At 37.4% G+C, this 64,019-nt stretch overlaps 4 protein-coding genes across 4 annotated transcripts; 3 read left to right on the top strand and 1 right to left on the bottom strand.

Moving 5' to 3' along the window:
* Positions 1 to 13,402: 13,402 nt before the first annotated feature.
* On the bottom strand, positions 13,403 to 15,981 carry LOC104586572 (heat stress transcription factor A-4b-like). The gene is made up of 3 exons (XM_010243857.3): positions 15,685 to 15,981; positions 14,802 to 15,336; positions 13,403 to 14,660 (listed from the first exon to the last, which is right to left on the bottom strand). The coding sequence occupies exons 2-3, from the start codon at positions 15,015 to 15,017 to the stop codon at positions 13,536 to 13,538; spliced, it is 1,341 nt and encodes a 446-aa protein (XP_010242159.1). The 5' UTR covers positions 15,018 to 15,336; positions 15,685 to 15,981; the 3' UTR covers positions 13,403 to 13,535.
* A 201-nt stretch (positions 15,982 to 16,182) lies between these two features.
* On the top strand, positions 16,183 to 19,228 carry LOC104586573 (uncharacterized). The gene is made up of 2 exons (XM_010243858.3): positions 16,183 to 16,663; positions 18,492 to 19,228. Exons 1-2 carry the CDS (start codon positions 16,291 to 16,293, stop codon positions 19,028 to 19,030), a joined length of 912 nt encoding a protein of 303 aa, XP_010242160.1. The 5' UTR covers positions 16,183 to 16,290; the 3' UTR covers positions 19,031 to 19,228.
* Positions 19,229 to 33,281: 14,053 nt separating this feature from the next.
* LOC104586575 (uncharacterized) lies at positions 33,282 to 44,724 on the top strand. Its single transcript, XM_010243859.3, has 3 exons — positions 33,282 to 34,354; positions 43,703 to 43,820; positions 43,918 to 44,724. The coding sequence occupies exons 1-3, from the start codon at positions 33,417 to 33,419 to the stop codon at positions 44,119 to 44,121; spliced, it is 1,260 nt and encodes a 419-aa protein (XP_010242161.1). The 5' UTR covers positions 33,282 to 33,416; the 3' UTR covers positions 44,122 to 44,724.
* Positions 44,725 to 55,120: 10,396 nt separating this feature from the next.
* BEH4 (BES1/BZR1 homolog 4) lies at positions 55,121 to 59,982 on the top strand. Its single transcript, XM_010243860.3, has 3 exons — positions 55,121 to 56,102; positions 58,716 to 59,479; positions 59,571 to 59,982. The coding sequence occupies exons 1-3, from the start codon at positions 55,887 to 55,889 to the stop codon at positions 59,572 to 59,574; spliced, it is 984 nt and encodes a 327-aa protein (XP_010242162.1). The 5' UTR covers positions 55,121 to 55,886; the 3' UTR covers positions 59,575 to 59,982.
* Positions 59,983 to 64,019: the final 4,037 nt, after the last annotated feature.

The following is a 64,019-nucleotide window of genomic DNA, read 5'->3' as shown; positions in this document are numbered from 1 at the left end:
TCCTCAGGGGGAGTGTAGGAATGAGGAGAAACTGGTTCAGCTCCCTCCTCTTTCGTTGTCACAAAGGCCAACCAAGTTCAAGAGTTGTGGAGAACCTAGAAGCTATACCTCAAATGCCATCAAACTCTCCAAGGGCGGATCATACTCACTCAGGTATCTTGGTTCCTATAGATGCCCCTGACCCTATTGCTATTGATACCTTTGTTGCTAATGAACTTAACCTTCCTATTGGTCACAGGAAAGGTGTTAGATCTTGCAATTAACTTGACCTTCCTATTGAGCAATGGGGGGGCTAAGTCTCTTGAATATCGGGCAATGGCTCATGAAGTGGCTGAAATTATGTGGCTAAAGAATTTGTTGAGTGAGTTGGGTTTTCTAGTGAACAGACCTATGACCCTATTCTGTGATAACAAAGCAGCCATAAACATTGTTGCTAATCTAGTGCTGCATGATAGAACTAAACACATTGAAGTCGACAAACACTTTATTAGAGAGAAAGTTATTACAGGGGAAGTATGTACTCCTTATGTCAGCTTTGAGGATCAACTTGCAGACATCTTTACAAAAGGGCTACACCATTCATGGCATCATGACTTATGTGACAAGTTGGGCAAGATTGACATCTATGTCCCAACTTGGGGGGAGTGTTGAAAGCTTGTATTCTACTAAGTATAGTACCGCAAGGGTACTATTGTACTTTTTACCCCTTTTATTTTTTAGTTGTTGTCGCCCTAGTATATATAACAAAATAGCTGGCACCGCCAATATGCTTTTAACTCTCAATCTTTTATCCTCTCTTCTGCTCTCTCTCTTTTCTCTTCTCCTCTTCTCTTCCATCACTACACTGATAACGAGAATCACTTAACAAGGGCATTTTTGTAATTTCTGCATGCTATAATGAATAGAACAACAATGCAGGTCGATAGGTAGGAGAACATAGTTTGTATCTCCTTCATTGAAACCTCTTGTTCTTCCTCCTTTTACCTTCTTGTTTTCCACTGTGTAAGACAGGTTTCCCAACCCTTTTCCTTTCTTTTTCCTCTTCTTTTTCTCTTTTGTTCTCAAGTTTTAATATGTTATCAGAGCTGAACTCATTCATTACGTCTTCATGCCTCCTTTTTGCACCCTAGGAGAGAACTCCTTTCGAGACAAGCAGCTAAAGGGACTAAAAAGGACTGGTCGTCCCTTAGGAAAAGAGGCTTTAGGCCTTGACTTGGTTAGTTTGAGGTGTTGAGTATAGATATGTGTGTTGAGTTCAACAGTTTTGTGAGTGTGGTGTTCAGTTTGGTGTGTTGTGGTGTGGGAACTCACTTCCTATGGTGTGTGGAGTCTTTTGGTACTCTACAAATGTTGTGTAAGCCTTTTTGTTAGATTCTAGGGCTGCAAACTACTGTAGCAAGGTGCTGTTGTACCTGTATTTGGGCTTAAAGTTGCTTTAGTATGTTTTTACATCTTGCGATTGGTGATTAGTGTTGTTAATCTCAATCCTTGTTTGGTGTCTTACCCTTCCGATGACCACCTCCAGCAACAGCTCCAAGCCCGCTGTAGTAGTGCAATCAGACTTTATGAATACCCAATTAACCACCGTTATTATGTACCATGGGCTAAATCTGTGGAAGTTTCTTTGATTGCTAGAGGGAAGTTGAAATATGTTAAGGAAGGTCAACTCGAGTGGGTCCAAGGGGTATAGTGAATGGGTGCAGGAAAATGCTTAGATTATGACTGCTTTATCGAATAGTATGGAAAACAACGTTAGTGTTAATCTCATGTTTCTGGATATTGCTAAGGAAATTTAGGAGAATGCCCAATAGTTATATTTATGACAGGACAATGTGATAAGGATCTATCAGTTGTATTAGGATTATTTTTCTCTCCGATAGGGTGATAGGAGTGTAGAGGAGTAATATACTACTTTGAAAAGTTAATGGGATGAGCAGAATGTTTACCAACCCCTCTCTCCTGATTTGAAGGTACAACAGGCTCAGAGGGAGCATTTAGATGTTACCGGATTCCTGTCAGGACTGAGATCCAAGTTTGAACCTATGAGAGCTCAGATTTTGGGAAGTAGTGATCTTTCATCCCTTTCCGAGGTGTTTTCTCGTATTTGTAGGACATGCCAACCCCAGAATGATCATTCTATCACTTCAGAGAAGTCTGCCTTAGTAGTAACCAGAGATGGTGGTGAAAGAGGTGTTAGGGGGAGAGGTACACTTAGAGGTGTTAGTCATGGTAGAAGTAAGGAAGGAAGAGGAGGTGGAAGAAATAGTGGTGGTTGTGCTATTGTGGGAGAGTGCACACATTGTGGTCGTGAGGGACAGTTGCTTTTTCTTATGACTTGCATAGTCCTCCATCATCTTGTACTAATCATGCCATAGTTGAGGACAACACTAGTATGAATGATTCTACTATTGAGTTTCTTGCAGAAGTAAATTAGTCCTCTAAAACTGATATAAACTTGGTTAAAAATAGAGAGAAAAGTAGAAGAAAGGTAGAAGACAGAGTACAAAGGAAGAAGATGGAGAAAAGAAGAGGAAGAAGAAGAGTTTGATAATCTCCTTTCTCCCCTCTCTAATCCTTTTGTTAATCTTCATTAACTAGGATAATTACAAGTATACCCTTAAGTGGGCGGCCAGCTAAGCAAGAACTTAAAGAAGCTTACAAAAAAAAAGTAACAGGCCCATTAACAAAACAAATAGATAACACATTACAAAGAATAAAAGGATAGATACTAGGGTCCATTCGGCCCAGTCTCTCTACACTCCCCCTCAAGCTGAGCATAGATGTCAATCATGCCCAGCTTGCTTATAGTGTGTGTCAGATTCCCTCTTGGAACTCCCTTGGTCAAAATGTCAGCCAACTGCTCTTCTGAAGCAATAAATGGCAAGCAAACTTCCCCTGAAGCAACTCTTTCCCGTATAAAATGTCTATCAATCTCAATGTGCTTAGTTCTGTCATGTTGAATAGGATTATGAGCAATGTTGATAGCTACCTGGTTGTCACAGTAGAACATCATTGGCTTTTCATAGTCAACTCCCAATTCTTCTAAAAGTTATCGCAGCCACAACAATTCTGACACATAATGTGCAATTGCCCTATACTCTGCTTCAGTAGAGGATCTGGCAACTACAGACTGTTTCTTACTCCTCCATGAGACAATGTTCCCTGCCACTAAAGCACAATATCCCGAGGTGGACCTCCTATCATCAACACATCCAGCCCAATCAAAATCAGTGTATGCTTCCAACTTCATGTGTTCATGCTTGGCAAATAGAATACATTTCCCTTTCAAGTAACACAAAACTCTTTTTGCAGTAGCTAAATGCGTATCTCTGGGAGAATGCATAAACTGACTAATAACACTCACTGCATAGGAAATATCTGGTCGAGTCATGCAGAGATATAACAACTTCCCAAGCAGTCTTTGAAACACTCCCCTATCAGACAAAAGTTTACCATCACTAGCAGAAAGTTTATGATTGGGATCTATAGTGGTGGAGACCGGTTTAGCACCAAGTTTACCAGTCTCTGCAAGGAGGTCAAGAACATACTTGCGCTGAGAAATGAAGATACCATCCTTAGATCTAGCAACTTCAATTCCCAAGAAATACTTGAGATATCCTAAATCCTTGATCTCAAATTCAAGGTTAAGAAACCTTTTGAGTTTACTGACCTCTTGGGTGTCATTACCCGTGACCACAATGTCATCAACATAAACAATCAGAAGTAGCAGCTAGAGACAACAAAGGAGACAAGAGCAGCCTTGAATTTCTAAACTAGGCCCGAGGAGATTGTTTGAGACCATAAATGGATTTCTGCAGTTTACACACCTTCCCTTCCATTTCCTTTCCATATACTCCCGGAGGCAAAGACATATATACCTCTTCATGTAGATCTCCATTCAAGAAGGCATTTTTAGCATCAAACTAGTAGAGAGGCCAAGCAAAAGTAGCAGCTAGAGACAACAAAACCCGGACTAAGGTCATCTTGGTCACAGGAGCAAAGGTCTCAAGGTAATCAATACCATACATTTGAGTGTAGCCTTTAGCAACCAATCGAGCCTTAAACCTCTCAATAGAGCCATTAGAATGATATTTAATGGTAAACACCCATTTGCAACCTACTGGTTCCTTCCCTTTTGGAAATCCACAATATCCTAGGTATGGTTCTTATGCAAAGCATCCAATTCAGCCATCATAGCATCCCTCCATTCAAGTTTAGATAGAGCTTCTGGTACAGACCCCGGTACCACATGGAAAGATACAAAAGCAATAAAAGAGTAATAGGTAGGGAATAGAAGTCTATAAGACAGGTGTTTAGAGATACAATGTGTTGTACACTTCCGCTTGTCTTTGCGAAGGGTAATAGGAAGATCAAAGTCTGGGAAGGAAGTAGATGGGTCAAAGGAAGGTTGACCTGTTACCCCAGTAATGATGGGAGAAGTAAGAGGCTCTTCTGCAGGAGTGGAAACAATTTGCCCATGCCTAAATCTGTGTCTTTGTTACCACCTTTGGAGAACAGGATGTGAGGGAATTATAAGAGGATGAGGTGGAGGAGGAGCAGGAATACTTGAGGTAGGCACAGTGGGAGGAGATGATAACTCATCAGGTGACTCAAAAAGAACAGGAAGAGGAACTGCTAGAGACATAGCAAAAAGCTCTTCATATTGCTCCCCCTCAGGAGAAGTACTAAAGAAAAGGGTAGACTCAACAAATGTGACATCCAGAGAGACAAAGCGGGTGCCACTAACCGGATCAAAATAGCAATATCCCTTCTGTGTGGAGGCATATCCCAGAAAATACACTTATGTGCCTTAGGTTCAAATTTGTGCCTTTGATGGCTATGAATATGAACATAGCAGGTGCACCCAAAAACTCGGAGAAGAAGAGAGAAGAGATCCTCATCCAGAAAGAGAAGGCTAAAGGGGGTTTTGAAACCTAGAACCCGGAAAGGCATACGATTAACTAAAAAGGTAGTAGTAAGGACAACATCTCCCCAAAATTTAATAGGAACATGGGATGCAAAAAGGAGAGATCTAGCAACCTCAACCACATGGCGGTTCTTCCTTTCCACCACTCCATTCTGTTGTGGAGTGTAGGAACAAGAACTCTAATGAATAACCCCAAAAGTTTCAAAGTAGGGTGAGAGGTTCTTCTCAAAATATTCCTTAGCATTATCAGAACGGAATATTTTGATTCGGGTGTTAAGTTAAGCTGGGTAAGGATAAGTTCATGAAATTTTTGCGCAATATTCAAGACTTCATCCCTAGATTTCATGAGATAAATCCAAGTGTAACGAGAGTAATCATCAATAAAAAGGATAAAGTACTTGTAACCCCCCATAACAGGCAAATGATATGGCCCCCACACATCAGAATGCACAATATGAAAAGGAGAAATAGATCTTTTATTGCTTACTGAATAAGACTGTCTACAATGCTCTGCAAGTTCACATGACTCACAATGAAGACTCGATAAAGACACTCCATTAAACATATTAGGAAACAAATGACTCAAAGTAGGAAAAAAGACAAATAACCAAATCGAAAATGACATGACTCTATCAACAGACTCTAACACAACTGACTCCAATGCTACTCCATGAGGTGGTCCAAGACTCCTATCAGTTGTGTCCAGCAAGTATATTCCATTCACTTCATAGCCACTCCCAATCGTCCTCTGATATTTCAGGTCCTAAAAAACATAATGGGTAGGAAAGAAGGTTATGCTATAGTTCATGGATTTAGTTAAGCTACTAGCAGATAAAAGATTGGTATTAAGTTTAGGCACATGAAGGACAGAGGATAAAACAAGCGTGTCAGAGGTTTTAATATTCCCCTTGCTAGAGATGGGAGAAAGAGACCCATCAGCAAGAGATATTTTCTCTTTACCAGAAAGATGATATTAACAAAAAAGGTTAGACAAGTTGGTCATATGGTTTGATGCACCAAAATCAATGATTCAAGGGATTTTATGATTACCTGAAACAAAAGCATGATTTGCAAAAGCACGAATACCTAAGTGAGCAAATGCGGATGATGATGAGGTGTTGCCTAAATAGTGGGATGTAGAGACAGTGGTTTCCAAGTGATTCAATAACCTTCCATATTTTTCGAACTCTGCCTTCATTGCTGCCAACTGTTCCATGGCCGACTTTTTTCACTTTTCTTATTCCCTCCTTCGGGCATTGTGGCAACATTCACAATCTTAGGCTTTCCTATCTGACCAACCTTCTTAAAACTATTGTTATTCTTAAACTTGTCTAGTAGAAGATCTAGATGAAGCTTCTAGAAGGTATCTTTAGTATGCCTCGGTTTCTTGCAGTATTCATATATCAGCTCATTCTTCTCAATCAGACCCTTCGGCTTTATTCCAACATGTGCAAAGTGTTCTATAAGTGGACTCTACAACTGAACCCGCCGCCTACTCTCTTCACTGGGCCAAGGTGACCTCATCCTTGGCCAGAATATTCTGCCTAATAATGTTAAACTCAGGGTTGAGTCCCATAAGAAACTCAAACACCCTGTTTCTTTCCACCAATTTCCTAAAGGTCTTTGCATCCTTGGCCAAGGTGACCTCATCCTTGGCCAGAATATTATGCCTAATAATGTCAAACTCAGGGTTGAGTCCCGTAAGAAACTCAAACACCCTGTTTCTTTCCACCAATTTCCTAAAGATCTTTGCATCCTATGTACTCTTCCATACAATTGTCTCCATAACATCAATTTCCCGCCATAGAGACTTCAGCATAAAGTAGTAAATTACCACACTTTTCTCCCCCTGCCTCAGATTCTTCACATCACTTTTCAGCTTATATGCTCTTGCCACATTCAACTTTTGTGAATAGGTCTCCATAACACTGTCCTAGATCTCCTTGGTTGAAAACATCCAAAGGTAATTCTGACTTATATGAGGCTACATAGAGTTGACCAACCATCTAATTATTGTATAGTTCTCTTGCATCCATTTCTCAAATGCAAGGTTTGTCTCTTCGGGTTTCACTTTACTTCCTGTGAGATACCCTAATTTACCTCTACTACAAACATAAATCCGTATAGACTATGCCCAAGCTAGGTAATTGGTTCCATCCAACTTAATTGTGGTCACACCAATCAAAACGGATTCTACTGAACCAAGCCCGAATACCAGCATCTGCTTGAACTCACTTCCACATTGCTCCATTGATCAAACAAAAATGAAAAAGAAAAACTAAATTTTTAGGCTTTATAAACTTACTTGAGGTCAAAACAGTACCTAGGTACTTGATAGCTAGGGTTTCACTTCATGCTTCTTGATCAATTATATGCCTACATCAATCTTTGTTGGGGACTCTCCATTCTCTATCTTATTTCCTTGAAAGTCCCCTTTCTCTCTTCCTTTGTGTGTTTTCGGTTGTATTTGTTTTATCCATCATTTGGGCCCTGGACATGATTAACTTGTCCCAAGCAATCCAATGTATCTTTCTAAGCTACTCTTGCACATAAAAGGGGTACAAATGTTAATGATCCTATCCTCCGGAAGTTGTTTGTTGTTCCTGATGTCACCTTCTTTGAGAGTCTTCCTTATTTTTCTGAACGGGAACCTTCTCCCTCTATTCCTCTCCCGGATGCTTCAGGTGATGTGTTTATCCCTCTCCCCATTATTGAGGAGCCCATTTGACCATCAATTCACAGTGTACATCAGATGCGCTCAAGAGCTTGCACCAGTTTCTACACTGCCTCAGACTCTATTTCTTGCCCCTCCACCAACATCATAACCATCAAAAAATTCTCCATCGTCAGATCTTGATATTCCCATTGTTGTACGTAAGGGTAAACGTACCTATACTGACAATCCCATCTCTTGTTATTGCTCTCTTGTTCATTTATCTACTTACCATTAGAAATTTGTATCTCTTTTGTCTTTTGCATTTGTCCCTAGGTCTGTTCGGGAAGTTCTTGCCTCACCTGATTGGAAGAAAGCAATAGATGATGAATTTCAAAATCTCTAGTCTAACCACACATGGACCTTACCTTTATATCCCTTAGGAAACAAGCAATTAGTTGTACATGGATGTATACGATCAAACAATAACAAGATGGTAGCATTGAGACACTCAAAGCTCGATTGGTGGCAAAAGGTTGTACATAGACCTACGGTGTTGATTGCTCTGAAACCTTCTCCCCTGTGGCTAAGTTGTCATATGTATGGTTTATTATTTTTCTTGTTGTTCACTTTGATTGGCCCTTGTACCAACTTGATGTAAAGAACGTTTTCCTTAATGATGATCTTCAAGAGGAGATATACATGGAGCAACCTCTTGGGTATGTTAAACAAGGGGAGGGTGGTTCAGTATGTAAATTGCACAAGGCAATCTATGGGCTCAAATAATCACCATGGGCCTAGTTTGGTAGGTTCAACAATGCTGTATAGCAGTTTGGTCTCAAGCAATGTGGAGTTGACCATTCAGTCTTCAATAGAGATACCACATCTAGGAAGATCATTTTGGTATGTATGTTGATGACATATCCATTACTAGTAGTGATGTTGGTGGGATTAATGATCTGAAACAATTTTTGCAACAACACTTTCAAACCAAAGATTTAGGATCCTTGAAGTATTTCCTGGGTATTGAAGTAGCCCGCTTAAAGTGGGGAATCTCCTTGTCACAATGCAAGTATGTCTTGGATTTGTTGGATAAGACCAGTCTACTAGGGGCTAAACCAATTGAAACCCTTAGGATCCTAATGTGAAAATGACTAATAGTCAGGGGGAGCCATCCAATGATCATGGAAGCTATAGGAGATTAGTTGGCAAACTAATTTATCTCACCATCTCCCATCCTGATATCTCCTTCAGTGTAGGGGTTTTGAGTTAGTTCATGCAAAATCCCACAGTCATTCAATACGAAGGTGTTGTAAGAGTATAGAGATACCTGAAAAGTGCACCTGGATGGGGATTACTATACAATAAAGGGGAGAATTAACCTTAGAGAGATATTCTGATATAGATTGGGCAGGTTCCTCAATGGACATAAGGTCTAACAAGGTACTGTACTTTTTTGTGTGGCAATCTCATTAAAAAGCAAAGTGTAGTTGCTAGAAGTGCTGAAGCTAAGTATAGACTATAGAGCAATGGTCCACACCACCTATCAGTTGATATGGCTGAAACACCTTCTTCAAGAGATAGGTATTTTATAGGGAAACTTATCAAGTTGTTTTGTGAAAATCAAGCCACTATTCATATTGCTTCCAACCCGGTTTTCCATGAGAGGACCAAACATATAGAAGTTGATTGTCATTTTGTAAGAGAAAAGGTGACAAACAGTGATATTGTGACTTCTTATGTCAAGTCAAAAGAACAACTGGCAGACTTGTTTACAAAGAGCTTGTGTCGTACCAGGATGGATTATATTCGTAACAAGCTCGAGCTCTATGGATTATATTCGTAAAAGCTTATCAAGTTTTTTATTATTATTTATTTTTTATTTCATTTTTATAACTATTTTCCTTTCAATAGCTTATTCTCCCCTTCACCTAGGCAAGTCCTAGCCTCCCCACTTCACCTTTGACCTAATTTGTTTATTATTTCATTCTATTATTATTTCTTGTACTTATTATTTTAATTTTTTAAATTTTTTGATTTTTTTTTAATTTTTATTTTTTTGGTGATTAAGTTCATTTATCCTCCCCTGCTGATCATTCTTCCCATTCAAAATCTACAAACACAAAAATATCCTCTCTACTCCAATATCCCAATCCTATCATCATCCTCTCTTTCCCTTTTTTCTTTTATTATTTTTTTATTGATTTCATTTGTCTATATGTATCATATTCTCGATGGAATTAGCTCCAGTTAACAGAAATCCCACACAGACGATCACAGTTAATTGTCTCCAAACAATCCGATAACTTAGTGTTTCTCATTTCAGTATTAAGAGATCAAACCAGGCAATTATTTAATTCAAACTCATGCAAATGGGGGATATTAAAAAGGAAAACAAAAAGAACTATTCTGCGCAAATTAACCAGTCATGGAATAGAGAAAGCACTATACTGATATCGGTCCGAATACAGGTTGAGTAGACAGAATTCAATCCTCAAACAAAATTTACTCTTTCAAGTCGAATAGTTCCTACATTATTAGTGAGAATCAGCAGCGAAAGAAATCAATAAAAGTAAGGATGTATTCCATTCAAACCAGTCCATATGTCTATCAAAGCATTGGGAGGAAGGAGAACAAGAAATGAGAAGAAATTAACGAAAGATGTGATGTGATTGGGAACTTACCTGGATAGGATTTAGTCCTTGACACAAACTATGTAGCAAAGAACTAAAGTTATCATCATCACAGGCTATTTCCAATGATTTTGAGTTGGATTTCGGTGTGGGTTTGTTAGCTGCAACAGGGGAGACTTCAGTCAGCCAGTCAGTTTCAATCTTGACTATTTGTCTTCAATCGGCAATGACAATCAAAGATGGCAATTAGGAGGGATGTGGGAACGTGATGGTTAGGGTGTGATTTCCGCCTCAACTGAGAGTAAGCTTCCGATGACGATGGTTATTGTCAATTCTGATCAACCAGTGAAGACTTGGGCAAGGAGGTCGGCGAACATTTGGAGAAACCAAAAATGATGAAGAATAGGAGGACGATGAAGAGGGATTAAAAATCAAGTAGAGAGTTGGTGATATGCTCGCTGGAAAAAAGAATGGGGAATGCCGAGAGTGTCGCCATTGAAAACCTACTGTTCTTGTCAAGAAGACAATGAACAGTGGTTGAAAATGGAAGGGAAGGGAGAGAGAGAGAGGGGGTCAGAGGAGAAAGGATTTCGTCACTGCAGCTCTATTTTCTTCTTCTTTGATTTTCTTTCCTTCTATACCCACTCTTTTTTTCTTTTTTTCCTTTTACAACTTCCCCTTTAATTTTTATATTTTTAATTTTCTTTCTCTACTTGTTTTCTCTTTTTTTTAAGACTTTTTTGTTTATCATTATTTTATTATTTTTTATATTCTTAATTCCTGATTTTTTATTATATATATATTTTTTATTTATGCTATGACTAATTTTCCTTATCCTCTAATTAATTATTAAAAGAATATATTCTTAATCTTTCCTACTTAAATAATTTTGTTACTTTCTTCTTTCTTTTCCTTTTTTCTTTTCTTCTTTTTCTCTTTTTTTCTTTCTTTTCTTTTTCTTTTTCTCTTCTTTCTTCTTCTTCTTTTTTACTACTCATATATTTTTCTCTTTCTTTTTATTTATTTTTTCTATTTTTCTTTTTATTTTTCCTCTTTATTCTTTTCTTTTTCCTTTTCTCTCTGTTTTGTAAACTTCTTTAAATTTTATTTTTGTATCTCTTCTTGTTTTTTCTCTTTCTTTTTTTCTTATTATTTGTTTGCTATTAATTTTATTTATTATTATTGTTACTATTTAATTATTATTTATATATTATACTTTTTATTTTTAATTCTTGATTTTTTATTTTTTATTTATGCTATGATTAGCTTTTCTTATCTTCTAATTAATTATCCAAAAGAAATATTGTTAATATTTCCTATTTAAATAATTTTTTGTTTTTTCTTCTTTTCTCTCTCTTTTTTTGATAATTTTCTTTTTCTTCTTCTTCTTTCTCTTCTTTTTTTTTGTTATGAAATGCATATGGCTCACTTTTGCTTTTCTTCTTTTTACCCTTTTTTGTTCATTTTGTTATTTTTTATTTATTTTTATCCTTTTCTTCTTGTTTATTTTTATTTTTATTTTTTTCTTTTCTTGTGCCTCTCTTTCCTTTTTCTTTCTCTTTATTCTCTCTTTTCTTTCTTTTGTTTATTTTTTTATTTTTCACCATTTATTATTATTTTAGATTTTTATTTTCATTTATTATTATATGTTTTATTTAATTATTACTTATTTATTACCTTTTTGGACTTTTAATTGTTGACTTGATTTTTTTGTGCTATGATTAGATTTTTCTTCTAATTAATTATCCAAAAGAATATTGCTAATCTTTCCATTTAAATAATTTTTTTCTTCTTTTGTAGTTTTTTTCTTTTCTTTCTTTTTCTTCTTTTCTTCTTTTTTTTTCTCTTCTTTTTGTTAATAATCAATTAACATGGGCATTTTTGTAATTTCTGCATGTTATAATGAATACAATAACAATGTAGGTCAATAGGTAGGAGAACATAGTTCGTATTTCCTTCCTTGAAACCTTGTTTTCTTCCTCCTTTTACCTTCTTGTTTTCCACAGTGTAAGACAAGTTTCCCAACCCTTTTTCTTTCTTTTTCCTCTTATTTTTCTCTTTATTCTCAAGTTTTTTAATAACTATAAATAGCAAGTCCAATCAGTTACTAGAAATAGTAATTTCAATTTTTTAGTAATAACAGTGAATGTCTAGAAGACTTAAAACCCTACTCTAAGACAGTAACAAATTAGAAAATAAGCTTTAAAAGACTAAAAAACAAAATCCAAACCAACTAAAAATTAGAAAATTGCAATTGGATGAGGAATTAGGACAAAACTGATTTCTTTTCCATTGGTTCTTCCCTTGCTTCCAGGCCTGCATCATCTTGCCATTTGTCCATCTAAAAAACTCAATATTGATTACACTACTCCCAAGAACAAGTTCTTTCTCAACAATGTTTTTCCTCATAAAGCGTTCATTGGCTTGTGTCCTATAACCATCATTTACAATTTTCCTTCCATTTAATTGGCAGTGGTCACACCACATTTCAGACACATTACCTAGATGAAAGTGTCAACATTTTTCCCACACTTCAGTGTAGGAAATGGCCAAATTTCAGAAATGCTATTTTTATAGAGCTTTATGTGATAAATTAGTCTGGCAATGGATTTGGAAGGTATGCATATTTGCATTACATAAATAGAAGATGCATGCAAAGGTTTTTTAATAAGTATATATGGCATATGCAAAGGTATTACTTGATATTTTTCAATTCAAAATCATAAAGATAGTTTTTCCCTCAGAATAAACTCCTTACACCAGTACAACGATCAATTTTGTAGAACTGCACAAACAACTCTATGTTTTCTACAGTTAGTGCTGAAGTTGTCAATGTACCCACCTATAGGTACATACCAATAATAGCCTTTGCTGATTCGTATGATTTTGAAATGGAATCAATGCAACCAACTGATTGATATTGATACAACCGTAAACAGATAAAATGACTTTCATAATCATCTAATAAAAACAGCATTGCACAATGTTTCTTCCAGCTTTACAGAGTCTTGGGAGGGGTGGTCTGCGGACCTACCATCCAGCATGTTTTTGCACAAAGTGACCATTCTCAGACTCACACCCATGTTCTCATGCTTTCCAGCCCAAGATTATACATTGCATCAAGTAATGGTCCCTGCTTGAGGGAAAGTGTAATGTCAAGACCTAATCAACATGCATCAGAGATACACGAGAACAATGAACTCAACATATTAATATCCATGTAATATATTGTAAGATCAAGTGAAACATACCTCTATGTAAAATTAATAATACACTCGGCCCCTAAAACATCAAGAAGTTGAACTTAACAAAAAAACCACCATTACATTCTTTCTGATGGTGTAAGATAACCCATCTGTTCTGTAAGGTAATCTACAGGCTTTGAGTTCAACCAAAGCTTCCCATGATCAGTTGGCTTATTTTCATTTTTTCTGACATCAGTATCCCTTATTTCTGACTGGACCTCCTGGGTGTCAGATGAACCAGGAGTCTCAGTTAGGAACTGTTCCCAGAATACGTCGTTCACCCTTTTTGGCACTGCAGAAGTTTTCATTCCTACTACCTGTTCTTTTGATTCCAGAACCTCAGAAGCAGCAGCAGGCTTGGAATTCATATCAATTCCAGAAGCTCTTGACTGTAAATCTGCACTAAACTGAACAGAAGAGATAACAGGGCTTTCACTATGACTTCTAGATCCTGCCAATTCTGAAGAGGAATAAATATCTCTTGAATGAGGCGAAGATGGATGTAATTTAGGGGACTGTGTTTCGACATCTATGTTTGGATCTCCAGATGATGCATCTATTTCTGTAAAAACAACTGTATAAGGCTGCAAAACTGCTCCAACAGGAGACATTTCCTCACCAGAAGCTTGGCCAACATCCTGTAGAAAGTTCTCCCAAGAATTCAATGATGACTCCAACCTTTCAAACGGTTCAATGTCTATTACTGGCATTGATATAACATCAGACTTCTCCTTCTGAAAGGTCAATACCTGGTTCTCTTCTACATCAGCTTCATCATATAAGTAGTCAAGTTTAGGCAACCTTCTTTTCTTCTTGTAGTTTTCTGGCTCTTGCATGAGATTGGAGTCAAAACCAGGTTTCTGAAGGATTTGAGACAAGAAAGAAATTATTTGCCGCTGGTGATGCTGCAATTTATGTAAATGTTGCTCCAAGGACAGCATTTGCAGCTCAATTCCTTGATGCTCCTGTGTATGCTTCTGTAGGTCCATAACAAGCATACTTTTCTCATGCTTCAGCCTTTCAATTTCCTCTTCAAGATCCTGCCTTTCTGATTCACTTAAGCCAGTAGAATTTCCTTGATTCTGTTGAGAATGGCTGTGGACTGGCTTGCGCCGATAGATATTCTTCAGAAGGTGCCTTTGACCTCTTATAAAATCCTCATTTGCAAATTCCCACTGATCAGGATCAACTTTTCTGAACCCCTGATTCAAAAGGGAATACAATTGAATTCAAACAAAGAGAAGATATCAAAAGGAGAAACTTAAATTGGAAAGAACAAAACGTATAAAACTAAACCAGAGACACCAATCAAATTTAAACAAATACATCTCAAACATACTTACATATGTGTTAAGTTGTCTGACAAAGCTGGAGAAATTATTGTGCTTGAAGTACTTGGGTAACAAATCTCTTGAAAATTCAGGAGGGTTCCACACAATGAAACTTCTGTTATTTGGACTCCACGAGACAACTGAATTGGTGGATGGGTCATCCACCATCTCATACGTCTTCGTAAGAAAAGGAGGTGGCACATTGGAGCTGCCCTGAGATCCATCCATCCTAAATTTAAACCCCTCTATTCAACCTCCAAAATGAAAAATCCAACAAAACAAATCCATTTCAAGCTCCTAAACAAAAATTCCCCCCAAAACAATCCAGCTTCCAATCTTCTCACCTCTTCATCATCAACAAAATGAACTAATCACCCCTTATTTCTCACCAAACCATTCAAAACCAATCAACCAAAGCCTATAACAGTGGATTCCAATGATATCAGACAAAACCAAGTCCCAGAATTGAGAAGCTGCATTAATTCGCATACTACCACAAAGAAAACCTCAAATCAATGAATTGCTCCTCCTCGCGAACAAAATCCACCTGAAATTCAGTTAAAAAAACCAGCATGTCAGGATTCAAACCCTAACCCTCCAGCCTCCGTTGCAACAGTTCTGTCATAATTTAAACCAGGCAACCAACTTCGTTCACTTGTTTATTCGTTGACAAACTAAAAATTTTATTAAAGCCGGCTGAGAAAAGTCATCAATCAACATACAAGTAAAATTAAAGAAAATATAATAGTAAAAAAACCAACCCAGAAACTCCGAGAAGAAGAAATAGACTAGGGAAAAATGACATACGAAAAAGAAAAAAGACAGAGTAACCAAAACGTCGTCGCCTTTCCAGTTTCCAAAGAGAGAGAAAAAATCCAGTCTTTTTTTGACTTACCTCGAAAAAGATTGAGAGAGAGAGAGGTCTAATGCATCCTTTCGGCCATTAAAACAAAAGTGAATTTGCAGAAGCTAAGGTCCCCCGCAGATTGGCCTCTGCAGAATCTTCTTAGTGGCCTGTTTGTCTGTTTCTCTCTTTCTTCGTTCTTTCCGATATCTGGGGATCGTCGTCCCAATATTGAATGAGTCAAACGATGTCTCAAAGTCAGAGAGTCGATGATGAAATTGCGAGCTTCAGTTTATCTTCGTTGAAGAAACGGAGACAACTCTCTCTCATCAGCTCCTCCCTTTCTCCCACACGCGGAGTTGTTATTATAGGTTTTCTTTGGGGTTGTTTGGTGACGTGGTAGTGTTGTACGTTTTTAGCTGCTTTTACGGATTTGCCCACTCGGCTACTCCTCTACGGGAACCGGACGGATAGGTCCTGATTTATGGGACCCACGTCTAGCCGACGTGTCATGTTTGGCTCAGTATTACGAGTAGAGACTCTCCATCAAAACTTTACCAAAAAAACCGAAAAGAAATTCGGTGCGGCTTGTTTAGGGTTTCAAAATTTTATCCCTCTGTCTCTCTCTCTCTCTCTTGTTTGTGTGAAGCTTCGATCATGGCGATGGCGTTCGATCGACCAGCTTCGGCGACAATTCAGAACCCCCCGCATTCTAACAAGATTCGATGGGGGGAGCTCGATGAGGACGACGGGGAGGATCTGGACTTCCTTCTGCCGCCTCGTATGGTGATCGGACCAGACGAGAACGGTGTCAAGAAGGTTATTGAGTACAAGTTTAACAACGAAGGAAATAAGGTCAAGATTACCACTACCACTCGGATTCGGAAGCTCGCTAAGGCGAGGCTCAGTAAGAGTGCCGTCGAGAGGCGATCGTGGGCTAAGTTTGGCGATGCTGTTCATGAAGAACTCGGTAGCAGGCTCACCATGGTTTCCACCGAAGAGATTCTTCTCGAGCGGCCTAGGGCTCCTGGTTCGTTCTCCCTCTGCTTTTCGTTTTCCTCTCTTTTCTTTGTTATTTCGTGGGCATCGATTACTTTCACCTGCTAGGTTCGTTCTTTGCTTGTTTATGATGGAAAGAAACCTTTTTATCTAAATCTAGAATCCATGACATGGCATTATTGAATCGCAATCCCTTTTATGGTTTGTGAATCCATGACATGTCTGAAGTGATTGACCCATCTCTGAAATCGGGATGCCTGGAGGCCCTGGACTGGTTTCTGGTATATCACAGCTTATGAAATCTTTGTTACCTGTTTCTTTTCAGCCCAAATTTTACCATTACACCAAGATATGCCCCCTTTGTCCAAATTTTAAATTAAAGTACTCAAATTTAATCTCTGGAATAAATTCATAGGAATAGATCCCAGTATAAGACTAAGATACAATCATTTTGAGGCTTGAGCAAAGCAGGACAACTGAAATGAGAAATGGAGTAAACAGAGTGCCAATTCTATCAGTAAAGCTACACTTAGTCAGAGTGGATCACATTGAACATGTATTCATAAGTCTACTCCCCTTGGCAAAGGGATATAGCTACTGAACCCTGAGTACAAGTGAAAATAGAGAAATATTTGGACTACTATTAATGTGCTAAAACTTGGTTTCTTGAGGTAATTTGTTGAAAATCTTCTCAGACCAAAAAATAGAAATGGTAGACCCCTAGTATGAGACCTCTTAGGCAAAAAACCAGCTTATTGGATGCCTATAGCCATCACCTGATATATAGATCATTTTCCAAAGAACAGAGCCCTTCGGTTTTTAACAGTTTTTTTATCACTAAAGAAACTTAACTACTATAAAAATATGTCTACATCCATCCAAGAGTTCAGAAAAGGAGGAGGAGCCCCCTCCCAAGATATCTGTTTCACAATACTTAGCTTCCCTAGCAACCACATGGGCAGGCATATTAACAGTTCTATTAACATATTTAATATCAGAAAATAAAAACGACCTAAAAAGGCCAATAACTTTATCCTTCAAGGGTAAACAAGTCCAGGAAATATTTCCAAAAGCGGCAGAAGCTATAGCATTCACGAAGATGGAGCAATCTTAGGCTATGTTTGGTTTGAAGGAAAAGGTAGGGAAACCTTTACAAACCTTGTATTGGCTTCCTTGTCTTTCCCTTCCTTTCCCTACCTTTTCCTTCAAACCAAACATAGCCTTAAGGGATAATCACAGCCAAAAAAAACCCTTTTCACACACAAATAACAGAGCCTTCCAGATAGCCCACAACTCCACCTCTACTGGTCCTTCTTGAATTACATACTTCCCCCCTGCAGCAGCAAGCAAGAAAACCACCATCAGATTTATAACTAACAAAACCAAATGTATCAATACTAGCATCAATAGTTCCTCCATCACAAAAAATATAGCAACTAGAAGAAGCAAGATATAAAGATGATCCCAGACCAAAATGAGCTATCTGAATCCCAACCCACTGATTGAACTCAAAGGAGCTCAAAAAGGTTTTAAAAGCCACTTTAATTGTAACTAACAAATGATCTAAAGAGAAGTGCTGAGATCTGAATATTATATTATTCCTACAGATCCAGATGTAATAGTAAGCAATTGCCAACCAGGCTAACAACTTAATCCTTTCAGAATCTACCTCAAAAAAAAAGTACAATCTTTTATCAGGTTAATTATCCAAACAGTATTTTTGTGTGTGTTAGAATCCTCAAGATAGATCTTGCAAATTAAATGCTTTATTAATGAAAATGAAAGTACCCATTATCCAATGTCTTCAATTCTTCTGGATCTTGGTCTATGTAAATGTTCTAAACTAAGGATTCTTTCAGGTAGCAAAGCAGAAGAAACAAAGGTTGCTGGAGACCCCTTGGCATCAATTGCGAAAGGAGGTGCTGTTCTCATGGTATGCAGGACTTGTGGTAAGAAGGGTGACCACTGGACATCAAAGTGTCCTTACAAGGATCTTGCCGTGCAACCTGAAAGCTTTATTGATAAGCCTTCTGCATCAGAAACCACTGTAGCTGCTGCTGGTACTAGCAAGTCAACAACCTATGTTCCTCCAACATTGAGAGGAGGTGGGGATAGAAGTGGTACAGACATGAAGCGTAGAAACGAAGAGAACTCTGTTAGGGTCACCAATCTATCAGAGGACACTCGCGAACCTGACTTACTTGAGCTCTTCCGCACTTTTGGCCCTGTGAGCCGTGTTTATGTTGCTGTTGATCAGAAGACTGGTGTGAGCAGAGGATTTGGCTTTGTAAACTTTGTAAACAAGGAAGATGCTGAGAGGGCAATTAACAAGCTAAATGGTTATGGCTATGATAATCTCATCCTTAGAGTCGAGTGGGCTACACCGAGATCAAATTAGAGTGTCTAAACAGGCATCAATTGCGGAAGAGAACTGAAGACCTTGTGGGTGTGGGGTCGTTAATTTGAACTTTTGGACACCATATGTCTCCAAACATATGCTATTTTTTGCTTATTTAAGTTTTGTTACCATTTGCGAAATAGATATTTGGATTGTTGTTTCGATCATCTGAATTATATAATATTTTATCCTCTATTATCCGGTGGTTTGCATACTCACTAATATAACAGAATGGCAAAACAGGATTCATGTGGCCAACCCCATTGGGATAAGGGCCACAAGACTTGGATGATGATGATGTTTCTCTGATTTATTTTCATTGATTGCATTTGGATTGAAGTTATGGTGATTGAAATATGGATGTGAAATTTAAATACCCATTTGCCTTGTAGTTATTGTTCTGAGGATGAGTTGCTGCTGGTTGCTGGTTGCTAAGTCGCCATCACTTCATCTAGGCCTCTTTCGCTTTGTGTTACTTCGATAATGCATTTTTTTTAAACCGAATCTGAGTATTTTTGAGACCGAATCTGCTCCTCACACATGGGAATGGGATCTGCTTCTCACACTTGGGCGCTTCACATGCACATCTCCCGTGAAAAATAACTTACAAATACGGAAGATGTTCCATATGCGTGTGAGGCTCCCCCATGTGAGGAGCACATCTTTCATGAAAAATAACTTACAAATACAAAAGATGTTCCCAATGCATGGTAAGATATGCGTGTGAGGTGCCCTCATGTGAGGAGCACATTTCCCGTGAAAAATAACTTATAAATACAGAAGATGTTCCCAATGCATGGTAGGATATGCGTGTGAGGTGCCCCCATGTGAGAAGGAGATCTGGTCTCTTGCACATGGCTGTGAGGTGCCCCCATGTGAGAAGTAGATCTGGTCTCTCGCACATGGCGCCTCACACCAATGCACGGTGTGATGTGCAAGGTCATTGTGAGGCGCCTGTGTGAGGAGAAGATCCCAATTTCATTTTTCCCGGCAAGTGATTCTTGGAAAACATTGCTCGAGTATTTACAAATACAATATTCGGCTAGAAAAAACGTTACGTAGGTAAAGTGAGAATCTATACGATTTGAGTTCTTGTGGGTTAATAGCTTATCCACCTAGGAGATCTTTGAAAAAAAAAAAAAAAAAGGTTTTTTGTGGGCTCTATTATAGTGGTCGCCGATTGCTTTTTTGTGGGACCTTCCCACTTACCATGCACCCCAATATGTTAGAAGGGTTGTATTTTAATTATTAAAAAAAAGTTTAGGTTGGGCCCATTTTTATGTATTTTAATTATTAAAAAAAGTTTCTTCCAAAATCTTGAACCTTGCTTCACATGCCTAGATGAGTAGAGGCCATCCATGCATGTAGGAGGGATTCACGGTGCCTGTGCTTCAATTGGTAACCTTGAAGAAAAGTTGGGGTTTTCTTGGTGGAGCTTGCTATGGTAAAGGTACTTTAGTCAAGAAAAGGTCTATGAATCTTAGTATAAATAATTGAAATTTTTATTTCTGATTAAAACACTTATATCTTTGATTTTTAGTACCTCTCTAATTCGGAGGCCATTTGATTATTATTTTTTACCTCATTCAATTCCTTACTAAGTCTTATGTTTAAGGTATTAACTCTCTTTCTCTCTCATTAAATCCTATATTTAAAATATTTCTTTTCTTAGTAAGGTATTTAACTCCTTACTAAGGCTTGCGTTTAAGGTATTAATTCCCTTTTTTCTCTCATTAAATCATATATTTAAGATATTTTTTCTTATCAATAAATTCTACCAATTAGATTTAAATTTATTACTTTAAACAATATAAAACCCATAATTTTAAGGGGTTTTTATGATTCAGTCCATCCCTAGGAAATCCTAGCTCCACCTAGGGGTGGACTGAATCCTGCCCGTGGATTGATGCCAAATTCACGGGTAGGATGTGGTTTATAGGGGGGGGGGGGGAGGGAGGGGGCTACTAGTAGACTAGGAGGGGGCTGCAAAAAAGATTTCTGAGGGGGAGTGCAGTCCAAAAATCCCTAATTTTAAAATTGACCTAGGAGCAAAACTCTTCCATCCATGTGGTGGGTAAGAAATCTAACCATTTGGGTCAAATGGGTTCAACCCATGATGTTATAATTAATTAACAATTATTTTAAAATGAAATAAATACAAAAATTATAAAAATGAAAAAGTTGTAAAAAAATTAGGCACATCTATAATATTTTTTTATTAATCATATTAAAAAGTAAGTGTAATAGAAAACAATTGTTTTTTTATAATTAAAATTAAATACAAATTTAAAACAAATAAAAAAATGAAAATATTTTCCTATTTGACGATGAGTCAACAATTTAACCTTTCGAGTCAAATCTCAAATGTGCTAATAATTGATGTCATAATTAAATAATAAAATTAAAAAATATATATAAAAGCACAAAAATTATAAAAATATATAAGTGTGATAAACAGTAATTGTTTTTATCGATAATGAAAATGAAATGCAAAATTTAAAACTAACCCAAAATGAAATTATTTTTAATTTGGTAGCAAGTCAATAGTTCAATCTTTTGGGTCAAAATATGCCAACCATTGATCTCATAATTAAATAATATACAATTAAAACGATAAAAGTACAAAAAATGAAAAAAAATGCAGAGTTTTTGTAGAAAGCATTTTGGCACATTGTTAGTACCCGATTTTTGTTCAATCCCTTCACCTTACTCCTTTATATACTCCTTTTATACCCTAAAACTTAAAAACATAACCAAATTAACTTGATACTTGCCAAAACTCCAAATTCCCTATTTTGACGAAATCCACATGACAAACAAGAACATTAAGATCAACATTGAACATCCGATTAAATACGATCCCTAGACTTAGGAAACTAAAGCTTAGTTATACATTGAATTTCATGATCAAACCCTAAAGATTCACTATTCATCACACCAATCTCATCTCTAACGATCACGATCTATGTAATGTTCAAACCTTGAACCCACAAAATCAAATCCAACACATCCATTTCCTCGAGGATGCTAAGATACGATCACCCCCCAAATATCACCTCAAATCTACGATAATCAACTTCAAGAATACCAAGATTTTGTTTCGATGGGCTTAAATGAACAGAGCTAAACAACCAAGATCAATAAGTTCTTTCTCAAATCTGATTTTTGCACGTGATTCCTCGCCTTAATCCATGCCTACAAGCCAAATTGCAACTCAAAATTTCCTTATTTGACCTACCATCTAGCCAAGATTCTATTTCATCAAATCTCATTGATTAGAGCTTATCAGCCATCACCTAAGCTTTATTTGACCAATCAGACTTCACCATCATATTTAGAGACCCAAAAATCCCTTATGGCTATGTTTGGTTTGAAGGAAAAAGTAAGGAAAGGTAGGGAAACCTTTACAAATCTTGTATAGGTTTCCCTACCTTTCCCTACATTTTCCTTCAAACCAAACATAGCCTATATGTCAAATTTCATGACTCAATTCCTGTGTTTAATCATCAAACAAGCAAGATTCCATTTTTAGCTTTATCGTTAATTGATAAACCATAAGCTAAGACCTGATCTGAATCAAAACTTTCAATCCACGCCTCTGATCAAAGATTCATCACATCCATTAGATTTAGGACATAAAAAAATGCCTATCCACAAAATTTCATCCCAAAATTCCCTTATTTGACCCCTATCAAGTTAAGTTTTCATTTTAGCAAATTTCATTGATTAAGAGCATATCAACCATAAATCTCCATCATCTGATCTTTATTTGACCAATTAGACTTAGCCACCATGTTTAAAGACCCAAAAAACCCTTATACATTAAATTCCATAACCTAATTCATCTGTTTGACCATTAAATTATAAAGATTCAATGTCAATGTGCTAGATTAAATCGCCATATCAGTTGTTCCAACCTGAGATCTCAAGAGGGTAGGGGAAGACGTCAACCCCTTACTTCACTTGTTAAAACACCTAGACCAATGAAATTATGCCTAGTAGAGTTAAAAACCTCAAAGATAGCCCCACTTAGAGTTAAGAAAAGATAAAATAACATTTATAGGTAAGTCAAATTTACGTTTTATCCACTGACAGCCTCAAATACGAGACTGCAATGATAAATACTCCCCAAATTCTCATTGGACATACAAAACCCATGAAAATCAACCCTAAACTAAGGATAATTATTTCACCAAGAAGGAAAGTTTGATTGAACACCATTTTCTTTGAAAATCTTTGCTCTTTTAAAGCCCAACTTTGTGATTGGACGAGATTCAGACCTATTCCCCTCCTTTCTCTATAAATAGAAACCCAACTTAAGCTCTAGAGGAGGATTTTTGTAAAGGAGAAACAAAAGAGAGATCTTAGAAGCATTCTCAATCTCTATAGAGCTCCCAAACGTGAAAAACCTCCAAGCATTTCAGCCTTGAACTTTAAATCCACCCATTGTGTTTAAGATTTAAGATTTGTACGAAAATTCTAATCCCTTGGCAGTTTTAAACCCCTCTTTATCTCATTCAAGCACTATTTCTCGTTTGATTTAGCTGCTGAAATTTCATTAACAAGGCTACATACGAGAGGTAAGCCTCTTGATTTTTTTTTATTGGTTAAACTTGTAGTTCCTAGATTTGTTTTATTTTTAGGTTGCTTTAAGTTCTTAAACCTTGGAGAACTTACATTTCAGCTTCTTCTAGGTTGAGATAAAGAGGTAAAGATGTGAGGGTCTTAGGGAAATTAATACTTAAGACCTGATAATATCACCTCAAACCAGTTTTAGGAAAAGTTAGAAGTGTTTTTTCTCCAGATTTTTTGGAATTCTGAGCAACAATTTCATTGGTTTTTCGACGCAAGTTAAGCCTAAACAGCTCCCATATCGGGTTGCTATAGCAACTTGGAGAGAGTGGTGCCTAACACCTTCCCTCTTCCAATCATTTGGAATTCAAAATCTCAGTTGAATGCCTTAGAAGTGGAGAAATGAAGTTATTATCAAGACAATAAAATCAAATCTTCAAGTCTAAAATGAGGACCCATTTACTGTAAAAATTGGGTGGCAACTACTTCTTCTTTGAGACATCCATGACCTTCCTAGAGCTCACTTGCATCTATAATTTTATATATTCATCACATTGAATAAAAATAAGTGTGATGAATAAGAAATACTATTATATACATAAAAATATGAAAAAAATTGGACACATATTATTAATATCATTATCATCGTTTGAAATGCGATGTGCAAAGATGTGGAGTTTTTCTTTTTAACTAAACTACCCTTATCTTTGAACCTGATTCCTCTCTAATTTTGAGAGCATTTGAACTACTATTCACCTCATTCAATTACTTCTCATTGAATCTTATGTTTAGGGTATTAACTCTCATTAAATTTTATATTTGAGGCTTTTCTTCTTACCATTAAGTTCTACTAATTAGATCTAAACTCAATACTTTCAACAATATAAAACCCATGTCAAAATTGACTAAGAACAAAATTGTTCTTCCATCTAGGTGGTAGGTAAAAAATTCAACCATCCTAGTCAAATGAGTCAGTTCATGATGTCATAATTTAATAGCAAAAGTTTTTAAATAGAAATAAATATAACAAATACAAAATAAAAATATAGAAAAATTAGGACGAATCTCTAATACTTTTTATTAATCATATTAAAGAAAAATATGAATTATTTTTATTGATGACGGAAATGAAGTACAAGTTTTAAAATTGGGCAAAAAATGAAATTGTTTTTTGTTTGATAATAGGTCAATAGTTCAGTCTATTAGGTCAAATATGTTAACCCTTAAAGTCATAAAATTTTGTAAAAGACATTTGGACACATCTATTATTTATATATTCATCGCATGAATCAAAAATAAGTGTGATAAATAAGAGTAATTAAATATAAAAAGTTTTTTAAATAGAAATAAATATAACAATTACAAAATAAAAAATATAGAAACATTAGGACGAATCTCTAATATTTTTTATTAATCATATCAAAGAAAAATATGAATTATTTTTAGTGATGATGGAAATGAAGAACATAATTTAAAATTGAGCAAAAAAATGAAATAATTTTTTGTTTGATGACAAGTCAATAGGTCAATCTTTTGGGTCAAATGTGTTAGCCCTTGAAGTCATAATTAAATTTTATAGAAAACATTTGAACAATTATGGTAAAACCACTATGGCCCAATTTGGATGTATATTTGTTAGGTTAAGTTTACGAGTATAATATATCTAATGTATCTCCATGCATGACCCCTTTGAGCCCATTGAAAGAATGTATAGTGGATGTGGGATGTCCCTAATGGGCCCACTAAAAGTAAGACCATCTGATCTTACTATTTCTAGGTTTTATGTTTGTTTCGTATGGTATGTCTAATGAGAAAAAAGAGTTGAAATAATTATTAGAGCATTGTTGTTGAATCTGAACTCTTGAGAAGAAGTCCTGAGATTAATGGTAGCAATAATAAGTTGGTGTGCTGACTTTATTTCAGAGATTTGCATCACTTAGGGGAGTAGGAGTACACCTAGACCACTAACTATGATCAAATGACACCTCCTCTGCCACTCATCGACAAATTGAGCTATATGCATAATGATCTTAACCACATCAGGTTCCTAATTTCATCCTACTGGTTTCCAAACCACCAAAGCTTTTAAGAAGACATACCTTACTCCAAGAGATTGAAACATGGGCTATAGAGGAATCACTTGAATGCCAAAAGAATTGTCTCATTTGTTTCTCAACATCTTCACAAATTGAAATGGGAAAAGTCATCACAGGCATCAGGTATGAAGGAATTATAGTGAGAACATGTTGAACTAGCATTACCCTTAGGGGTGGCCACGAGCCGAGCTTCTTACGAGCTATTCGAGCTCAGTTCGTGAAAACTTGGGTTGCAGTCGAGCTCGAACTTGCGAACTTTGAATTGAGCTGAGCTTGAGCTCGAGTGTAACACTATTTCAGCGAGTCGAGCTCAAATAACCAAGTATTCGGCTCAGCTCGGCTCAAATCCACGCCTAGTTACCCTTCCTTCAAATGACCTCCACCCGCTGCAACTGCAATACCAATATTTGCATATCATATTTTAAACCTTGTATTTGCATTTGTATTATTTCCAAACTAAGCCCTAGGCTCATGTTGGAAAGATTACAAATACAAATATGTAGAATGCAAAACCTTGTATTTTATATTATTTTGTATGTATTACCACCGTAGATATTTGTATTTGTACTCTTTCCAAGCTAAGCCTTATAAGGCTTCATTTGGTTGTGATACAAACATAAATATGTAGGCTCCATCATTAAATGCTCCAACGCCTTAAACTTTTGGTCAAATGCACCAAATCTATTAGTCTGTTACGTCAACACAAATCTATATCCAAAAGATGGGTACAATAATGCCCTCTACTCAAGATACAGGAAAACAAGAAACTGACCTCTCAATCATTGCATTTTTGTATGTCAAACAAATATCACAAATCCCAATTGGAATACATAAATATCCAGGTTCAGCATTTTTATACAAACACAACCTTAAAAACTTTTCCTCAAGTCTCAAATTTCTCTCTCTTATTTTGTATCAAACCCAATATAGGTGGGTTGGTAGGGGACAGGTGAAACGCACTTTGAGGTTTTTGGGTCCAAATTTGGCATTGGGTCTTGTCAAACCAAATGGTTTGTTTGATTCAAAGTCCAATTAATCTTGATGATAGGTATGTTTAATAACAAAGGTTGGTGAAACAAGATTCTATGTGGCCAACTCTCTGTAGTTATGTGTGGTATATATTCTCAAATTTTCACTTACCATCTCCTGTGTGTGGTATATACATTCTCAATTTTGCACTTACCACATTATCTCCCGAGTAACGTGGCATTCCCAATAATGTTCTCAACAGCATTGGGAATGCCACGTTAGTGAGGTAAAATAATAATTTCCTACTGTTTTCTTTTGACCAAAAAGATAGATATAGGCTTGAATGGATTAACGTGTCAGTCTAAAAAAGCTCTCAATAGCATAGGCTGTTTGAGAAAGTTATTTCCCTGAGTGGTAGGGTCCTACCATCCAAAAAGGAAAAAACTTTAGCTATTGGAGGCCAACATCCTATATTGTTGAGAGAATGTCCAGAAATATCACATGAGAATATACATCTTAATTTATTTTTACTAAAATTCAAAGCATGAATATAAATAAGTGAACTGCTCAAAACATGCCCAGCCTAAAAACTGTCTCAACAGCCTATGTTATTGCGACCCAATAGCCAAAGTTAACCCCCCAAAAAGCTATATTCATGTTATTGCCACACCTCTTGCTTTCGAAAAGAAAAAGAAATTGTATTTTATTGAGGTGGCATTAACAATTTAACATCCACCCTTAGGGCCAACCCCAAATATCAAAAGTCAACCTTCCATACCATCAACGGGATGATAAAAGGATCAACCCCAATAGCAAAAAGTCAAGTTTCCACCATCAAGGTAATGATAAAAGTCAAAATAATTGGTGCACGTGTAAGTTGATTTGAGAGTGTTTGACGAGATGGTTGGTTAATTTTGTTTTTGAAAACAAAAGTAACTGCCACATCACTACGAACAATATAATTTTATGTTGCTGTTATAGTTATTTTTGTTTTAAGCTCAGTTCCGAAGGAGTACAAAAATAAATATGTACAATGCAAATATATACAAAATAATATAAAATATAAGGTTTTGTACTCTACATATTTGTATTTGTACCCTTTTCAGACCGAGTCAAAAATAAAACCAAGTATATTGTCAGAGAATTAGGATTTGTTCCCCACTTAGCGCCATGGTTTTCAAAATTGGACTAGACCGGAAAAATCGGGAACTATTTAGGTGACTGGTTTCGGTTTTCCCCAAACCCGAAAATTTGTCCAAAATCATTGATTTTGATCAGCAAACCACTGACCATGGTGGTTAATCGTTCGAACCATTCAAACAGTTTTGAATTTTTTTTTTGTCAAAATGGGCCGATCATTCGGTTTGAAGACCGTTTGACCCGATAACCGGACCCCTGACCGATTCAGTCTGCGGGTTGTTTTTTAAAAACCATGCTTAGCGCACTTCACACCAATCTCACAGCACATCCCAAGATGTATTAGGAACATTTCCCCATGAATAACAACCAAACCAATGTGTTCGGTTGCAGTGCAATTTTATTTGCACTAGTATAAATGCATTAGAGTGCAAATGAAAAAAATGCAAATTCTTATTTAATTTTGTTTTGGGTTTTACTTTATTCTACTTCGTATGCAGCTGTGCCTCATCTACACCTCCTACTGAGGCCCATTCAAAGAAAATGACTTTCCACAAGCTTTGTGAAAGTATGTACCCATTTAGGAAGGCTTTCACACAGCAGTTTTCTAGATTTGCAATTGCAAGGCAAGTGTTACATTACATAGAAAGCGTAGAATCTATCTTTCGTGAAAACCTTAGAAAGTTCAAACACACATTATCTCAACTAAGAAATGGACTATAGGTGAAGCTAATTTTAGAAGCTTCCTCCAATCAATGCAGCTCAATCAAAGCTGAAGCCCTCCCACACAAGCTTTATGTCAAAGTCGTGCATCTTTTGTTTATTAGAGATTGGTGGCACCTAACGGCTACAGCTGATTGCCTTGTGAGCTTGCTGCTTAAAGACATTAGCTTTCTTCCTTTTTTGGGTAGAAAAAAGTTAGGGTGCAATACGAGGACTTTCCTTTTGGCTTTATTTCTGATTGTTAGTTGTTTGGTTGGCTGTGTATGGATTTTGAGTTTATTTTTGGTTGGTTTAATGAATATCTCACTACTAGACTTGTTTGTGGATTGGGCTTGTGCTTAGTTTTTCCTGAAAAAGGGCCCAGTTCTCTTTCACCTCTATGCTGGTAATTAAGGTATACACAAATTGTATTTTTCTACAAGTTGTTTGAACTCAACTCAGTTAAACTGAGCTTTGAATTGAGCTTGAGCCCAATATATAGGCTCGTTTACAAATCGAGTCAACCTCAAGTCCAATGAAACTTGTGAGCCTAATTGAACTTAAATTATATATATATAATATTTTGTTTTTCTTATTTTTATATGTATAATAATAAATAACTTTTATACGTAAAATAAGAAATATATTTTATATGTATAATTTATTTTTTATAGGAAGCTTGGTTCACAATTGAGCTCAAGTCAAGCCGAACTTGAACATATGAGCTTTTGGCTCGAACCAAATTTGAGCTCAAATCTCTACTTCAAATCAAGCTTAACTCGAATAGTTAGATATTGGGCTCGCTTCAACTCAAATCCACCCCCTATTGGTAATAGACTAATAAATTTGATATTACACGTCTAAAATCATCATGCATGTTAGGACACTTGTCACAAAGCAGATCTAACTCGTATGCATAGATTGCTTCCTCTTACCACCAATGAGATGATGCCAAATCAAAGTACAATTCACATTAGATTAAGGAAGAAAATTTAACTGTGAACAAACTAAGAATGAGTCCTCCATTGTTTGAATCTGGATTTGTTAGTAACAAACAATGCTATGTAATAGCTTATTTTTCTTCTTCTTTTTTTTCTTGGGGGAGGGGGGAGGGTCGCTCCTCAAAGCGACCTCACAGCCACACCCCACCGTGTAGTGGGAACATCTCCCGTTGAATAGTAAATACAATTACCAAAGATGTTCCAGATGTACGGCCAAGATATGCTATGAGGTTGGTGTTAAAAGCATATATGAAGAAATTGGCTATACAAGGGTAGAGAAAAACAGAACCAACCATATCAAAAGTGAATTCAGGTCGGTAAATGCTAGACTCTAACCCTAAAAACTCATGGTAGGGTTGGCCACAGGTCAATTGGATTAATGGTTTGATTGTTGAATCAGTTGGTCTTTGACCAAGTCAATGCTTATTTACGAAAAATATGGATTACCATCCTGTTCAAATAGTTCTAACCATCCTAATCAATGCTGGTTTGAAAATGTTGATGTAAAAAAGAGATGATTGTTAGCACCCGTTTTTTGCTCGGTCCCTTCTTTGTCCCACCTCTTACATTCTGAATACCCGACCAGACCATGTTTGCCGCTTTAAAACATGCCAAAACCCTAAGAAACCAAAGTTTAATCCACCGTTAAATCTACATGATTCCCTCTCGATGGTCTTGATTATGCCACATCACCATACTTGATCCTTGATCAAACTCCATCACGTGAAACAAAACCCTCAAACAAACAATCACACAAGATTTCAACCCTAAATTCCTAGATTTAGACAACATCCATAAGAGATTCCATTTTGACGCGTTTAACACTACAACTCTCCTCGAACCTAAAACCTGTGATTTGTACATACCTAACACGATCAAACCCTTCCAACAGCCTCATAATCCTGATCCATACCTGCCCACCAAATTTTATCCCAAAATTCCCTCATTTGACCCAACATCAAGCCTTGATTCTGTTTTGTCAAATCTTATTGATTAAAAGCTCACCTGTCACAAATCTCCATCATCCAAACCTTATTTGACCAATCAGACCCCACCACCATGTTTAGAGGCCCAAAGAACCCCAGCACATCAAATTTTACAACCAAACACTTCCATTTGACCATGAAAAAATAAGATTCCATTCCAAACCCTCTCATTGATTGAAAAACCATAAAACCATGATCTGAACTGAACCAGTAAATCTACACCTCTGATCAAATATTCATCACTTTCATCAGATTTGGGATGTTTGAAAATGCCTACCCATCAAATTTCATTCCAAAATTCCCCCATTTGACCCTTCATCAAACAAAGATTATATTTCAATAAATCTTATTGATCCAAATTTTCCAGCCACATATATCAATATTTCCGACCCCGTTTGTCCAATCAGACCTCACCACTATGTTCAGAGACCCAAAAAACCCCAACACACCAAATTTCATTACCAGATTCATCCGTTTGATTGTTGAACTAGAGAGATACCTTTTTAACGCACCCGATTGAATCGCCACATCAGCTGTCCAACCTAGGGTCTTAAGTGGGTAGGGGCTGACATCAGCTCTTCATTTAACCTCATTAAAACACTTGGACCCTTGAATCGGAGCCTAATAGGCTTAAAAGGCTCAAAATGCAAAACATGACCCTACTTGAAATCAAGAAAAGACAAAACAGCATTTAAAAGTTCTTCAAATTTACATTTTTTGCCACTGTCAACCCCAAATACAGGGCTGCAACGTCTGGCACGCCCCAATCCCTCATTGGATGCATGAAACCCATAAGAAACTACCCAAAATCGAGAAGATTTGTTGCATAAAGAAGGAAGGGTCAACTGCAAGCCTTTCTCTCTCAACATCCTTGCCTATTTTGGTGAAAAAAACTCTTATGAGCTACAAACACTATAGCCAGACGAGTTTCAAACCCACCTCCCTTCATTTTCTCTATAAATAGAAGCCCAACTCAAGCTTGAAGAAGGAAGGCAGCTTTCCAACTTCTGTAACCCCTCATTCTGCTTGAAATCCCAAAATCTCTGAAGCCAAGCTTAAGCCTTATCCCCTGCTTTCCAAACTTAACACCAAAAGCGTTCAGACCAGCTCCTGCCTTGCTCAAGTTTCATTTGAAGTAATTTCAATTGCTGGTATATGAGAGGTAAGCCCATCATCCCTCCATCTCTTTGCTTTTAGTTTAATTTCAGGTTGCTTAAAGCCCCTGAAATCTCGAGAAACTTGCATTCCCAACTTCCTCCAGATTGAGAAAAAGAGATAGAAAGGCAAGGGTCTTACGGAAAACAATACATAAGATCTATAACATCACCTCAAATCAATTCTGGGTGAAGTTGAGAACGTTTTCACCAAATTTCAAAAGCTTTGAGTAATCCTGTTAGCTCGTGTTTTGCCAGAATTTGAGCCTGAATTACTCTCGTAGTGGGCTGCTATAGCAACTTGGAGAGAGGGATGCTTAACACCTTTCCTCTCCCAATCTTTTGGACCCATAACCTTTCGTTTCAGTGCCTTACCCATGGAGGGCGGAGTCACTATCAAAGGCTTAATTAAAATATTTTCAAACCTGAAAATGAGGGCCCATTACCTTTAAAAAATGGATGGCAACTCCAACTATTTGAACCAGCAATGAGCTTCCCAAAGCTCACAATGATCTAATGGTGCCAATGACCCAATTGGGTCACGCCACCTTATAGTTCAAGTCACTGCATAGGAGACCCTAACTCGCTTTTTAGATCAGATGGGGTTTGTGTATTAGATCAATTTTTTGCTGGGTCTAAGTGGCCCTAACATCTTCGATGTGGCCAATCCCCTTTATTGGGCCTTGGAACTTGGAACAAGGCCTTGTTGAAGGTGTCTAATATCAAGGCCCTTGGGCCAGTTGAGCAATATCAATTGGGCATTAGGTCAGCTCGATCCAATCAAAACCTTTTGCCTTTTTCCCATTTTCCTCCATTTTAGGCTGCGTTTGTCTTTGTCATGTCAAATATTTCAGTAGCAAAAAAATTCCACTCATTTAAAGTTTGAAACAAACAGACCCTTAGGCTATGTTTGGTTTGAAGGAAAAAATAGGGAAAGGTAGAGAAACCTATACAAAAGTTTGTAAAGGTTTTTGGGTTTCTAGAATATAAGGGCAATTTTTGGGGTTTAATATTAATAAAGGTAATATATTTAAATTTTTTTCAAAAATAGGTTAACTTTTTAAAAATAATATCAATAAAGGGAAAAAACACTGTTCATCATCTTCTTCTTGCCATTTGTTCACCAGAGCCGCCGCCCACCACCGCCATTCGCTACCGCCTTCGACAACGTTACTGGAGGTGGCCAAAGGTAGAGGTGGTGGCGGCGACGCTAGTGGTCATTCCTCTGCCCGCCGCCACCACCACCTCTGTCTCCACCCATCTCTGGTAACGTTGCCAGAGGTGGAGGTGGAGGCATTGGATAGAGAAACCACCAGTGCCACCGCTGCCGCAACCACCTCTACCTCTGGCCACCTCCGGCAACATTGTCGGAGGCGGAGGCGGCAGCGGACGATAGTGGCGGGCGGCGACTCTAGTGAACAAATGGCAAGAAGAAGATGATGAACAGTGTTTTGCCCTTTATTGATATTATTTTTAAAAAATTAACCTATTTTTCAAAATTTTTTAAATATATTAAACCCCAAAAGTTGCCCTAATATTTTATTATGCCAAGGTTTTTCCATCTTTCCCTTCCTTTCCCTACGTTTTCATTCAAACCAAACATAGGTTAAGGTGCTGTACTTTACTACTTTTCAGCTCCTTTTGAGTTAAACCCCTAAACCCCAGTGTTCTCCAGTCTCCACCGAACTTCCTCTGCATTTTCATGGCCGTCTCTTCCAGCAGCCAAATATCATTTTAATCCTCCAAAAGCCATCTGCTGCTATTAAAAGATGGCTTTTTTCAAAACCATTCGCGCCCAGCACCTCTACACATTTCTCAGACTGCAAAACACTTCAAAATTAATTCGAAAAGATCTATATACGTCTCCCATTGTAGATTCGAACTTTCTAGTTATCCCGAAACCGGGTCCTAGTTTTGATTTATTCAATTTCAAATCTTTCCTTCGGAGAACGATTTCAGCTTCTGCCCAAGTTGAAGAAAGCTTCGAAAATGAATCGACTGATTCAGAGGAGGATGAATCGAATGGGAAATCCGAAAGAATGCAAGAAAATAGTGAATGCGTGCAGAAACCGGTGAAAGAGAGTAGGAAAAAGATGGCGAAGAAGGTAAAGAAGGTTCTCGATGTTTCGTTGAAAGAGGCTGTCGGGTCAAGTGAAAAGCCCGAAGAAAGTGACGATTCCTCAGAGAAGGCGGAATTAAAAGAAGACGAACTTTCTGGTGATTCAAAGTTGAAGGAAATCGAAGAATTGAAGAAGAAATTACGAAATTTGGAGCGTGAGGTGAGAAGTCTGAAAGCCAATGCCAAGGATAAAGCGAAGCAGAGGAAAGAGCCGAAGACAGAAGAAGATCCACGAGAAAATGTTCAAACTACACCTAGGAGTTTGTATTCTTTGTTTGCAAATAACAGAAAGCCAGTGCCTTTGGAATTGAAGGATGCGGAAAGACCTCGTCCTCATCGGAAAGAGCTTTCACAAAAAACCAGGCCTCCTAAGAAAAAGCTTTTACCACAAACTAAGCCTCGTTATAAAGAGTTTTCACCAGACATGGCTTCGCTGGTGGGTCGTTTATACGAGGAGGGGTACCTAGATAAGGCAAATTTCTTTCCAGAGAAGAAGTTAGATCTCAGTTGTTTCTCCAAAAGTTATCCCCGGGAGTTCTTGGTGTCTTTAGCTGAAAGGTTTGGCCGGGACCATCAGGAAATCGCGAGGTAAGGAGATTCCTTCTTCTATTGGTGACTTCTTATCAGAACTTTCTTTAATCATGTTGCGGAAATAAGAATCCCTTATCTTGAATGCTATTAATTTCTTCACTGGAAAGATAGGTGTTTTGGAATAAAATTATATAGCGTCTAGAATTTTACATTCATAGGATTTTCTTTACAAGATAATAATCTGGAGACAAAGCAGGATGCACACAGTTAAATTGATTTATATCCTAATCAGTTATTGCTGTCTGAGATTTTCATCTTCAAGTTTAAACTTTAAACTTAATGGCATTTGTAACGCATCTTAATAGTAAGCTCATGTTGACTCACTTTTTTTTGGAATTATAGCAATTCAAGGTTCATTTCTTACTTCTTGTGAAATTATTGTGGAATGTTTAACTTGTTCTATGACATGCTGTTGATGGATATGTAAAAAGATCAATCGCAGGCAGAATAGTAGTATGGACAAAGCTTGCTTGAAAAGTTGAAATCATGGGTTACTATATATTGTGCCTAAGACGTAGGTATGAACATCAGATGAAAGAGAGTAAGTTCAGTGGGGGTATTGGGGCAATTAATGGTGACAATCATTGAGGCCACACTGTGTCACTCTTGCCTAATGAGAATAACCTATATCATGAAACCCATGCCCATGATGTGCTAATTCATGTATAGGGCTCTAGCATGGGCAGAACCCAAGTAGTCCAACACTGGTATTGATTAGATGGATTGGTTTCTATGCGTTTCATCATTTACCTTTATAGAGTGCATGTTTTAAATCTTTGAATTTTTTTTCTAGTATATGCTATCACTTAAATTTTGTGAAGGAATTCAGGATTCTAAAACAGAAAAAAGAAGAAAAAGAAATATTTATAGGTAAATAAATGATACTATGCAATAACTATTATCCACCATCCTGAATTTCTTCACTAATTCAGCTAGAATGATAAATTATGTTTTCACTGAAACTATGTACAGCAATATTTTCAGATGCTGAGGTGTGGCACAAGATGTTCCACTTGCTTGAAGTGTAGGGTGTAATCATACATGTATTTATTTAATGTGTGTGTGTGTGTGTGTTTTATCTATATCTATATATAATAGAAGACTCTTTGGTTGAATCTTGTACCCTCAGGTGAGACAACATTCTGTTGGCATTCTTTGGACTGATGCTTGAACCTCCATCAGTCTCTTGGCAGTCCATCAATTGTCTTTAATTGTCTCTGTGATACCCAATGCTCCCTCCAAGTTTCTCTTAACAGGATAGAGTGGGTTTTCTCCTGCCTTAAAATGTTGACTCTCCTATCTTCATTACTCCTGGTAAAGTTAGAGGGTCAAAAGGGTTTGATAATGTTTCCTTCTTTCTTTCTTTTGAAAAAGTAATGTGTTGTAGTGATATACTATTATGTGCTTACATCAACTCCCATGTACACCAAAGGACCATAAAAAAAATTGATTTGGTGTATCCTCAAAATATAAACATGTTCATATCAAAATTTACTTTAGGATAATTCCCCTAAACAATCTATGTATTGACAACCAAGACTGCAAAGTACCATTGACTCTGCCTTGTAAAACATCCTTTCAATTTGCTTTGCTTTCAAAATTTTGACCATTTCTCTCAGTTCAGATGCACCAGAAAATAGCAAATGGCACCATGCCCAACATTACATCTCCTGTCTAACTTGAAAAAAAAAATAAAAGCTGATTACAACTACTTAACAGGTTTTAAGATAACACCTCTCAGACAAGCTAAATGCAACCCTTCCAGACAAACTAAAATCAAACTACAAAACAAACTAAATGAGATTCCCTTGATCCCTTCTTACAAGCACTAAACGCTACCCCAGTAACTCCTCCTAAAGACCACATTCAATCCTCCCCATCAAAAAATTTTTCCTACCCTCCTTCCTTGTTCAATATTTCTCACCCTTTCTTTATTATGGTTTTCTTAAGTCTCTCTTCCGTCCTTCTCCTCTCAAATTCTTCAAAAGGTCTTCTAGCAAAAGTCTCTCCTCCCCAGAAAAACAAATCCAAAGTTTTTTCACCTCCTTCTCTTCCAGCAACACCTCAACAGCAACCTCCTTAACTTCACTTCTGCTCTCCCTTTCCTTTACTTTGTAACTCCACTTTTTCACAACTCCCCCCCCCTCTCTAGAAGGGACATCGAAAGGTTCTTCTTCCTATCAAAATCTTGCAAGTCTTGACTCTCCCCAACAGGGTCTTCATGATTTGGAGATCTGAAGTTTACCCCGTCTCTTTTGTAAAGCTTTTTGTGTTTGTTGGGCGGACCTGCCCCAACAAGTCCTTTCAACCATGAAAAACCTTAGTAACATGCATAATGTGGATTTTGCTTGAGACTCGGGGCTTCTTCAGAACTGCTGAAGCAACAACAATCTTGATATTATCATAGGTTATGATAATACATTATACTCATAATTTTTGTACACCTTAGTAACATGCACAATGTATGACTTCAGAACTGCTGAAGCAACAACACCTTCATCCTGTAATTTTCTTTTATTTTAATGAAATTTTCGTTTTTACCTATCAAAAACAAGTGGAAATGGGTGTTGGGAACTTCTAAATGGTGGTATATTTTTATTGATATTATCATAGGATTTATTAACACAAAAAGAATAGTCAAGATGCATTATTAGGCAATATCAAGAGATGGAAGCTCAGCATTGCTATGCAGGCAAGAAAAACCATTACAATGCATTCTCATACAACATGTGAAGTGGACAGGCTCAGGTAACTTGGTTCTTTTTGGGGTTTATGGGCCAAATTAACCAATCAATGAGACATTTTACCACACAAGTAGCTGCTTAAATATGGTAGTGCCTAGGTAATTATTTTAATATAACTAGATTTACTTATAGGAAATCTTTGGGGAAAGGATTACCGATCTCAGTACGTACCTCATGCCAAAGATTGAGATATTTTATATTTGAAATGCCAACTTTATTTGGTCAAGTATATGTGGTATGTTATAGATTTGGAATGGTTTTCAGTGCCATGATTGGAAGAATACAACAAATTGATTCAAGAGAGATTGTCATGCAGTATGTCTTATCATGGTCGAATCATGATCTAGGTAGATAATATATGTGGAAGTTTCATGTAGAATTTCATGACAGATTGGAAGTGGTGGAGCAAGCATGTTGTTGAATGTTGGGCATTTAATATAATACTGTCAAAATAAAACTAAAATGGGTGAAATGACATTTGCGGTTAGTGTGGTAAATTAGTTCATGCAGAAACCTTGGGTTCCACATTGGGATGTAACTCTAAGGATTGTGAGGTATTTAAAGGGGGCTCCTGGTCGTGGTTTGATATACAGAAGTGGAGGAAAACTTGAAATAGAGGGATATACTGATGCTGATTGGGCTGGTTCTATATCTGATAGGAGATCCACTATAGGCTATTGTACTTTTCTTGGGGGTAATCTGGTGACATGGAAAAGTAAGAAACAGACAGTTGTGGCAAGAAGCAGTGCAGAGGCAGAATATAGAGCTATGGCACATACTACTTGTGAATTAGTGTTGCTGAGGAACCTTTTACAGGAGATGGGATACACTGTTGGCACTCCAATGGAGCTCTTCTGTGACAATCAAGCTGCAGTCCATATCTCTTCTAATCCGGTGTTTCATGAGAGAACCAAGCATATAGAGGTTGATTGTCACTTTGTGAGAGAGAAGGTGCTGAGTGGAGTGATAGATACTGCATATGTTAACACAGGAAACCAATGGGCAGATTTGTTTACCAAAGGGTTGAGTCGGGGAAGAGTGGACTACATATGTAACAAGTTGGGACTATATGATATATACTCACCAACTTGAGGGGGAGTGTTAATGTCGACTGTGTAGGGGTAATTTTGTTTTTATGCTTATGTTTAAGTTGCTGATGTGTAAAGTTATGTTAGTACTTGTGTCCCTCACTTAAGTAGGGACATTAATTTTTTCCTTCTTTAAAAATTACGAAACCTATATTATTTAGGCTAGAAAGTCTAATGAGTTGTTGAAAGAATCTTTATTGAAGTTATTTGTATAAAACTCAACATCCTTAGTTATTGGCTAGTAGTTCCAAATTGCAAATTTACCAAGACAACTCAATCACTGGGTTTGGAAAAATCTTGCTGAATTTAACTCAAGAAAACAAATGATTTTTCACTCTCTAGCAAATGAAAGGAGTTTAACAATGGCAATGAAACACATGATTTGCAGGAGTTTAACAATATTGACATTTCCTATTTTCAAGCTTTGTATGCACCTCAACGAAGGAAAAGATCATTTTACAAGGTTTGATTTGGGATTTAATCCAGAGGATTTGCTTGGAAACTGGAAGAAGGAAGAATTCATATTGAAGTTAGTCTTAAATGGCAATGAAACACTGGATCTGGAGGAGTTTGACAATATTTTTCATTTCCTATTTTCAAGCTTTGTATGCACATCAAAGAAGGAAAAGAACCATTTTGGAAGGTTTCATTTCGAATATAATCTAGAGGGTTTGCTTGGAAATTGGAAGAATTGTTATCTAAGGAGGAAATTAGAAGCTAGGTGGACTCACAATGGCCTTCTTTCAAGAATGATTTGAAAATTGTCAATGGGCATTTCTCAAGAGTCTTCAATATATATATATATTTTTTGAGGGGAGAACATTGAAAAAAGAATGAAAGCGACATTTATATCTTTGATCCCTAAAAATCATTTCTCAAATTCCCTAAATAGTTTTAGACTAATCAGTCTTGCCACATGTTTGTCTAAGATCACAGCAATAGTCTTGTCAATGAGATTAGAGAAAATCCTTCATTTGGTGGTATTGCAAAAGCAAGGAGGTTTTTTCCGATGAACATCAAATTCTACATAAAATATTGATTGCAAATGAGGTAGTGAAGAATTTGAGAAAATTGGATGAGAAAAGATTTATTTACAAATTGCAGATTTTAAAGATAGATTATAACAAAAATGAGCTTTGGTAGAAGGTGGATTGATTGGATCATGGGGTGTATTTTGGCCATGCATTTCTTTATTCTAAATTTCTAATAAGTTCTTTTTTGATAAGTAGAGTTATATTAATCACAAGAAAATGACATTATAAGCATCCCTTGGAGGGGCATGAGCTATTACCTCTCCCATGAAAACAAAAAATACAAATTACAACTCATCTCAAAACAATTGACCCCTATTAACCCCTTTATTGGCTAAGGCATCCGCCATCACATTAGCTGATCTCCTCACCCCCATTGTGTCCTCAAATTCACCCTTGATTAGCCACTTAAATTTCTTCATCTTGTCTCTGTACCAAAATTTCTTCATCTTGTCTCTGTACCACCAAATTGTAGGCTCTGGTTCCTTCAGCCACCCCACCACTACCTTTGAATCTCTTTCAATCACAAAATTCACCTTATTCAATATATTAGCAATTTGTACTCCTTGACTCCTTGTAGGGGCAACAAGCACTTCAGCGCCAAGAGAATCCCTCACTCCCATTGGACCCGAAAATAGAGTAATGACCTGTCCTTTATCTATTAAAACCCCTCCTATTTTGGAAGGGCCGGGTTGCCTAGACTGCTCTTGTCAAAGTTCAGCCTTAAGTAATCTTCAGGAGGAGGCATCCTCGCTGAGCTTAACCTCTCCTTCTTAGAGGATCTTCTAGCCACCGCCTTGCAATTTTTCCTTATATCCTCAAATGAGAACTGTGAGCAAGTGTCTGAAGTTCTAATCCAATGTATTACTATGGTCATTACACATTCTCTTACCACTTCCTTCTCTCCTTTTCTAAGAATATTCTTGCATTTCTTTCCTTCCATATCATCCAAATCAAAGCTACTCTTACACATCTCCACATGATTCTTCCCCTTTTCTTGGACCACATGAAAGTAGAAGGATCAAAAAGCATATTGACCTCCGTTGGCCAACTTCACTTGCACCCAAACAAAAAGAAAAACCATTCCCAAATATCTGCAGCAAAAGGATTGGAGATTAGATGGTGGTAACAACTCTCTCCATTGACAGAATGCACCAGTTTGGAGATACACACATAAAGGGTCTTCTTTTTTGTAAGGCACCCATTGTATTATTCCCATAGAACATCTCCCAACAAAAGGCCTCTATTTTAGGGGGGGAATAGAACTAGGCCAAACTTCTTGGATGGGGAAAGCCGAAGAGGAAGGGGAATGACAAAGAGACTTAAAGGAGACAGAAGAAAAAGGCTTTCTGGTTTAGAGGGATCCAGGCAAACATTGCCAAGAACTTGCAGCAAACCAGTTAGAACAGTCACCTTGTCATCTTTCAATCCTCCTCAAAACCGAAAGTCCCAATTATGATCCATTGGAAGGGAGGGATAATAAAGTTTTGGAGGTAGGAGAGAGAGGTAGTGGGAGCTGAAGATTTTTCTTTTGATCTTCTTTGGGTGAGGAAAGAATTGTAATTGTGTGGAGTAGGTTCTAAGATTCAAAAGTGTAGGGGGTTTGTGTTTTCATTTTATAAGGTTGCTTTAGGGGGTGGCTTTTCTTTCTATTTGGGGTGATTTCTTATCACCCCTGTCCGTATTCCTTCTTTCTTTCTAATGAAATTAATTTTTTATTTATCTTCAAAGAAGAGAGGGATAATAAATTTCAAAGCACACGCCTATCCAGTTGAAACTCCTAAACTTTTTTTTTTTAAATCTTCTAGGGGATTGAGGCAAGAAGATCCATTTTCTCCAATGTTTTTCATTCTGGTCGTGGATATCTTGAGTAGAACATTGACTATTGAAGAGGGCAGATCATAGGAACCTTTTCAAAGTTTTAGAGTAGAAAGTAAAGAAAGGGTAGTACAAAATCTACAATTTGCAGATGATACAGTTATATTGGGTGAAGCTAATAGAGTAGCGTCTTTTTTTGAAGTTAATAGAGTAGAGTCTAAGACGTAAGAACTCCAAAGGAAAGTTGAATGATGGTTAAAATGGTATTGGGTTAAAAATCCATCTTGCAAAATGTGGTTCTGCTAGCATCCATCTAGGATAAGGGGAGGTAGATAATTAACAATAAGCATTTCTTTTGAGTAATGGAATAACTACGTATCCTTAGATCTACAATTTCTTTTTCTTTTTTCTTTTTGGGTGGGAGGTGGGAAATGGTTTTCCCTAAATATGGAGGATAGGCAAATTCACTGACACACATATGGGGGAGTTGATATGCTAGTTTGGTCATTCCATGAGTTTCCCTAACTATGCTAAGAATCTCACACGTCAAATTAATTTGGAGTTCAAAAAGTCTCTGAGTTCCTCTCCCCACCCAGTGTTCATGGATGAATTTTTGACCCAAAGACACTTTGCCATATCTGCAAAATAATCGAGTCCAGATCTGCTGCACTTGCAATGAATTTCCATTCAGTCGGTGACAGCCAATCACATGTGTGGTCTCATTTGCATTTGTATTTACACGTGTTTATTATTAGTTCTTTTTCTTTTGGGGGGAGGGGGGTGAAGGAGGACCTTATTAGCACTACGTTTGTAGATGACGCATGTGCCTTATTTTTTATTGAGAAAGAGTGATTGTATTAAATTAGAAAACAGAAAGCGAATACACAAGGGGATGTACAGATTTCCAGAGGATACAGACAACAGAGCTCAACCCTTACGGAAAAAAAAAAAGATAAAAATAAAATCTATTCAAGCAAGGTGATGACCCCTGATTTTTTAAGCAACACTTTGGTGGAATTTAATCTGATGCAGACACAAAAAGGGAAAGAAGAAAGGTGTTGGGAACAAGTGGAGGTAATATATTTGCAGTCTACTGGGGATGTTGATTTTGTGTTTGCATATTTGTCCCTTCTCTGAGAGGTTGAAGTGAATGAAGATAAAGTAATAGATGTTTCAGAATTTTCACCCTGCAACTTCTCTGCTAAGGTTTTTGGCATGATGTGGTCATAACTGATTGCAAAGAACAATGAAATGAGTGGAGTAATATATACCTAGATATTCCAAAATGTTGAAAGGATGTAAGGGCCACTGATTTATCCAAAGAATATAAGCAGGCTGCCCTTCTCCAATGAAATGAGTGAGTAATACATACCTGGTTCTTGTTTCCATATGGAGTAGAGCAGCATGCTTGTAGATATACTTTTTTGTCCCTGCTTATGGTTTTGGTATGTCTTATGGTTTATCATATTGGTGTCATTTGATTTTTTTTTCAATAACAGGTTCTACAATTTATTTCTCTAGTGCTTTCCAGAAGATATTTTCTGTAATGGGTGGGTTCTATTTGAAGTTAGGTTAAGGAATCAAGAGCCTATGTAAGCTAGTCATATTGGAGTGAATGAAGACAAATGATTAGTTAGATGGATCCTTGTCCTTAAAATGCTACTTTAGGAGGTTGGTCTTGCTCTTTCAACAAACTCAACCTGCACGAAGTCTCCTTGAGCTGTTCTTGGAGAAGCAAAATCTTCACCACTATCAATTACAAATAGTCTGGTTACTGACATTGAATTATGTTCTGGTCTGAATTGTGATAGGATGATCAAGTTAGTAATGGATATCTTTGGCCAATGGTCAATGCAAGGTAACTAGGATGGCATGTAGAGACCAGATTTATTACAAAGTTATTATGTATGCTGTGATATCAGGAGTATGGGATCAAAGACACTTTTTTTTGGTAAGTGGATCAAAAACACAATCGCATCTTTCCGTCCACAATCTTAGGAAATGTTGGAGATCTTTTGGTCTTCCCCATGTATTCCCATTTATAGAATGTCACATCTTCCTCAGATTGATGGGGAGGTGGAGGTACTGCTTAGGGAAGCTCCCTTGGAAACTCTCACCAGCTAGGACAAATGTTGCTCAAACCAGATGGAAACAGTTTGTGGACTTTTACTTTTGACATGGGAGATGCAGATTGATTTTGCATTTCAGATGAAAAACATGCTAGAGGTTTGTAATTGTAGAAATTTGCAGTGACCAACACATCATCTACTACTCCATCAGAAAGAACAGTGAAAAATATATCATTTATGTGATGGTCATTCTCTTGAAAATACGTTATTTGTAAACATGTAAAGAAATAAAAATTCTGATTTACTTTTTCCTTGATAGCTTAACCATAAAAAATAGGGTTTTCTACTTATTGTATGTTTTCCAATCTAATTCTATTTCTGTTGTTTCCCTACCTTTTTCTGTGTTTTGTATGCTTGATTACAATACATGCAAAATAGTTGAAACCAATCTGTGGGCACATTATGTTTTGATTTAAATTTGGTACAATTTGGACTACATTTGGTTACTGCTGCTTCATTTTCAGTAAATCTAGTATCTGGCTTATCATCATTCTTTGCACTGCTTAGTGTAACCTTTGAAATCTGGTTTTTGCAGATGGTTGTCAGGTAGCGACTTAAAAACTGTTGCCTTATTTGGTTGTCCTTCCCTTGCAAAGGATAATGTATTTGCAGCTAAAAGATTGCGTACTTTCTTCAGTGTTCACGAAGATACTGTAAGCTGCCTTTGTACTAAAATCCTTTCTATTTGTGTTATGCCTTTAAGCATTATATCCTTAGGTTCTATTCTCTTATTTTTATGTCTTCTTTCAGGTATGCTGTGCTTGCAAACTAAGAAGTTCATGTAAATTTGTGAACAAAAAAGTATTGAAAGTTGATCATTTAAATTTGGCTGATACTATGAGAATTCTCATGGTGTATTCCTTGGACTTGTTTCACCCAGAGCTAGTTGTACCCAAAGAAACAAGAGCTTCCATCAGTAGATTGCTTAAGGAGGTGATCAATCTCAGTCAATAAATCATGTTGGTCTTGAAGACCTCAAACTCAAACTTGAAGTTTGGTTCTATGGGCCTAATTGCACATTCAGGTTGCTCTGTTTCATTCCTTTACCAAACTGCAGGGTCAACCTGTAGTTCATATGTATTCTCTGTTGAAGCAAGAGTTGCAAAGCACATAGTTGCTGCTTTACTCATTAATGGCGTAGTCACTGCTCCATATACACCAAAAATGGGTCATGATGCCATAAATTGTGAAGATTTTCTTCTGCATCATAAATTACCCAGTCAAGCAGTTAAATTGTCTTTTTGCATGCTGTTGAAATGGGTTGGCCCTTAAAAAATTTTGGTTTTGCCATCACGACTTGGGTAATTATTATTTTTTATTTTGGAATATCAAGACAGTTTAATCGTTTTCTTTTCTGAATTTGTCAAGCATTATCACTGGTGGCATCTGGCATATTCGTAATAGACTGAATATGCTGTTTACAGAGATTTCTGTCTTGCTGTTGTGTGGCAGTCAATGGAAGTCATGATTCCCTACTCAAGTAATGTGGGACATGCGAACTGTTCTTGGTTGTTGTATCTGGTACAATATTTCATGACTCACTCTCTCTTTTGTGTCTCTGTTATTTCATCAGTCGAATGTGTGTTATTCAGTAGGCACCACAAATCGATGATCAGGCATCTGATCTCTGATTGCCCAAACTCCGCTTCTGACTAGATGGTTGACCATTCAATCAATTGCAGAGTGCAAGTATCTTAGAAATCATTAAACCAGTAAACTTTAGGAATAATGTTGTAGAGGAAAATTGCAGAGTATCTCAATGACTCAAATATTATCCAAGATGATAATGGAATGGACAATGACAGCGTTTCACCGAAAGAAGTGAATATCTTGGCTTTTCTGACCTTGAAAATATTATGTAATTATGATTGTTTTCACTTTACTCATGACATAATGAATCAACCCAACTTTCAAATCTTCAATTATTTTTTATTATTTATGGGGTCTACTCTCTACTGCAAAGGTCCAAAGTTCAAAACTTCAAATCAAATGATCCCTCGACGTGGAACAAGTATATGCAGACATGCTGTCTTGTTAAGAAAGAGTCCAGTTGGCCAGTTTTTATTTTGTTTTGTTTTTTTTTTTTCGAGAAAGAATAATAAGCCATGGTTTTGGTTAGAGACACACCCACCCTCAACTCAGGTGGTCACTATTAGGGGTGTCAATGGATCGGTTTTCGGTTGGATTCCGTCCAAATCAAAATCTATTTGGACAGATTGGACGAACCAATAAGACATTGAATTTGGATGGACTGAACAGACCAATATGACATATTGGATTGGACTTGGTCCATGCATAATGAATTTATATTGGATTGAGTCAATATCTGGTCCATTGATAGAAAATAAGGACATAGGTGTCAACGGACCAGGTTTGAGTTGAAATCAATTTAAATTAACAGGAATTTGAACAGATTGGACAATTTTTGGATCGGTCCAAAATATTCATAGTGTAAATGTACACCTTCCAAACTAAGCTTAGGATTTTTTTCAAGAAAATTCATTTTGAATGTTAAACAATATTATTCCCACCCTCTCCCGAATTTTGAAAAAGAAAATTAAAAAAAATGGTAAGCATTAGGTTCGAAGTATTGATACACCGCTTCTGCCATGGGGAGTGTATTGATATATTAAACCTCCCCTTCCTCCATAAGGATTTCTTAGCAACTCATATACCTGGATAAGTAATACCCTCCTAAGATTTGGGTAAATCGTTTTTCCATCCGTGTGAAAATATTCTAACACATGATGGGATAACACTGTCCTTTCAAAAATGATGCTATTATGGATAAAATGGTCATTGTATAACTTTATTTGGGAAACAAAAATGGTCATTTTCTAACACTGGTAAGTGCACTTATCCTAGCAAATGTTTCCCAAGAAATATTTTCCCGAGCAAACGCATTTATCTAGGTAAATGACTTACCATTTAATGAACGAGGCCTAAATGGTTAGTAAGGTAAATGCCAAAGGTAAAATTACCAAATTGCCCATTCAGTATTCTATGCGCTAATAGTAACAATGATGAGAATTAGGAAAGCCCTAATATAAAACACCAATGCTTTCGAATTGTCATTGACTCAGAGGGTCAGACCATTTGGCTCAAAAGTCATCCAGGTAACTGGTTCTATTTCACCCTTAACCCATTCCTGGTCCAAAATCGTTAACTTAGTCAAATAACCGTTGACCCATACGATCCAACAATTGATCCAGACAATGGTTCGCAGTTTAATAAAAATGCATAGGAGATTGAGAGATGGGAAAGGATTGAGACAAGAACGATCTTAGATTTGAGATCACTAAGATCCCAGAAACACATACACACACACACACAGCAGAAAACAAGATTGCAAAGGTCAGAGAGAAATCAGATCTCAGATCTGAGACCTACATTTTTGTCACTATCACCATTGTCATCACCGATGAATGTAGGATCCTCCTCCTCATCTTTCTTCCCTCCTTCCCTCCCTTTTTCTCCTTTCTCTCCTTCCTTCCTTTCTTTCTTTCCTTCTTTCCTTCTCTCTTTCTTTCTTTCTCAGCCAACGTCCACATATCTCTCTTTTCTCATAAAGGTGCATTTGGAAACGATGCAAATGGAGTGTAAATCCCGATTCAGGGTAAATTTGCACTTTGTTTCACTTTTGCCTGTGCATATTTACATTGATAATAAGATGTAAAAGTACATCAATAAAAAAGAAGTAAATTTTCTTTCAAGTAGGCTTTTGATAAAAAAAAAAAGCATATGCTTTATTGGAATTCATGTTTGCATCCATTACAGCTAAAAGTATGTTTGGTTAGATGGTAAATTTGTCAGTGCAAAACTAACCCAATTTTGTAATTTATATGAACCGTTTTATACTCTACATATTTGAATTCTCACTTATTTGCATCATTTCCAAATGCAGCCTAAAAGACTAAAAGAGTAACAATATTTGCCCTAATATTCCACTCTAATAAAACTGTTTGAACTGTTCAACCTGAGCGGTCGAACTGCTGCCTTGAAAACCAGTGGCCACAACGGTTCCATTTCTAGGTCAGTTTTTAGAACCTTGTAAAACACAACATGTAAAGATCAACTGCTATTTTAAGCTCCTATTCGCCAACACACATAAAAGGGCATAAGTCGTTATCAGCCTTTGTTGAGAGAAACATGGAAGAGCTAATATTTTAGAAAAACTAATTCAAAAGGACAAAATGATCTTAAAGATGACATGAAGATGGATCCATGTAGTTAACTCATGAAAGGACCAAGTATTAAAATCTAAAAATACTAAGAGAGGGTCTTGGTTGCAAAACAAAGTTCGGGTGGTTAAGTGTCACGATTAGGGATGCAAATAGATCGGATTGGATTTGAAACAGGGTATATTCGAATATGATTTGACACTGTTCATGTCGGATACGATCAAATCTAATAGGACTCGATTTGAATTCGAATCCTATCAGTAAGTTAGATCTTTGGATTTGATCCAATCCGATTTATTCTTTAAAAATTAATAAATTATTAAAAGAAAATAAGATATACTAATTTAAATAAAATACAAGTATTTTTTTAATTATTTTTATCATATATATACATATTTTTATAAAAAATAAATAATATAATAAATATATAACATATATCAAATTGAATCTTCTCAAATCAAATAAAGATAATCCGAACAGAATGATCCGAATTCGACCAAATAAAATCGGATCTCTTATCATTATCCGATCCATTTGCACCCCTTAATCCTAATCACGATCTCCCAAGTAGAGTGTGGGTGTGTATAATTTATCCTCTAAAATATGAAGCAAGCGACAAGGGCTTTGGGTCTTCCCACAGAATAAAATATTTTATATATGAAATAAGGCTGCTTTGGCCCTTGCCTTTGCCGACAAGCACACAAAATGGTGAAGTGGGTTCCCAATAATGACCTGCTAACAAATACCATCTAACACGGCATTGGTCAAGATCTACAGGACTCAGCCACGTGTCACCATCTGGTGGTTAAACTATTCTTGACTTTGCCACTCCTTGCCTTTGTTTGCACGGGGGTTGCATCATCCCACGTGGGGTTTTATCTGGATAATGGAGTTCAGATTTTCTTCCAATGTGAGGCTTCAATCTTTTGTCTTAGGAGATAATTAAGTAGAAGAATATGAGGGTGTGCATGAGTAGAACATAAACAATGGACATTGAAAAATTATTATAATAATACAAGAGAAATATAGAAAGAGATGTTGGTTTGGCCTCATGTGGAAGAGTGGGACTCCTTTCTTTGACTTTTCAAAGGAGAAAAATGCCTCCATCATCATCATCATCATGCATGCCCTAAATATTATTGTGGTTTCATGGTGAAAGGTTTTAACCTTCAACTAAGATGGTAGGTTGATTTGAGGGTCACTACTCTAATACTCTTCATCTGTTTTCCTGGGCTCCAGTAGTTGAACCATCCAAACTTGCATCGGGCCCTGTGCTTTTTGGACTGCTTAGACTCTAAGAATCGGCCCAAAAGGGTGCCCTCACAAGTATCAGCTGGGCTGCTATTTATCCTCATTAGTTACAGGCAAGAATACTGAAGTCGCGTACTGCTCATGCTCAGTAGATTTCAACTTCCCTTTTGATGGGTCCCAACATGGAGATCCACTGGCCCAAACATCAGCTTGAAAGACAACTGCAAATTTGTAACTGTATTTTTGTTCTATGCAAATTTGTAACTGTGTAGGAAATTTCTACAATTTTTTTTTTTAATTTAGACAATAATTAACATCAAATTTCCTCTAATTGGGTTTGACTTAGCCAAAATTTGTTGGGGTGTTAGGAAATTGTTTGATGTTTCATGGCATTTGCATGTGATCATCTCTGAGATGGAGTCATTACAAGGAAATTTGAAATACTTGCAACTATGAAAGACCTAGAACTTTCAACCTTTCCACTTGGGGGGCTTACAGAATTCAACCCTATGACCTCAAAGAGCAGATGGTGACATATCTTCTAACCTGAAGATAATTGGGCCTTGTGAAATATGGGTAGGTCACCTCCTCAGTCCTCAGTCACAAAACTAAGAAATTATATTAACCATATCTTCTACATGTCTAATGTGAATGGCTAAGAAAAATTAGGGTTTGAGAAGCCAAAGACTAAAAACAATGCAGAAGAGGTTTGACGCATTGATTAAGAGTTATTATAAACAATGCCTGGCACATTATAATACAACCTTTAATCACAAAACAGTTACATGTTAATCAAGCCATTTTCAGATAATAAATCCCTAAAGGTAAACGGTAAACCCTGTTATATATTAACAAAAAAGTACACTTCATAATTCAAACTCAGACCAGAAAGCTGTTTGGGTCATAGTTTTACTAATTAACTGGATAGATCGTTCAAGCCATTACTGGTTCACCGGTTCAACTATTGGGTTCGATCTGGTTGGAGTCTGAAAACAATGCTTTATTGTTTATGTACTCCATTCGGTATTAGCCATTAGGGGTCCATTTGGTTTTCAGTCGGAATTAGAATGGTCTATTCCCCCTCCCTATTGGGTTCATCGGAATTGGAATACCAAAATCTGCTGGAAAGGAATTCTTATTCCCAAATCAACCTGTTCAAAACCTGGGTTTAGTCCAAGATTTGTCTCTTTATTAACAGAAAATGTCTTTAAACCCAAACATAGGTCTTATATAAAACCCACAACCCAGTTTGGACATACTGCATGTATTTAATAAACTAATATATATTATATATAATATTATCGGGATGGATTCGGGCTCGATCTTGTTTGAGAAAGCCTGATAAAGAACAAACAGGTCATGCTAAGCAAACCCGTTGAGCCATCAGGTCTATTCCCTCAGAAATTGCCATTTCACCAAGCCACTCAACACAGTTGTTGAATTCCGATTTTATTTCCATGTTCGGACAAACCAAACGGACCCTGAGCTTCTTCCATGTCCAAGTCGGGTCAGATTGGCTAATGGCGATTCTTGAGTTTGAATGTTGTATGTTGCATTGTCATGTTTACTTACATCAGGGAATGGACTGTTATGCATGTGATGATGGGACATGAACATACGATGATGTTAATTGTTGGAGACAACAAAAATGTCAGTAAACAACGAGTTTATGCAACTCTTGAAAACTTCGCTCCACCAGGTATGAATGTAGTATTGTTTTCCATCTCGTGGTTGAAGTAATTGTTGCCTTCGATCAACTTAACTACGAACAGTGCATGTGCGAGACCCATGAAATGTTCCAGATCTATGATGTATGATAAAGCTTCACAAGATTGGTGAAATGGACGGTTAAGATACATCAACGTATCCACGTCGAAAGGCGACGTCATTGCTCACCAGTGACAGCCAGACACATACATGACACGACACATGACACACACGATGCCCTAGCAACCAAACAGACGAAAGTACCCTCGTTGTTCTTTGAACAGAGCCAAGCAATTCAGGTCTATTTTCGTAAAAAGGGAACAAGGCAATAAATGGAGGCCATTCTCGTCATTTCAGCTCCTCTCTTTTATTGATTTATTCCATTACCCCATTTTTTTTCGTTTTAATCCTTTTTATAATGTCCACTTGCTGTGCCTCGTGGGTGGCGGGCATATCGGGCTGCATGTGACCCCACCGCTCAGCCAAGGAGGTCATGGCCATGGTCCCCACATTCACACCTTCTCTCTCCCTCTACACACACTGTCCGTCCCTATCACACTTAACACCACCCGATCCGCCCTCTCTCTCTCCTCTCACCTCCCGGCTCCGGCTTCTTCCTTTCTCTTTCAGCCTCTGAACCCCGTAATCCATGCCGCGTAAACGACCAAGACTCTCAAAAGAAAAGAAGAAAAAGACACCAAACGCAAGGAAGCAAAGTCACGCTCGGATTTCAAAACACTATTCAATTCACTTAAGCGCTGACCGGTCTCACGTCCGCTCTGCACGTGCAAAGTCTTTAGACAACTCTCTCTCTCTCTTAAGTCTCAAGTCTTTAACTCTTAAATGGTCTGAAACTCTGATGAGTCCGCACTCCGCCGGATTATCGTGCGCCCGCGCCGTCCCGAAGCTGGAGTGTAATGGGCCCCACAACGGCCCAACAACAAAATCCACAATCACTGAAGGCCGTACACGTGCAACCCCCAGTTGACACGTATGAGTTGGGACTGGGCCCTGATTGTTGGATGGTTGTGGGTGATTGGTAATAAACACACTTTATTCAGGGGGGAGTGCGTTGATGGCCAAGTGGCAGGCTGCATTGGATACCCACTCCACAGTCCACACCACTCCAACGTTGCTTCTGGGTTGCCAATTTGCCATTAGGGTGAGTCGGAGCATATCTCTCTCCCGCCATGATTCAACCAATCTCCTGTGATAATGGCGACAAAATTAATGATTCCCCTTTTTTGTTCAATTTTTACCCCTGCATTTACCTCAAATTTACTTCACAACAACACTGTACAGTTGTTAGCTTGTAATAAGATGTTTTTAGGGACAATTACTATAATGTAAAATTTTATAAACACAGCACCATTGATTAGTGTTTTTTTTTTTCTTTGTTTCTAAGAAATGTTACATTGCAAATGATAAAAATAATATGAAAATATTTTCCATTTAATTAATATTCATTTGATTGGGATCTATGCGAATAATGTATGCTTTGTAAAACATTAATATCAGATCACCAAAAAGAAAATATGTATCAGAAACCAAAGATTAAGGAGGTGATGCACAACATTGAATGTTTTTTGTTGTCATTTGTTTTTTGAAATTGTCACATTATTCAAAGAAAAACAAAAATGCATTCTTAAACTGTATTTTTGTTTTGAGAAACAAAACCAAACCATTCATGTTTTTGAAATCATCAAAATGATGGTTTTTTAAATGAAAACAAATTTTATGATACGCCTATTTATTTTAATTATGGAACATCATATTAACTCACCTATTTTTCATCTAGAAATTCACACAAAAGGACACCCCAATGTGTTTTTGGTTTTAATTTGAAGTGGAAAATAAAAAAACAATGTATTTTTAATTGTGGTGTGTCCTGTGTCCCCTAATATATATATATTCTTTTCATAACAGGATTGACTGCCCTATATTTATAAGGATCGCCCCAAGTGAGACGTTTGTTCTTTGAAACTGACAGGAGAGGGGAGTGGAAGGAGGGTGATTCACATTGAAGAACAAATCCTAATGTGATGCATCAATTTGGCCTTCAATGACGTTGATAGAATTGTAACTAATCAGTAGGTATTCTTCCATTTAAAAATGTCGGAATGCATATAAGTGTTTGACGACAAAGTTCCACATTGGAAATAAATGAAAGATACAGGGATTAGTGTACAACCTAATGGTCTAAGTTTTTTGTTTGAAGGTGAAGTCTAATTTTTGTATAAATTTCTATTCGAGTATGAATGAACTATTCAGTATTTTATCACTCCCTTCGTTGCAGAATATTGGTACTAGCACTAAAATTAAGTTTAGTTGGATGGGAATTTTGTAGAATGCACATAATGATTCCCATGGTTTTGCTTATTTCCAAGGTTTAACAATTAGTAGGAATGGCAATTTCTATGGATGATTATTTATATGCTCCTGGTTAAGTGTGTCACTTAGGGATGGTAATTTTTACCCTATCCGGTGGGTACTTGCCTTTACTATCCCCGACAGGATGGGGTTCTTTTGTTTAAATGATAGGTTTTGGGGTGGGTATGGTTTTGGGATTCTATAACCCGTAAGGGTACAAGTAAGGTAAGGTATTAGACTAAACTTGACCCTCATCAACCCGTATATTGTTGGAAAGCATATAAATTTTATGTATTAGGTGTTGGATTTAATAATATTTTGAATTTTATGTAAAGGATAATTGATAATTTATGGATTTTTTGCATTTCTTAATCAAATCATTAGAAATCTTGATGTTTATTTGTGTTATTTTACTTATTTATTGCTTATATATGACAATAAATAATAGAAAATTAGATTCAGGTTTTAAACCCAACCCGCTCCTACCCTTGAATGCGGGGAGGGTTTGGATTCTCAAAATCTAACCCGTTACAGGTTTTGGGGCAGGTACGGGTTGAGAGGTGGGTAGAATCTATAATTTACAAAACCCTCCCCAAACCCACCCCATTGTCATCCCTAGTGGCGCTTGATGCACGTTAAACTTTCCAAAAATCAACTAGGTTGCAAATGGATCGGATTTAATCCAATTCAAATTCAATTTGTATAGTAGATTCAGATAATGATCAATTTAATATTTGATTCAAATTTGGATATTTCTTGAATCTTGAGATTTGGTGTCTATATAAAATTTATTTTCTTATATGCTTTTTATATGTTTTTGTTTTTATTTTTAATTTTATAAATTTATTTTAATTTTGTATAAATTTACTAGCATTTCAGTCAAATCGGGTTTGGATTGAATATCTAAATATTTATATATATATTTTTAAAGATAGAATATCTATGTATTTGACATCAATGGCGTTTTTTCCAAGGCGATTACTCCATGTTAAAGCCATGTAAGCATTTTTTTGGGAGAATGACGGTTCAGCCCAGGGTTACTGTTGGGGTAGGTGCCAGCTCGGAAATGATGCCAATTCATGGTGGGCATTGATGCATAGAGTGTGGATTGTTGACATTTTGAATGTTTATAATTCTGAAGTGGAAATCAAAAATCTGCATTGGGCATGTCCGTACTATTCGTTTTTTTCCTCTCCTCTACCTTTCCAAGTGTTTTTTAAGTGTCCCCAAATATTTTCATATAACACTCATACATTGAGTAGCTTTCTAAGAAAACATCAAATTAGTGTTTTCTTGTATGTCAAATTAACGTTTTTTGGGGTTTTTATAGTTCAGTCCACCCTTAGGGTGGAACTAAGATTTATAGGGGTAGACTGAATTTTGCTTGTGGATTGATGCCAAATTCACGAACAGGATGAGGTTTATAAAGGGTGGGCTACTAATAGACTAGGCGGGGGCTTCAATTCAGATTTCTGAGGCGGATTGCAGTTTTTGTATACGTGGTGCCTAATTTTGCTAACAGACATCAAAACAACATAACATTAAGACTGTATTTGGAAACAATGCAAATGGAGTGTAAATCCAGATTTAAGATAAATTTGTACTCTGATTTACTTTTGCATGTACTTGGCAACATTACATTTATGCATTGACAAATGACAGACTAATGCATACATCAATAAAAAAAGAAGTAAATTTGCATTCAAGTGGACTTTTGATAAAAAAAAACGCATATGCTTTATTGGAATTTATGTTTGCATCCATTAGAGTCAAAAGTCTGTTTGGTAAGAAGGTAAATTTATCGTGCAAAACTAACCCAATTTTGCAATTTATATGAACAATTTTACATTCTACATATTTATATTCACATTATTTGCATTGTTTCCAAATGTACCCTAAAGGTTGGTTATTTTTTTTTTAATTTTGAGAAGAAAAAATTGATTAACAGAATTTTATTTTTCATTAATCAAAGAAACCCATATTCTTTTTGTCTATGTAATTTTTTTCCATGGTTATACCATGTTTTCCCACACCAAGGAAAAGTTAAAAATAGATGAGAGAAAATTGATCCTTTTAATAATCTAAATGTTTGATGGGAAATACTTAGCTGTAGAAGCCTAAAAAAATATGCCGAAAACCTGGAGAATTAACTGAAAAGGGTGGATTGAAACCAAACATGGCCTGTGAAATGTGAATCAAAACTACAATCCTTGTTTTGCATATTCATTATACATTCACCCCTGCCCTATCCTCAACACGGCCCCCTAATCCTGTATCTGTGAATCCACCACTTTTTCAGCGGATTGGGTGTGGATATATTCGGTTAGGGCTGACCCAATTTACACCTAAGCCTTAGCAACCCTACCCAATTTTTGCGGCTTCTGCGGCTGTGCTGTGCGAGATCATGAGATGACATAATAATGAAATTGTCTTCCATTTTCCGTATACTTACAGAGGGAGAGATAATCAATTCCAAACCCAGGCTTCTATTTTCAATTCCCATTTTGCCCTCTCTCTCTCACACTCCCCTTGATCTGTTATTCTCCTTCGGAAGTTCGGAGTCCGGACGCAATTACGCAAATCATCATCTTTCCCTCTTCACACTTTTTTTGGGGTGGGTAAAGGACACAGTGGCACTTGCGTAATTTATGTCAGAGTACAAGGGCATTACAAACCAACCCAGGTATTTAGCTCGCCGTTCCGCAAACTCCTCATTTATTCGTTACATGGTCTCTACGAACTTTTTGGGGTTTCTGGTTTTTAATGAGAAGCCCTCCCATCTGGTTTTACGAGCGGTTTTTCAAGCATTTTCACGAGTTCGATACGGTCTCTTGGTAGGCTTTTTTCTTCTCCTACCGAAGCTAGAGGATCTATTCCTTGTTTCACTGGGTTGGATCTGGTTTTCCGAGCAGTCTTTTAGATTCTAGGCTTCTATCTAGGGGGTAGTCCGATCTCCGATTTCCCGGTGGTTTCTGTCAAGTCAAATTGAAGTTCGGGCTGTTTCGTATCAGGATTCGGTGGCTGATCTGATTCTGCAAGCGGATTGAGTAGTATCTGCTTCGATTTCTTGGCCGGAGATGGCTTTTCGGGTGTTTTTATCTCTTCCGAGCTGGTGAAGAGAGAGGCTTAACGATTTAAGGCATTTGTTTGGGTTGTTCTATTTCTCTTTGGTTGTTTTTTTGGGGGGAGATTGGAGATTAGCTTTACGGTATGACGTCGGGAACGAGGCTTCCGACATGGAAGGAGAGGGAGAATAACAAGAGAAGGGAGAGAAGAAGGCGGGCGATCGCCGCGAAGATCTTCGCGGGTCTACGAATGTACGGAAATTACAAGCTTCCGAAGCATTGCGACAACAACGAGGTCCTGAAAGCGCTCTGCAACGAAGCCGGATGGACCGTCGAAGAAGACGGTACCACTTACAGAAAGGTAAGCAAGAAAATTCTTCCTCGCATAATCTATTTTTCTACTCACTTCTCTCACCTAGTGGTATCTGGTTTCACCCGGCGCATGTTAATGTCGCATTTTGTGAGTGATCGATACTATTCTGCGCCGGTTGGTTGCAGAGAAGATATCTGCCTAGGATGTGTCTTTTTTTCTGTCTTAATTTTATGAACTTCCAACTCTGAAACAGAACTGAAGTCCATTGACTTCATTCAATGATTGACCCCATTGAAATCGGTTTAGCTTCTTTTATCGTCACTAAAATCTGTTAACGAGCGCGGATGCCGGTGGATTATTAGCTAAACCGCCGGTCAGGTTAAATGAGCTCCGTACCTTGGTTGGAGCCAAGAAAGCGCTCACGCACCTATGTGCTCTTTCATTCTTCTTTCGTAGGATAGAACTGCTAGAACAGATCCTTTTGCAGCGTTGCCTACCGGCGCACGTTAGATCAGTTCCAGGGGGTGCCTTTTTTTTCCTGGGCGCGTGAAGCATAAAGATTCTCTGCTAGTCTACACGATGACTGTAAATCTGAAGCACTGCAAGCCTGAAATCATATAGGAGGCCATGTTCCGACAGTGCCCCTCTCATTTCTCAATAGTCGAGCTCTTTCCCAAAATTCCCCGCAAAATCCAGAAATCCGGATTTTAAGAGGGGTAATTTTGCCATTTTGGGCACCATCTCCCTTTGGTAGATTCAATGTAGCCTCTTTTGTGTTGTCTTTCTTTATTGTAAGCTGTGGCCAGTCCTCTTTTTGCCCTCCTCTGAGCTCCGCTCTTCTTTTGGAGCGTCCAACTTCCGATCAAAAATACCACTATACCAGTTCTCGTGAAAGCCGAGGGTAATTCCGGAATTGGGTTTCACTTTTCCATGTTACCTAAGTTACCCCTTACTTTAACGTCAGAATTTGTGTATTCATGTTAGGTCATTTTGGTCAATTTGTTTTGCCGGGGCCTTCTGAGCATATGAGCTTGATGGCCAAAGCGAATACTTTAGTGGTTTTTAATGTGCGAGATTCCCGGATGCTATATTTTCCCACGAAAGGTAGCCGCAGCCAGCATAGTTTTGGGGGTTTGAGCTGTGTTTCTTTATTGCAAAATTTTACGTTAGAATATTGGAGAAGAGATCTCAAAATCTCGAACCTATGGATCCCCTTTTCGTTTTTCCTCCATTTAGGCACACACCACATACCTTGCCGTTTGTGGTTCTGAACGCCAGACCAATCAAGGGATTACGCGTCGTAAAGAATACGTTCGTTGATATTTGTGTACCATCTCACTTTAAACTTTAGAATTACGTAATTATCCATAGAGTTGGCTTTAGATATGGGCTTGTTTGAAGGAATAAAATGTCTGATCCAGGGTTAAGTTTCTCCCCGGAATTTTTCCTCATTCGAACACCTGATAGCTTTATGGATCTGTACTTGTCTCCTTTGCTTGGACCTGAGTAGGCAGGAGAATCTGTTGTTTGGTTATAATGGTATCTCCAAATTGAGAGTTTTGCAGCCTTCTTGGTTTGATTTACATTAGTGTGATGAGTGTTTTTTTTTTTTCTCTTTTTTTTTTCAGGTATGAATATGATTGGTATAAAATTTGAAATTTGGATTTACCCATGTCTCAAATAAAACTGGGCCTTCTTTGTCATTGGATTAGTTTCAGTTCATGCCTCCATACTCTTTTGGTATTTCTAAGAAGAAAAATGCATAAGGAATTAAGGACTCTCTGAATTGGAGCTAGAGCTTGGTTAGCTTTATGTTTATAGATGTTTAGTTGTTATAATCATTGGGTTACTACCAGTCCAAGTCGTGTGGTCCTGTCTCTCCAATTGGAGGTTTCTGATCAATGAATTTGGATCCCGTTGAAATTTAATGCTTAATTGAATCAGAATTTGGGCTTTATAGGCTTTGGAAGGAGTACAAATACAAAAATGCTGAGTGCAAAAGCTTGTATTTTGTATTATTTTATATATATTTGTACTGTACATATTTGTATATGTACCCCTTCCAAACTGAGAACTAGACTTAGTTCGGAAAGAGTACAAATACATGTATAGTACAAATAGATGCAAAATACAAAGTTTTGCACTCTACATATGTGTATTTGTACTCCTTCCAAACTGAGCCCGAGGTTCATTGGTGCCTTTAACTGTTTTGGCCTTTTGTAAGAACCTAGTTTTCCTACCCAAAACATCAAATCCGATTGAAATAGAATGTATGTCTTCAAACAAGGTCAATCATGATTTATAAGGGTAAATTTTGGGGTAAGGGTGAAAGAAAAATGTATACACACCCAATAACATCGAGAGTCCATGATTATAGCCTGATGCTAGCAGATCAAGCATGCAGAGGATGCATGGATCCAGTGGGGAATGCTTTGTCCCGCATTTCATGATAATCTAATTAGGACATGACAGCAACCTCTTTTTCTGAGCTTTATTGTGCTTGGTACTCCATGACAAAGTGAAAGCTGCAAAATGCTCATGTTACGTCCTAATTGTGTTACTTGCAAACTTTTGCAAGACACTTTCATATTGTCAAACCTTCAAGTCATTAACCTTTGTTATTTTTGCCTAATAAATTCTCTTATCGTTTAAATTTTGCAGGGATGCAAGCCTGTGGAGCGCATGGATGTAGTTGGTGGGTCTGCTTCCGCAAGCCCATGTTCTTCATACCAGCCAAGCCCATGTGCATCATACAACCCTAGCCCAGCAACATCTTCCTTCCCAAGCCCAGCTTCATCGTCTTATGCTGCCAATGCTAATGCAAATGGTGATGGCAATTCCCTGATCCCTTGGCTGAAAAATCTCTCATCTGTATCATCCTCTGCCTCCTCAAAGCTACCCCACCATCTCTATATCACTGGTGGTTCCATAAGTGCTCCTGTAACCCCTCCACTGAGCTCCCCAACTGCCCGTACCCCACGAATCAAGACCGACTGGGATGATCCTACTGCTGGTCCTACCTGGCCCGGACAGCACTACTCCTTCCTACCTTCCTCCACTCCACCAAGCCCTGGGCGTCAAATTGTCTCGGACTCGGGATGGCTTGCCGGTATCCGTATCCCCCAAGGTGGGCCATCCTCTCCTACATTCAGCCTTGTCTCATCAAACCCATTTGGATTCAAGGAAGAGGTCTTAGCTGGTGGAGGGTCTCGAATGTGGACACCTGGTCAAAGCGGGACATGCTCACCAGCAGTTGCGGGGGGCTCCGACCAGACTGCAGACGTTCCAATGTCAGATCGCATCTCAGATGAATTTGCATTTGGTAGCAATGCAACAGGACTGGTGAAGCCATGGGAAGGAGAGAGGATCCACGAGGAGTGCGGATCAGATGACCTTGAACTCACCCTTGGCACTTCTAGGACCAGGTGCATTAATACTAGATTGTAGTTGAATGGGAAGCCCCGTGTGCCTGCTGTCTTTCTTTCTAATTAATTTGGTTTTGTTGTGGTCTTGCAGATAGAGAAGCGTGGAGAGAAAGGGCGAAAGATGTTTATGGTCTCTTGCTTTTAGCTTCTTCATCCTTTGTGAAAAAACCAGTGGCTTGTTATTTCAAAGACCATTGAACCTTAATCTTGGTGTTACTGGTGAGAAGGTGTTGATTAAAAAGAATGTTCGTCCGTGAATCAGAGCTCGGTTTTGGACGGGAAAGGGAATGGTAGGGGGTGTGTAGGGGAGTAGTGAAACTAAGGAAAAAGATACAGGGTTCCTTTCTATTTTTTGTCTTTTTAAATTATATATTGTTCAAGGTGGTGGGGGTGGGATCGTAGGGTTCACGTTCACCCCTTCTTTGTTTTCTTTTTCATTTGTTTCTTTCTTTTATTGTATTCAAAGTTTGAACCCACTAATATATGGATGCTGATTTGGTCTCTCTTGACTCGTCAGTTTTTTTTTTTTTGGCCATCCAGAGCAATGTTTGATTGTGGAGGAGATGGGACGAATTAAATCTTTGCATTTGGATAAAGAACTTACTTCAATCTCTATTTGGAATCTTGGGGTGATATTGTTGTTTAGCATGGAATTGGTGTCTTTTATTATTTTGGCAGTCTCTTACTCTTCTCTTGTTCTCTTTTTCATTATCAATCGATACATTTATTGAGATAAGGTTTCATAAACAGTTTAATAGCATTTTACAAGCTTATCTTAACATCCATTACACTCTTGAGTAAAAAAACAAGAAGGAAATCTGTGACGGATATTTTACTAAATAATTTCGAATCTGAGAGGTCCCCTCATCAATCATCATGAGCTGCTTTTGCCTTTGCGATTGTGATCTGGTTAATGGGCTTAATGCCCATCCCCCACCTGATATCGCCATGATTCCCATCTGGAGAAGTATTATAGTTTGAGAAGTGCTCCCTCACGAGTCACGTGAACGGCCCCCTGGTACTCAGAATGATTTGGATTGGAAACGTTTGTAAAGACAGAGCCTGTTTTTGGTCAGATGAAATTTATCACTCGAGTTGGTGGATAGGCTCCGGTATGGTTGGGTTTGGGGATCCCCCCCCCCCCCCAAAAAAAAAAAAAGTTTGACCGAGTTTGTCTCTATGGGAAGGGAAGCGACCCCCACGGCCCCACCCAAGGAGGGGCCAAAAGTGGACCCCCGACTTTTTTTCTGGGTCCCAACCAGAAGGCCCAGAATGTTGTATTGTGTGGCACATGATCTCTTAAAGCAAATGTATGACTTTTGACTTTTTTTTTTGGCTCATACTCGTCATGAGGGAAGGTAGGGAAAGAGTAGAAATAAAAGAAACAAAACAACCATTCTCACCGTTAAATGTTGATTTTACTGTCCACGACAAAGCAAACGGGCCCTACCAATGGCCAGCATAGCTCCTGATCCTCTTTCAAGTTGATGAGATGGGGACCTTCCTCTACTTTTGCAGTATTCTTTTTATGATTCCATCCAAGATAATGCTCCAAAACGTACACCAACCTGCATCCCAAAATTCCCATGAAGTTTTCCTGTTTTCCACTCTCAGATTACAGGAATTCCTTTAGTTTTTTTTTTTTCATTTTCAAGCAAGAATTTCTTTCTGTTATTTTCTTGGTTTTCTAGATTACAGGGAAATGCTTGTTTGCTGTTCTATCATATATTCGATTGGAACTTTCCACTCTCAGATTACAGGATTTTTTTAGTTTTTTTTTTCATTTTCAAATAATAATTTCTTTCTCTTTATTTTCTTGGTTTTCTAGATTACAGGGAAATGCTCGTTTGCTGTTTTATCATATATTCGATTGGAATTATTGAGTTTGCTTCCAGTCCTATGGAGGCAGGATTCAGGAGTCACCTATTCTGTTTTGCATATATATATGAAAGAATTTTATTTTGCAATTACAACAGAGTTGTATAAAAGAAGAGAAATTAGGGTTTTTAATTAATGGAACTAATCAAAATGGTGCCCTAGCCTTGTGCATTCAAAATGGGTTTCAAAGACTACCATATTCTAATTACTAAACGAAGCCAATTGTCATTTGAGCTTCCAAAATCCAAATGGACCCTCATGGATTATGATTGCAATTGACATTTGTTTTCTTGTAAAAAGCGACCAGGGGGCCCACTACACATGTTTCCCACATCAGATGATCGGGCCCACCAGTCAACTCGCCTGAAAATCAGGCCCACTGTTTGTCTTTTTTTATTTTTCTTTTTTCACTGCAAATATTGGAAGGATGGAGAATTTTTTTTTCTCTGCTAAAGAGTCTTGGAGTTTTCTCAAAAGGAAATGCATAAATCAGGCGATTGAAAGTGATCAAATCATGCTAGTTTTTAGCCGGAGGTCCAGGCTTTGGTGTGACCCATCGAATAGCAAGTTCCTATCTTTTGAATTGAATGTTTGTAGTGAGTTATGAAGAGTAAGGCCCCAAGGCAAAAACCATACCTACTAGTCCTGTCTCCCCGTATCTGAGACAGTCCCTTGTCTTTTATCTTAGCTAAGGGAATATATTCTTCCTTTTCAGGTGGACAAAAAACCCTAGAAACCAAAGAAGCGTTTCATTGGTATAACTAAGTGCATAAGAGGAAGAGCGTTGATGATGTGAAATAAGTTTGAAAATCAATCCAGTGTGATGACAAGAGAAAAGGGTTTCTAAAAATGGGGTTCTTAGGGCTCTTCCTCCTTTGGATAGCCACATGGGGTCCTGCTGTTGCCAAATTCAACAATTAATCAGCTGAGGGACCCTCTAGAACATGGTTGACAGTGCATTTACTTCCAAAGCCCATTTCATTTCATTTCCACCCTTGGTCTGTCTTTAGAGCATGAAAATTTATTTTTTTTAATACCCCGAAAATTCTTTTTTTAATAAATCTAAAATGATGTTGTTAGACATATTTAATTATTTTTATTTAGGATTTGAATATGATGCCAGAAAAACAACGATACTAGAAAAACTTACAACCAATCAATCAGCATCATAAAAGTAGTAATCAATCAAGTGGATTTTCATCAAATTTATTGGAGTTGTGATTGGTCAAAACCTCTTAGGTATCATGTCTTTCTAGTATCATAGATTTTCTCATTTATTTATTATTTTTCTATTTTTTATGTTTTATTTTTGTTTTTTTGGGGGGGGTGGGGATGTTGGGTGTTTCACTTTGGAGCTACTTGAGTCCAAATTGATGAGTTGAGACTAATTGAGCTTCCTTGTGGTCTAAAATGCCTTTTGCTATGCAATGTGTCTGGCAAACACCAATCCCACCAAAATATCTCTCTTTCAGAATATAGAAAACGGAGACTCTGCTACCCAGAGACCTTGAGGCAGTCAAATTCTAGATGGTGAATTCCTCCTCTAGGGAGGATGTATTCTGGAAGGCATGCTTTGCTCATACAGTGTTGGCTTGACCATGTAACCGTTGATCAGAGTACCCTACTCTGGTCTGGTCAGCAGACCAGGATAGTCACTTTGGTCAACGGTTTAGAGGATCCAAACTCCATATAACGTTCAAAGTAAGAACCATACGACTCTGCCTGAGAGTCTGAGACAAAGGGGGTAGCTTTTGTTAAAGGGTGAGACTTTGAGACCCTTCTTTTGTCACACCCAGAGAAAAAGAAAAGAAAAAAAGACGGAATCCCTTGATATAAACAAAAGATCCTAATCACTTATTTTAATTTTTCTCACCTCACCTAAAACCATATATTTGTTTTAAATAAGATTCAAAATATCTCAATGTATCAATTTTTCAATCCACCTAAACCTTATTTATCAAGAATTAGGCCCCGTTTTACAATTCATCTATTCCAACTGTTTGGTTGGGTGGAATTAGAATTCCGTTTTCATTTCTACTGAAATAGCATTCCCCATTTGAGAGAGGGAATGACTATTCCCCGTCTTTCCCTTAGAAATGAAATCCCATTTTTGCTGATTTTAATTCCTATTTTCATTCTTATTTGAACCAAACAGACTATGAGAATGAATCAATTCTAATTCCGATTTCAGAAGATTTCGATTCCAATTCCGACTGCAAACCAAACAGACTCTTACAACCATTCAATTCTGCATAGATTTTCTTCTATTTCTCATTCTACTCTATAAAAAACAAAACCCATCTTATCTTACAGTTTTAATTTCAGTAATATGTCTTTGTTACACAAAACCCAAGAAGAATATATCCGGTTTATCTACCGAAACTGGTATTCTCTGCAATCTCTTTCTTCTGATCAGAGATGATCAGAGATAGGGACAATTACAAAGAGAAGTATCCTTTATCTTTACATTATTCATAGCAAAAAAAAGTATATTTCTTTATAGAAGTATAGTATTTAAGACTGTATGACCATGGAAATAGAGATTCCAGCCATGATTTCTCTTCCCCAACTTGTCATAGGCCAGGTATTAGTTACTGAATTACTGAATTGCAGTTGAATGTGTTAGTTAGGTACCTAACCTAGTGGCCCTCTCACCATCCTC

This window comes from Nelumbo nucifera, chromosome 3, assembly GCF_055504915.1.
Source record: "Nelumbo nucifera cultivar China Antique chromosome 3, China Antique-T2T, whole genome shotgun sequence".
Lineage (NCBI taxonomy): Eukaryota > Viridiplantae > Streptophyta > Magnoliopsida > Proteales > Nelumbonaceae > Nelumbo > Nelumbo nucifera.
This window is presented reverse-complemented; position numbering and strand designations above follow the sequence as displayed.

Excerpts from the sequence above, each read along its gene's own strand:
- LOC104586573 (XM_010243858.3), top strand. The coding sequence starts at position 16,291 with ATGGCGATGGCGTTCGATCGACCAGCTTCGGCGACAATTCAGAACCCC. Across the intron at positions 16,664-18,491 it reads CGAGCGGCCTAGGGCTCCTG|GTAGCAAAGCAGAAGAAACA; the intron begins GTTCGTTCTCCC and ends GGATTCTTTCAG.
- BEH4 (XM_010243860.3), top strand. The coding sequence starts at position 55,887 with ATGACGTCGGGAACGAGGCTTCCGACATGGAAGGAGAGGGAGAATAAC. Across the intron at positions 56,103-58,715 it reads ACGGTACCACTTACAGAAAG|GGATGCAAGCCTGTGGAGCG; the intron begins GTAAGCAAGAAA and ends TAAATTTTGCAG.
- LOC104586572 (XM_010243857.3), bottom strand. The coding sequence starts at position 15,017 with ATGGATGGATCTCAGGGCAGCTCCAATGTGCCACCTCCTTTTCTTACG. Across the intron at positions 14,661-14,801 it reads TCAGACAACTTAACACATAT|GGGTTCAGAAAAGTTGATCC; the intron begins GTAAGTATGTTT and ends CTTTTGAATCAG.
- LOC104586575 (XM_010243859.3), top strand. The coding sequence starts at position 33,417 with ATGGCTTTTTTCAAAACCATTCGCGCCCAGCACCTCTACACATTTCTC. Across the intron at positions 34,355-43,702 it reads GACCATCAGGAAATCGCGAG|ATGGTTGTCAGGTAGCGACT; the intron begins GTAAGGAGATTC and ends TGGTTTTTGCAG. Across the intron at positions 43,821-43,917 it reads TCAGTGTTCACGAAGATACT|GTATGCTGTGCTTGCAAACT; the intron begins GTAAGCTGCCTT and ends GTCTTCTTTCAG.